This window comes from Ipomoea nil, unplaced genomic scaffold (assembly GCF_001879475.1).
Source record: "Ipomoea nil cultivar Tokyo-kokei standard unplaced genomic scaffold, Asagao_1.1 scaffold0191, whole genome shotgun sequence".
Taxonomy (NCBI): Eukaryota; Viridiplantae; Streptophyta; class Magnoliopsida; order Solanales; family Convolvulaceae; genus Ipomoea; species Ipomoea nil.
The window spans coordinates 1751763-1823851 of record NW_017616619.1 but is presented as its reverse complement, the minus strand read 5'-3'; the positions used below and the strand labels follow the sequence as shown (position 1 = coordinate 1823851).

At 39.9% G+C, this 72089-nt stretch overlaps 1 protein-coding gene and 3 long non-coding RNA genes across 6 annotated transcripts; 2 read left to right on the top strand and 2 right to left on the bottom strand.

Moving 5' to 3' along the window:
- The first annotated feature begins 15130 nt into the window (after positions 1 to 15130).
- On the top strand, positions 15131 to 18019 carry LOC109187640 (probable E3 ubiquitin-protein ligase LOG2). The gene is made up of 3 exons (XM_019337890.1): positions 15131 to 16001; positions 17027 to 17525; positions 17666 to 18019. The coding sequence occupies exons 1-3, from the start codon at positions 15529 to 15531 to the stop codon at positions 17783 to 17785; spliced, it is 1092 nt and encodes a 363-aa protein (XP_019193435.1). The 5' UTR covers positions 15131 to 15528; the 3' UTR covers positions 17786 to 18019.
- Positions 17538 to 22260, bottom strand: LOC109187647. Its single transcript, XR_002055292.1, has 3 exons — positions 22128 to 22260; positions 20290 to 20291; positions 17538 to 17548 (listed from the first exon to the last, which is right to left on the bottom strand). It is a non-coding gene; the product is annotated as an uncharacterized LOC109187647 (long non-coding RNA).
- A 5067-nt stretch (positions 22261 to 27327) lies between these two features.
- On the top strand, positions 27328 to 32826 carry LOC109187766. Of its 3 annotated transcripts, none has more exons than XR_002055308.1 (13): positions 27328 to 27626; positions 27757 to 27900; positions 28248 to 28361; positions 28470 to 28558; positions 28730 to 28892; positions 29003 to 29146; positions 29561 to 29976; positions 30064 to 30253; positions 30380 to 30460; positions 30809 to 30902; positions 32127 to 32196; positions 32391 to 32484; positions 32599 to 32826. It is a non-coding gene; the product is annotated as an uncharacterized LOC109187766 (long non-coding RNA). The 3 variants fall into 3 exon arrangements; XR_002055307.1 differs by having other exon boundaries at positions 28994 to 29146; XR_002055309.1 differs by lacking the exons at positions 28730 to 28892; positions 29561 to 29976; positions 30064 to 30253 and having other exon boundaries at positions 27331 to 27626; positions 28994 to 29146; positions 30390 to 30460; positions 32599 to 32821.
- On the bottom strand, positions 29890 to 47743 carry LOC109187776. The gene is made up of 3 exons (XR_002055311.1): positions 47729 to 47743; positions 36189 to 36195; positions 29890 to 29974 (listed from the first exon to the last, which is right to left on the bottom strand). It is a non-coding gene; the product is annotated as an uncharacterized LOC109187776 (long non-coding RNA).
- Between the last annotated feature and the right edge of the window lie 24346 nt (positions 47744 to 72089).

Here is a 72089-nt window from a genome sequence, read left to right as displayed (position 1 = left end):
TCCCCGAGGCACTCATATCAACAACTCCACCATATCTCATCACATAGCACACTTTGTTGGCGCCACAGGACCAATCGCATGCCCATACAGGAGGGTCAGCGCATATAGCTCTGACACGGCCCCGCAGCACCCTGCTCTGTATCGCAACACGGAGGGGTCGATCGCAACCGACCGATGAACCGCAGCTCATCATAGTTTGATCGCAACCAAACAGTGGACCGCAGCCCAAGAGTATGTCATCTGACCGCAGCCAGGAAATATGAACCGCAGCTTATGTAGAAACGTTTGATCGCAACCAAACGGTGGACCGCAGCCCAAGAGTACAAATCTGACCGCAGCCAGCTTCTGAACCACAGCTCAGGAATGACCAATCCGATCGCAACCGAATTGGGGTATCATGCACACATAACACATAGCAAGCACATGCAACCCACATTAACACATTGGGAAGGGGGAGGAAACGTATAACAAAACCTATGCGTGATCCTTCACATACAAAGAATAATCCTAAGGGGTTAATACTTCTTTCACCTAGGTCAACGGGATACCAATTCAACTAGCATGCAATACATAAGTCTCATATATCCTACGAACGGTACCCGAAATATCAAACTAGACATAGGCACGATATATGGAGTCCGTTGGGACACCGCGGGGGTCGGGGGACATCAAACGGGGAAGCCAAAATCCCAAATTGGGGTCCAAACCAGCGGGTAGCTGGTGGGTGAGGGATCACCCGCCGGCTGCCCGCCGGCGGTAGCAAAACCGGGCAGCGGGTGCCCGGCGGGCAGCTGCCCGCCCGCCGGCTGCCCACTGCCGGCGTTTCCCAAGAAGGCCGCGGGTAGGTGGCGGTCCCCTACCCCCACCTACCAACCACTGACTCTTTTTCACCAAAAACGCCCTGGGAACCTTTGTGGAACCCGAAACCATGCTTAGACACTTTCAAACGCAATTGATAACACACGTAGACAATTAACGGGTCAAAGATCGAGAAACATATGGCACATAACATATCATGCTTTTCTAAACATAATCAACACCCAATCATGCGAATTCCCACCCAATATACCCAGAATAATTCCATACGATACAACCTAGGGTTCTAATCGTTTTTAAATCAACAAGGACACAATTCATCTTCCAATATCAAAATTCGGTAAGAATATCATATAAACATCAAGAACATCCTACAATCATCAAGAACATCATATAATCATCAAGAACGTCATATAATCATCAAGAACACCATAATTATCAAGAACCTTTTATCATCAAGATCACCCATGGAATTATCCCATCAATCATCAATAATAACATCACAAATCATCAATACACAATAATATGGGGAAATCCTACGGGGGAAACCATAGCTATGAAAATAGGTTTTGTTGAGACATGGGTTACCTCTTAGCCTTAATTAATTCCTTGGCTATGAAGGGTCTTTCTTTAAGCTTTCTTGCTTTCTTGATTTCTTCTAAGGGAATTCTTGGAGCTCTTTGGGGTGGTGAGTCGTTTATTGTGGTGTGGGTTCTAGGTGCCTCTTAAGTCCCCTATTTATATATTTAGGAGTCCTGGTTAGGAACTAATATTATAGGCTTGCTAATTCTATTCCTTTTGGAACTAAGGATTGGGTTTAGGGATAAGGGCCCATGGACTATGGTGGGCCTCCCTAATTAATTGTTGTGATTTAATTCTTTCTCTTAGGTGATTAATTAAATGATTTAATTGGTTTTTAGGGATCGTAACACGGGGTGTTACAGGGCAGTCGCCTGCCTACCGGCTGCCCGCTGCCGGCGGCACCAATTGGGGCACCGGGTAGGTGGCGGGTTCCCCTACCCCCCACTGACTCTTTTGTAATACTTTGGTCTCGGGATCTTTCGTGGAACCCGAAACCATGTCTAGACACTTTTAAACACAAATGACGACACCACGTAGTCAAGTAATGGATCAAAACTAAGAAACACATTAAATACATCTTAACATGACTTCTAATCATAATTAACACCCGAACATGCAAATCCCCACACAAACATACCAGGAATGTCACAATACGAAATCCACGTTTTAACCTAGGGCTCTAATCATATTTAAATCACAAAATCAAACTTTATCTTTAAAATCAAGAACATCAAGATTCAACAAGACCAATCACACAATTATCAAGATCCTCTCATAATCATCAAGATTATCAAGATCAACACATAAGATCATCTCATAAACATCAGGATCATATCATAATCATCATAAAAGCTTTATGAAGACACAAGCATAGAATTGGATATCAATGGAGCTAAAGAAGAAGATTATAGCAAGGAAAATAGGTTTTGTTAAGACATGGGTTACCTCAGAGCCTTAATTAGAATCCTTGGCTACTAAGGTTCTTTCTCTAAGATCTCCTCTTCTTGATTTCTCCTGCGTTTGGTGATAGGGGAATCCTTGGGAATTCTTGTGTGGTGAAATCTATTGTGGTGTGAATTCTAGGTGCCTCCTATGTCCTTTTATATATCTAAGAGTCCTAATTAGGCTCTGAATGGTATGGGTTTACTAATTCTATTCCTTATAGGACTAAGGGTTTGGTTTAGGGATAAGGGTCTATGGTCTTTGGTGGACCCTTCCTAATTAATTGAGGGAATTTAATTCTCTTTTAAGGGTAAGTAATTAAATAATTAGTTTAGTTTAGAGGCCGTAACACGGGGTGTTACATATGTATTATCTATATTAGTGAGGTTTTGGAGGATACCATTTGGACTATGTCCTCTCGGAAGATATTTATGGACATTGCGGTCCCAGTATATGTAACGCAGCGTATTCCCACGTTACGAGGTTGGAAACTGCACGCCAGGCTTAGAATCCTGGTAGGGGGTTTGCACACTTAAAGTTCGATACCTGATTCCACAGCGCGAGAACCACGAGATTGGTTCCGTAGGTGGTAGGAGATATTGGGTCGGACTTACACCGTTCCTGATGGGGCAATTCACGCTACGGTGAAACCCTGAACCGTCTACGATCGAAAAGAAAAGAAAGCGAGTCAATAGAGGCTCAAAAGAAAGAAAGCGAGTAAAGAGAGACTCAAGAGAAAGAAAGTGAGTCAAGAGAGATTCAAGAGAAAGAAAGTGAGTCAAGAGAGACTCAAGAGAAAGAAAGCGAGTCAAGAGAGACTCAAGAGTAAGAAAGAAAGAAAGAGACCTCCAAAGAAAGTACTCTATTTTTTTTACAACGAGTGTACATGAGTATATATATAGTATGGCATGAGATTGCATATTAGTATGTATATATTGTTGCTCGAGATTGCACATGAGTATGTTTATAGTATTGCACGAGATTGCATAAGATTATGACTATAGTATGGCATGAGATTGCATATTAGCATGTATATAGAATTGCATAAGATTGCATATGAGTATGATTATAGAATTGCACAAGATTGCATATGAGTATGATTATAGAATTGCACAAGATTGCATATGAGTATGATTATAAAATTGCACAAGATTGCATATGAGTATGAATATAGAATTGCACAAGATTGCATATGAGTATGATTATAGTATCGCACAAGATTGCATATGAGTATGATGTATAGCATTGCACAAGATTGCATATGAGTATGGTGTACAGTATTGCACGAGATTGCATTTCAGTAGAACATCGCATGAGATTACATGATGAAAATGTTGATTTAGATTGTTCATCGAGCATGATTATTTTGTTATATTTGAAGCTTTGTATATCAAGCTTATGAGATGAGAATGTGAGAGCTTGAGAATACCTGTTATATGGTTTATTAGCATGATCCTATCTGTAAGCATGAATTGCTTGTTAAGTTATTTGAGAAGTTTATATACTGATGAATTTAAGTGAACAGTCTGATATATATATATATATATATATATATATATATATATATATATATATATATATATATATATATATATATGTGTGTGTGTGTGTGTGTGTGTGTGTGTGTGTGTGTGTGTGTGTGTGTGTGTGTGTGTGTGTGTGTGTGTGTGTGTGTAAAGATGATTTGAGATGAGTTTATGGTTTATAAAAAAAAATCAAATGTTTTCAAAGTATATGCTAGAAAGCTTTATAGGGTTGAGTGTGGTTATACTTAGCTTCGTGCTAACGGGTCTTTTCCTATTTGTCTATGTGTTGCTTGCAAAACCCCTTTCAGGTGGGCCTAGCTATGAGAAGAGATCGAGTTAGAGTCTTATAGATAGAGATGTCTAAACTCTAGATTTATTGATGTTATGTTGATTTGTGGATTTTGACGATGATGTAGACTTTTGGGTGACGTTTTTCTCCCTTACGTTTCCAGTATTTATATTTGGATGCCAGATTTTATCTTATTTCTAGTTTTACCCCTTAGTCTGTGCAATCACCACGGAGTGGTGGTTGTGGCGGTGACACTCCCACTAATTATCTTTTAGTTATTTCCGCTGCTTAGTGATGTTTATGACTGTTTAGAGTTGCAATTAAGAGTTATAAAAAAGTGGGGTGTTACAAAAAGAAATACCGGAAAAGGAAGAAACGGGAAGGCTCACCTAAGAAGAGCGACGGCCGGAGGACAGAAGGATGAAGGGAGAGACAGAGAGTGCCGGCCGCCAGAGGAAGATGAGCCTGAGAAGGAAAAGGATTTGAAGAATCGGAGTGAGTCTAGGAAATGCGAAGAAGAAAATGGATGGAGGCAAGGGGGTATTTATAAGGTCGTGCGGCCCGCGAGATCGTGACACGTGTCCCTTGATCGGATGGAAGGGGGCTTGCTAACGTAACGCTTGAGGTGACGGTTACAAAGGGACACGTTTCGAAAGCTTAATCGGCGGAATTAGCGGGAAGAGTCATAATTACACCCGCCGCGACTGTACCGCTCCCTAGAAACAGTCGGGGAAGGCGGGACAAGTCGAGGAGGGTGGACTCAGTCGGGAGCCCACTCGATCCATCAACAAACCAGGTAGGGCCGAAAGACCAGGCGGCCAGGGTGTTCGAAGGACTTATGTTCTTTTCTTTACTTTTCAGGCCATCGCTCGGCTAGACCTAAAAAAGTGAGGGACTCTTGATAGATACCCCAAAATAGCCGCCTGGAAGGGAAGGTCCGGCAAAGCAGCCGGGTCAATGTGCGACTTGATACTTAACAGAAGGAGGATCTCCTAGTCTCCTTGTAACACCCCATGTTACAACCTTCAAATCCGAATTAATTAATTAAATTAATCCTGTTAGCAATAATTGAAGGGGATCTAATTTAGTTAGGATTCCCTTAATTAGTTAATATGGTCCATAATGGATCATGGACCCTTGCCTAAAGTCCGTTAGGAATAAAGAAAGTGGACCTTGCCATTCATATTCTAATTAGGATTTCTTAAATATATAAATAGGAGATTAGAAAGCATTTAGAACCCTCTCACCTCTCATAACTCTGAATACACGAATTGCCCAGGGAACCTAGCCAAAGGAACTCCCCACCACCAAGCCTAGGGAAATCACTTTGGAGGAAATCTTGGGAAAAAACCTTAATAGCCAAGGGAGGATTAATTAAGGCTAAGAGGTAACCCATGTCTTACAAAACCTATTTTCCCTGCTATATCTTATTTGTTGGCTCCCGTGATAATCATATGTATGTTCTTGTGATTGTGCCTTGTTAGAGCTTGTCTTTAGGAACCTGTGATATGGATTATTGTTATTCCTGATATTCTTGGTGGCCCTGTGTGGTCTTGGTATGTTCTTATATTGAGTTGTGTTTAGAGCTTATCTTTAGGATTTGTACGGTGAATCTTGTTATTGATGATGTTCTTGGCATTCTTGGGTAGGTTTATGCATGCTCGGATGTTATTCTAGGGTTAGGGTTTGTCATTGAAGCTTGGTATGATTGAGTTCTTGAGGTTCTTGATGATCTTGAATTATTGTGTATTTATTCTTGATTCGTGGCATGATTGGTGCTTGTATTTGGGATTTATTTTTGTTGGTTCCTTGGCTTAATTCTTGTCGTTCGAGTCCATATCATTGTTGTTGTGTATTGGGATGTATTTGGACTTGGTTTTCGTTTTAACGGATGAATTCCCGAAGGGGAAAAATGCTGGATTACCATCGTACCAGTGGGGGGTTGGTGGTGGGACGAACCCCTACCAGACCACCTGCCAGTACAAGACCGCCATACGAGCGAGTGGCTGGTGGGTGGTTGACCACCCGCCGTGCACCCGCTGGAACATAGCCGCTCAACGGCGGGTGGTTGACCACCCGCCGTACACCCACTGGAACGGGGCGGCATGTTGCGACGTTTTGCCCCGTTTGTTGTTTCCCCGTGCCCCGTTTGATGTTTATGAGTCTCGTTTGATATTTCGGGGACCGTTTAAGAGTTGTGAGTCATGATTATTGCATGTGGGTTAAGTTAGTATCCCGTTGACCTAGGATGAGATTTGTATGATCCCGTGTGTGTCTTGTGATTGTCTCGTTATCTTGGGAAGTAGAGTTTAGGCTATATCTTGTGGGTTGCGTGTTTATGTTGATGTCACTTGTTGATGTGATTGATGTGCCTTCCCTTTGACTGCCCCTTGCTATGTGTTGATGTGTATTGATTGATGTTGTTATTAAGCGGTGGCCACTGTTGTTGTTGCGTGTGTTGATTGATTGATTGTACATGATGAGAAAGAGGTGTGATTGGTGGAAAAGATTGTTGGAGTTTGGCACAACGAGTGCCCGGTTATTGTGCAGAAGGCACAGACCATTCGATTATCTCGCTGAAGGCACGAACCACCTTGACTTCCTTGCTAAAGGCATGGGTCAAGTTATAAGCGATGTCGTGCCATGTCAAAGCTATATGCACTGACCCCTTGGTAGTGGTGCTAGAGGCACGGACCATGTGAATGGTACTACGAAGCTATCAGATCAGTGGTATGTTGGAGATTTGTTGGAGGGGAGCCATGAAGTGCTCCGAAGGGATAAGGGGGTGGCGTTATAAGGGTGGCCTGGAGGTACAGGTTGGAACTGATATAAGGATGGAGAGGAGTAAAGGTTGGAACTTGTTATAGGGCTGAATTGTGATACTATTGTTGTTGTTGCCTTTACTTGTCGTTGTGCCTTGTTGTTTCTATTGTTCGTTATTGTTGAGTTTGGTGGTTATCTTATCTTGCGAGTTAGGGCACATGCTAGTACCTTTATGATGATTCGTAATGCTAAACATGTTGATGTGTCTGGAGTCTTGATCTTAGTTTTAAAGCTAGAGTTGTTTAGGGTTATATATGTATTCTATTATCAAAATGGTTTCTTATATCTACCTATATTGTACTTAACGCGTAGGAGTGGGTTACTAGCATTATTCGCTGACGGTTGTTACACCGCATGTTTTTCATGTGCAAACCAGTAGCTTTAGAGTGCGCTAGATAGATACGAGGATCTAGCTTAGTAAGTTTAGTATTTGTTGGTTGGCCTGCATGCCTCGATTTGTACTCGATTATGGATTTATGGATTTATGCTTTAATTAGTTAGTTTAGCCTCTGCATTTAAGTTCTCTAGCTTAGATGTGGCATAACACCTCGACTCTTATGCTTAGTTTATGCTCTGTTTGGGAATTAATGTTAGATTCGTCTTTATTTCGTAAGTTTTAAATATTTTAAAAATTAGGGGTGTTACACTCCTCCCTGTCATCACGTAAAGCATCCTGCAACGGTCATTGTTCGCCTACTGGCGGCCAACCTCGGTGGCCAGTATGTCCCCGACTGATCACCCCGCGCGATCTGATCGGATGACCAGGCTTTGCAGGCAGAATCTCATTGCCCGGATACGGGGACCCCCGAAGGTATCCCGTGGCGGCCTGTGCGGTCCCGACCGGGTACATACCCAATGACGGATATCAGCGGATCTTGTGGAGGCTATCTCCAGTCATTTAGGTAGCTTCCTTAATTAGTCTAGACAGTTTACGGTAGTAAGTAGGCAGCTGCATCAGCCCTACGTCAGCCCTATCCCCTCTTTAGGTTTGGCCTTACGTCAACCCTACTTACCATATACGAGCTCCATATTCATGTATAAATATCCCCATGGGATCACCATGTATCGGATCGGCACTTTTAAGGGCAAAACCCTAGAGAAATAATACTACATTATTCTCTCTCTCTCTTTTTATACTTTATCTCTTATTTTCATCACCTCGCAAGTACAACTTTTCGGTAGTGTTGGCCTGCCGAGTGGCCATCGAGGCTGTGAAAACCAACAGTAATAATAATGGATAAAGATAATAGAAGTTATAATGGTAAGAATATTTTTGTCCAAAAAATTATATAATGCATATCTAGAGCTTGTGTTTAGGGTTCTTTTGTGCCATTGCTTAGCATTTCCTATGACTCAAGTCATTTTGTTGTATTGGGTGAGATTTGACATGTTTTGGACTTGAATTTGTGTTTGGAGATGAATTTCGCGAAGTGTGGTGTTGTGGTACAGGTTGTACCCGCGGGCGGAACGGCGGGTAGGAGGCCCACCCGCCGCACACCCGCGGGGTACACTTCTTGGGCGGCCTGTACCCGCGGGCGGAACCGCAGGTAGGGGCCTACCTGTGGGCCTACCTGCGGGTACGTATTGTGGTGATGGTGGGGATTTATTCCCCGTGATTTTTTGACTCGGTATTTGGTCTTTGGACTTCCAGATGTTCTTTTGTGGAACTATTTGAATCTCTTCTTGATGTTTCGTATGTCTAGAACTATATGGTAGGAAGCCATGTAGGTCTTTGGTGTCTTGTATCGTGCTAAGTTTTCAACATTGTGTTTCGTTGAACTGTGATGAGTCTTGAGTGTTCCTCGGAACTATCTTTGGTTTACCCGTTTGATAAGCATGCTAGTTTGGTGTCTAAATGCTAGCGTGTGTGTTGTTTGTACCTTCCGATTGGTTGATGATAACTTGTGTTATTCATCGTTGTTGTTGTTGGACTGTGATCCATTCTTGCTGAGGTGTGATGCGTGTGTGGCTGTACCTGGATTGCACGATTTCGGTTTATGGGGCCTTAATCCCCAAGGTACGACAGCGGTCCTCGTGGTGGCCGTGACGTGATTATGGAGTTGTGACCTGTGTGTCAGGTTCACGTATTTTCTTGGGAAGGCGTGTGTCGCCGTGTGTGTGTACGGTACCTTGTTTACTATGAAATTGGTGGCTTTGTTGGTGATTTGTTGGTGGGGGACGACGGTCCCAGGAGGGAAAAGGTTGGACTAAGAAGTACAGGGGTCCTGGAGGTAATGGTTGGAAAGAAGAAACAAGGTTGGGGGTAGCCATAAGGTTGGAACCGGGCATAAGGCAGGCATATCAACTCGTGATGTCACGAGGTTGGAAGCAAAATAGTGGAAGCTAGATGGAAAGAAGGATGAATGGATGAGAATGGAGCCTAGGAAAATTACTGTGTTTCTCTTCTTGTTTGCAGAGCTCAAGGTTGGGGAAGACAAAAAATGGAATCAGGAGAAGAGGTGAGCTTACTATTCCTTTTATATGGTTCAAAACCCTAGGATGATACTCAATGATTGGTGTAGGGCAAAGTAATCTTTTGGTTGATTCTCAAAAATATCAGACAAGGGATTGAAAGGCTTGTGGTTCACCTTGCAACATGGACCATAGTCTAGAAAGGTGACTTTAAATAGTTTGGGGTCAAAAATAGATTTTTTCCATAAATGTTTTCTAGTTAAACACTTGGTTCAGGTTTCTCAGATTTTTTCTGGTTTTACTTAGATTGACTTTTGGGTCAAAACTTGGTACATAATGTACCCGAGAATCTAGGATTTTAGAAATTAAATAAATCTCAGCATTGAATTTATTTAAAAACGTGACTCAAAATAATTAATTCAAACACCATTTTCAAAATAAATTTTTGATAGAGTGAAAATGGCTATTTTGAAATTTTGTAGAATAGAATTTAGAAAATTAAATTTTGGGTTGTCACACTACGAGTGGCCATGGATTCATGGATTGAGTCCGAACTGTGGGGCGTGACGACCGACCTCTCGGTCGGCCACGGTGTCGCTGACGGCAGCAGGTTCGGTGTCCGCTGAGGGCCCATCCTGGGCCGGTTCTAGCTGGCTAGATTCGCTGCTGGCCGGGACCGGTTCAGGCGAGATCGATTGAGCCGAGACGGATGATGAAGCTGGAACAAGTACAGACTCAGCTCACGGTTGAGTCATTTGAACTGGTGGTGCCTACAAAACTGTCTTGCCAAAAGGAAAAACATTATCATCAAACCGAACGTGCATGCATATATATACGTTGTTAGTCTGAAGGTTCATGCACCTGTACCCCCTAAATGACTCAGGATAGCCTAGGAAGACACATGGAGAGGACCAGTAAGACATCATATGACGATTGTATGGACGCAAATAAGGATAGCACATGTAACACCCCCGATTTTAGGCATATTTTAAACCATTTAAAGCTTAATAAATACGATGAAGTCTAATCATTGAATAAGGATAGCACATGTAACACCCCCGATTTTAGGCAAATAAAATGCCATCCGCTGGTACCTTGCCCCTTGGCGAAATTTCCCCCTTCAGGAATTAATCAAAAACACCCAATTCCAAGTCCAAACACCTAAAAACTCACATCAACAATAATAGTGACTTGAATACATGGAATAGTTTATAGCATAACATTATTGAACCCTAAATACAAGCTCTAAACATGCATAAACACAAGAATATGCATATAATCACTCAAGAACATCAAGAAACCATAATATAATAAAGAAAATAGGTTTTGTAAGACATGGTTTATCTTTTAGCCTAATTAAACTTCGGAATAAGGGTCAAATTGGCCATCGAACTAGACACCAAATTGCAATTAGGCCATCCAACTCAAAAAAGCTACAATCGGGTCCCTGAACTGTGCAAATTCAAGCAATTAAACCTAAAGTACCTGTTGCCCGGGTAATTAGATGACGTGGCGGTTACCAAAGTAATTTTATTTTTAAAAATTATTTTAATACTTTTTAAATAAAAAAAAACTAAAAAAAAAAAAAGAGGAAAAAGTCGCCGACCATCCCCTTTCCCCTCCGCCGGCGATGCAGACACGAAGTACCTGTACTGGAATGGAAACTAAATCGCTGCAATGGAAACTACTCTCTTCTCCCAAATGGAAACTCCTAAATCGCTGCAATGGAAATTGCTCTCTTCTCCCATCTTCTCTGTTCGTCGGCTCCGATGGCAACTTTACTGTTATTATTATACTTACCTTACCTCTTTTCGATGGTACAGATGAGGGGAAGGGATGGTTGGCAACTTATTATCTCTTGTTTTCAGTTTCTTTATTTAAAAATTATTAAAATAATTAAAAATAATATTTGGTAACCGCCACATCATCTAATTACCCAGTCAACAGGTCACTTTAAGTTTAATTGTTTGAATTTGCACAGTTCAGGGACCTAATTGTAACTTTTTTTAGTTGAATGACTTAATTGCAATTTGGTGTGTAGTTTGATGGCCTATTTGACCCTTATTCCTTCAACTTCCCACAACTCCTAAGATCCTTCTTCAAGGTCCTCCTCCACGTGATCTTTCCTAAGCTTGGTGATGGGGGAAAAGATCTAAACTTGGTAGCCTTCAATGGTGGAAAAGATGAAGAACTCTTTTGGTTAGGTCTTGGGGAAGGAATTTCGAGTATGGGAGGGAGATGAGTGATAGGGTTCTAATGCCTTCCAATTTCTTTAAAATAGGTTTAGGATTCCTAATGAAAATCTAAAAAGTAAGCGGGCTCTCCTTATTTTATTTAAAGGCGCAAGGCTTTATTTTAGATTAAAGGTCCACGGTATTAAATCAAGGTTCACCCATTGGCCATATTAATTAATTAAGGGATTTGGGTCAAACTTGATCCCCTTAGCTATATTTAATGGAAATCATTAGAATAATGACGAGGACTTATAAATTAATTAAATAATTAATTAGGGTTTAAAGGATGAAATTACGGGGTGTCACGGCATAGACAACCAAAGACACGAAGAAAAGAATAGGATAGAGGGGATTTATGCAATAGAATATGAGGATTGGATTTATTTGTCACAGCGGATGTCATTTTATTAATTAAATAAACCGCAGTCTCAAAATCATAATCCCAAAACTTATAAGGAATGGAGGCGCGACTTAAGAGCGCTAGACCAGTTTCAACAATGTGTCTATGCTTTCTTTCGACACGACCATTTTGTTCATGAGTATACGCATATGATTGTCTATGAAGAATGCCTAACTGAGCCAAGGTGGTGTGCAACTTTTTATATTCAGCTCCTAGATCAGACTGAATGGATTTAATTTTGCAATTGAGTGAACGTTCAACCATAGCCCGAAACTTATCAAAGATAGCATAGAGATCGGACTTTTGTGACATAGGAAAGTACCAAGTGTAACGAGAGTAGTCATCAACAAAGATAACGAAATAACGATATCCATTAGTAGAAAGAATGGGAGCAGGTCCCCAAATGTCTGTGTAAATTAAATCAAGGACACACGAACTAGAGGACTCAATACGTGGCAAGGGAAACCATGCAGATTTCCCTAACTAACATGTATTACATAGACCGGAAGAACAACGAATATTACTGCTAGACCCACTAACCGAAGAAGACAAAAGAATTTGACTGAGAACTCGTTGATGAGGATGACCAAGACGATCATGCCACACAGATGCTGAGGCTCTAGCCGAAAGAAACGTATTTGGTGACGAACTCGGAATGGGAAGCTTGTAAAGCCCCCCAGAATTATTACCCCGTAGAAAAATTTCTTTGGTGTTGATATCCTTCACAAAAAAAAAAAAAAAAAAAAAAAAAAAAAAAAAAAAAAGATGGGTGAAACTCAAAAAACAGCTTATTATCTTATGCAAATTTTTGAACAAACAACAGAGATGTAAACAAACTAGGAACATGAAGAATATTAGACAATTGAAAAGATCTAGAGGGGGAATTAAAGGTAGCATTACCAATACGACTAATAGGTAATCACATACCATCACCGACACGTAATGTATCATTACCATTGTAGTCCTCCGAGAAGGAGAGAGTATCGATGTCCGGAGTGGCAGGATTAGTGGCACCTGTATCTGGAAGCCTTGTGTGGGAACCTTGAGGATCCGAAGGAGTTTCTTGATATACGACATTAGTCTAACGACCCTTGGCACACCAAAGATGGCATGTGGAAGCAATATGACCTAACACATGACAAAGTTGACACTTGGGTTGCCAGTTGCCGTTGCGTCCTCCACCACGGCAATCGCCGCCACCACCACGCGGCTGGCCGGTTTGGCCGCTGTTCTATCTGGAACCACGGCCACTGTTACCAAGGCCCTTCTGGCCGCCCTTTTACGCCGTGAAAGCGGCTGACGAGCCACCTCCGGGACCACCGCGCGTCATAAATTCCTCTTCACCCAAGAGATCCGCAAGCTCTTGGAGAGTAATAGGCTGGCCGTGTACGTTGTGAGACGATACGAGACCCCTGAACTCTGGTATTAACCCCCTAAGAACGTAAAGGTTTTGTTCTTCGAGTGTCATAGGTCGGTCGACGAGAGCGAGTTCCTTCACCAAAACCCTAGCCTTGCCGTTGTAGTCAGCCACGGACATGTCTCCTTGATCAAGTGTTTGCAATTGTCCGAGTAGATTGAGACCCCGAGAGCGGGAAGACGACGCGAGTGCAACAACCATAGTAGTCCAGATAGCCCAGCTGGTGCGGTGGCCGATGGCGAGAGGCATGACCTCTTCGGAGAAGGACGACATCAACATGGACAATAAGGCTTGGTCCTGCCGGACCCACGCACGATGCGTCGGATTGAGTTGCGCGGTTGCCGTATCATCGCCGTCGCCGGTTAGGGTGGCTAGAGGACATGGATTGGTTCCATCAACAAATCCAGATATGAGCATTAGAGACGGTTCGTTCAGAGGAATTAACAGATCCGTCAGCCATTGGAAAGAAAACCCTAACTTAGCTAATACCATATGAGAGCTAATAGAGTTGTGTATTGAATGTAATAATACAATGTATAGATTACAGATTTACAGGTATATATAAGAAGGAAGCTTTAGATTGACTACTGGATATAAAATCATAATCAAGCTAATAAAACTAACTTGAAAACTGTTTTCAAAAAAACTAACTTGAAAATAAAATAGCTTATAGTACTCATCTAGTAAAATTAAACAATTAAAAATTGGAAATACATAAAGTATATAACCCCTTAAAAAAACTATAGAAAAGGGTCAAATAAGTCCTCGAACTTTAGTTTAAAAGTTAATTAGGCCTTTAAACTTTTTAAATGTGCAATTACACTCAGCAACAATTCATTTAAGTGTAATGAAGTCCAAAAACAAATTAATGACCTGCTATCACATGTCATTATGGTTCAGGCTACCTTCCGGCAAATTTTCCGACAAAAAAAAAAAGTGACCGGCGAAATTTTTGGCAAATCTTGATCGGTTGTTAGTCACATTTTTTTTATTAGAAAATTCGCCGGAAGGTGGTCTGAACCCTAATTACCTGTGATAGGAGGTCATTTAACTTGTTGTTGGGCTTCATTACAGCTAAATGAATTGTTGATGGGTGGAATTAGAATAGTTATGCTGTGCATCCGTATGCACCATGCATGGTGCATACGGATGCAAAAACGACGTCGTTTTATTAAAAACGCGCGTCTCCCCTTAAAAAAAAAATCAGGTTCGATTCCCAGCATCAACATTTTGTTATTCATTCATTCTGGAATTATAGTTCATCGATTATGGAATTATAGTTCATCGATTATGGAATTATCGTTCATAGATTCTGGAATTTTAGTTCATAGATTCTGGAATTTTTAGTTCATAGATTAGATTATGAAATTATAGTTCATCGATCATGGAATTATAGTTCATCGATTCTGGAATTTTAGTTCATATGTTGTTTCTGGGAATCGAACCTAATTTTTTTTTGTTTAAGGGGAGACGTGCGTTTTTAATAAAACGACGTCGTTTTTGCATCCGTATGCACCATGCATACGGATGGTGCATACGGATGCACAACATAATTTGCCGTGGAATTACACCTTTAAAAAGTTTAGAAGTTTAATTAACTTTTAAGCTAAAGTTCAAAAGCCTATTTGACTACTTTCCCCAAAAACAATGATTCACGCGAATCAAGTGTATGTAGATATATAGTCCGTGTTCATCATACAGTGGACGAATGAACTGCAAAAGCAAAGCAGCTCATCTCAGCTGTACCCAATTTTTCCCTCCGATTCATTAATGTTATTCGTTCTGTATGCAACTTTACGCAACCCCCGTTCTTCTTCTTCTTCTTCACCGTAGCTTTCTTGTTCCATCCTATTCTCTACCACCATCAATAATTGGATGTGAACCTACCCTCAATTTTCTCTCTCTCAGAACCTAACTCAGGATGTTCCTATCTTGAGCTATAACATATCGTTTCCTTTCGGATCGGGGAAAAAGCAGGAATTTTGTGACTCCCGGCTCTGAATTCCTGAGAAATACTAGTTCGGGTTTTGCTTTACTTGGAATTTTGATGATAGATTTGGTTCTGGAGAAAGGAGGAAGCTTGTGAGATGGGTAACGTCGGAAGCAGTGGAGTGAACGGGCGGCGAAGAAGCAATAGCAGTCGGAGGAGGCACCCGCCGCCGCCTCCACCGCCACCGCCTCAGCCGCAGCCGCAGCCTGAGATCAGCGCCAACCAGTACGTGTTTGCTGCTGCGACGCCTTACCCTTCCCAATACCCCAACCCTAACGCGCCGCCGTATTACCAGTACCCGCCCTACTATCAGCCGCCGCCGCCTCCTTCTCGGCCGTTACCCTTTGATCACCAACACCGCTTGGACCCGTCCCATGCGGATTGGATTAGCGGGCGGTACCCGTGCCGGCCCATGATTCCCCAGCCCGCACCATACGTCGAGCACCAAAAGGCGGTGACTATACGGAACGATGTTAATCTCAAGAAGGAGACGCTGAGGCTCGAGCCCGACAACGATAATCCAGGAAAGTCCCTTGTGGCTTTCACTTTCGACGCCACAGTTGCAGGAAGGTATACAATTATACATACATACACCTTCATTACAAATCACCTCTTCTGAAGCTTCATTCTTTTTCAAAGTGTTTATCTTATTAGTGAATTCCTGGTCTGAGGGTTTATCTTGCTTTGCTTTAATGTCATTATTGTGTTTTAAAGAGTACAAATTTATTAATTTATTCATGTAGCATGACAAAAGGGTACGGTTGACAGTGTGTGGAGAGTTAAATCATGGTGACTCTAACTCTAACTAATCAACACACTAGACTTTTGCTCAGTCTCATTTTGAGAGGTTGCTCTTACACTCTCATGGGTGAGACTCGATCCTTGGTTACTTGTAACAAATTTCATCTTTGTGACCAGTTGAGCTGCCCATGTAGGCTTGTAACACCTTTCCTTATTCATTAGTCTGCATACTTCATGAAGCCAGATTTTTAATGTTGTTGGGAAGCAGTTATAGTGTTGTATCTACTATCTACATAAAAAGTCCTGAAAGTAATCTCCAAGGTTGCTGCACCAATATGGCCACAGATGCTTATTTTGCATCTTACCTGAAACTGAACAATGCTTTGGTTTTGGTGATAGGATGGAAATGGTAAAATTTGCTTTTGTCAGATTGTGTTGAATAGTGTCATCAAGTTGCTGAGCCTCTTATTATTTAAAATAGTTTTTCCTTCATTCTAAATTTTCTACAAGATTTAATACCGGTTGGGGTCCTCCAAGTATAGTGGGTGGCCATGCTTAGTCCTAAACTTTCAAGTTAACCTCCCGTGGTCCTTCAATTTTCAAGTTAACCATCTATAGTCCTTCAACTTTCAAATTTTAACCAACTATAGTCCTTTTAGAAAGACTGTTAAAATTTTAAAGTTGAACGACCACGGGTGGTTAGATTGAAAGTTTAGGACTAAACGTGACAAAACCACTATATTTGGAGAACCCCAGATGACATTAACTCTTTTCTACAAGTATACAGTGTTATTATCATTTGCCAATCAATTAGTTATTTACAGACTGTGGGGTCTTTGTTTACGTGTGTGCAGCATGACAGTGATATTCTTTGCAAAAGAAGGTGAAGACTGTTGCTTGACTCCTATGAAGGAAAGTGTGCTCCCTCCTGTGACAGTTCATTTCCAAAAAGGTTTAGCTCAGAAGTTCAGACAGCCCCCTGGGACCGGCATTGACCTTTCAGCGTTTGAGGAAGCAGAGTTGTCTGAGGGTGAGACGGATGTGTATCCCCTGGCCATTAAGGCAGAGGCATCCTCCGTAGATACCCAAAATGAATCAGTTGATGGAAACGCTGGGTCTGGGTCCATGAATTCCCAGATAACACAAGCGGTGTTTGAAAAGGAGAAAGGGAAATATCACATTAGGGTGGTTAAGCAAATTTTATGGGTCAATGGTATGAGGTATGAACTGCAGGAGATATATGGGATTGGAAATTCAATCGAAGGTGAAGTTGATGGAAACGATCCTGGGAAGGACTGCGTCATATGCCTTTCTGAACCTCGAGACACTACTGTCCTTCCCTGTCGGCACATGGTATGTCTTCTGAATCTTTTAATCTGCTCTACACTGAAGTTTATAATGGCTGATTCTGCACCAAATTGGTGTCTTTCTCTTTAGTAAACTGAACTACTGAGTACACCGCATATACTAGACTGTTCCTTTTCTTGATGCAGTGTATGTGTAGTGGTTGTGCAAAACTTTTGAGGTACCAAACAAATCGGTGTCCTATTTGCAGACAACCGGTTGAGCGTCTCTTGGAGATCAAGGTCAATAATGATGATGCCGAGGAATGAAAAGAGGAATAGCTTCCGCTATCTATTATCCTCATATTCTTCTCTCTCTCTCTCTCTCTCTCTCTCTCTCTCTCTTTCTTTTTGTTGTGATTTTTTCTTCTTCCTTTTCTGTCTTGCTCTGCCTTGCATCATCCTATAGATTAAATTATTAAAAGGATGACAGACACCTTGAGGATTTGCAATTGGGTTGTGGATTTAATGAAATTTGTGTTGATTGTATCAGCATTTCTGTAACTTGATGATGCCCTGTTCTGTTTCTTGCATTTTGCCTTGCAAGCGAGTTTCCAGTTCCATCTCAATCTGCAAATCCTTTCATCATCTCTTTTAAAGCTTTATCCAATTATAGTTGGTGTGGGCACAAATGATATATTGACTTTTAAGTAAAATAAATTGACTTTTATTTGCATCACTATTAGTAATGGAAAATGTTTTTTTTACCCGAGTTAATTACTATTTTGGTACCTCAATTGTTTCTCAACTGTCAATGTAGTCTTTAGTTTTTAATTTCAACCAATTTGACTATCAAATTGTTTAAAATTTTGTCAATTGAACATTTTTAAGGATCAAACTAGTGATTTTTACATTTTAAAATTTTGTCACTTTAGTTGTTGAAAAAGTTTAATTGACAAAATTTTAAACAATTTGAGAATCAAATTTATTGAAATTGCTAACTAAATATTACATTGACAATTGAGAAAAATTGAATGATCAAAATGTTAGGGATCGTTTACTTCATTTTTCTGTTTTTCCATTTTCAGTTTTTCATTTCTTCACTTTTCCAGTTTTCTTTCTCCATTCCTCAAGTTTTTCATTTCTTCATTCCTCCCTTTTTCATTTCTCTAAATAATATGATCTTCTTAAAAATAATTTTATAATTTGTTTCATCACATAAAAAAGTTCAATACAGTAATACTAAATATAAATTTTAATACACTAACACTAAATAATTTTATAATTTGTTTCATCACATTAAAATTATTTCAATCATTTTAGTACATTGTTTGATTCCACAACAAAATATGTAAAACCTCGTTAAATACAATCATCCCATATAGCATTTGTACAAAAAAAAAAAAAAAAAATAATAATAATAATAATAATAATGATAATAATAATATGTGGGCATGTTAATAATAATCAGGGTTGTAAAAATCCCATCTAGGCACCGAGTAATCGGCGCTAGGCGACCCTAGGCAGTGGCGATTTCCCCCCTAAGCGAAAACCGGCCGCCTAGGCGTCCACCCAGTGTCTAATTCGACCGATTACGCCGAGTTAACTCGTCAATTTCTGTCGAGTTAGCTGAGTTAACCCGACCGACTCGACCTTGCTAATTTTTATTTATTTATAAATAAATAAATAAATAAATAAATAAATAAATAAATATATATATATATATATATATATATATATATATATATATATATATGTGTGTGTGTGTGTGTGTGTGTGTGTGTGTGTGTGTGTGTGTGTGTGTGTGTGTGTGTGTGTGTGTGTGTGTGTGTGTGCGTGCGCGCGCGCGCGTGTGTGTGTGTGTATAATATGACATATATGCACCTATACACGTGGACTGTTTTTCTTTTTTTCAGTTAGCCGCCTAGGCTGTCTAGGCACTAGGTGCTACTCTACCGCCCGACTAGCGCCTATTTCAACCATGATAATAATAATAATAATAATAATAATAATAATAATAATAATAATAATTACAAATCATAATAATAACAATAACAATAACAAATCTGTGCTTATAATAATAATAATAATAATAATAATAATAATAATAATAATAATAATAATAAATGACACTATTCACCCACCTTCTCTCCATTTTTCCATTTAGAAACATTTGAAATTGAGTTCTCCAAATTTGTATACAAAGTTGAAGAATGGAGATGGAATAAAGAAGACATAAATTTAGTAAATAACTTCTCCAATTTTTATTTTTTTCATTCTCAATTTTTCTATTTTTCTGAAAAATCCTCCATTTTCCAAGTTAGTAAACGATCCCTTAATTTCTCATTTTTTTTCCCTCACATTTTTCACTGTCTAAGACTTCCCTCCAACCAGGGAATTAGGGATGCTTAATGCAATTGTGGGAAAAATAGCATTACTCCTTAGTAATAACCCGCATTTTCATGGTTTGCATAAGGCCTAGACCGTTCCATTAATTTTGATGGGATGTCTCAACCTTCTATTATTTTTTACCCATGCAATACACTGAAAATGACTTGTGAAATACATGTTATATTGTGTTAATAAAATATTATAAAAATTATATAAAAAGAATATAATATTACTGAGGGTCCTTGTTTTTATTTTGTTACAGATCAATAAAATGATAAAACCAACCATGTGTGTTTATGTATGTATGTATGTATGTATGTGTGTATGTGTGTAAAAGAGAGAAAAAAAGCCTAACAATTATTTATTGCATAACGCAACCCATCTATCCTAGGCCCACGTATAAAAAGGAAAAAAAAATCCCTAATTCAGACAATCAGGCATACCACTATTTATGCCAAGTACCTTGTGCTCAGATGTTATGTAGTGACTCTCCCATATGGGAGGTCATGAGATCGAGTTTCAATGGAGGTGGTGATGTAGTGTTATCTCTTTGTGCTTCAACAGGTTGAAAACGTATAGATGAACAGATACCTCCCTCCTACGTCCCAAGCTCTCATCTCTCTCTATCCCTTCTAGAACCAACAACATGAAAAAAACTCATATTTTGCCTCCATTTTCGATCAAATCTCCCCAAAAAAACACCATTTTATCAAATATCTTACTTGTCTTCCAAAATATCTTCTCTACCTTCGTTCGTTGGTCGAGAGTTGAGAACGAAGTCACTGAAATGTACGACCCATAAGCTGGAATGATGGAAATGGTTAGACCAACAGCCCACAACACTGGTTTAAAGAGAAAAGAGCATATCGGATTTGAATAAACCACCTTCATACCCAAACCTTGTTCGGTAATTTTAATGCTTCTTTTACTCTTTATTTTTAGTTTAAATAGAGTTTATTTCATTTGTATAAGTTTTCCCGAATTTGTTGTATTTATTTTTGTAATATACGAAATTACATATCAGGAAAAAAAACAACGAAATTTAGTGTATTTATATTTTTTGTTCTTTGTATTTTTTATTTTATTTTTTTATTTCAAATTTACATTTTGATTTTATATTTTAAGGCTTCAAAAGATGTATTAGTGAAGCAGTGAAACTGATGCACTTTTCATTTTTAACAACAAATCCCCACCCTACAAAAGACCCACATCACAAACTAAATTTTACTTTCACAATAAACATATCACATAGTTCAATAATAAAACATACTCTAATACTTTGATTGTAATTTAAATATAAAAAGTTCTTAGAATGTGGTCATTTTATAACCTTCTCTTGTTCTCACATGATGAACCAACTTTTATGTTCTTATGCACTTATGTGTCATACTTTGCAATAGTTCATTTAGAAGAAAATTAATCACGTTTTTTCCAAGTAAATAGAAATCAACTTGTGTTTAGATTCTCATCCTTTGAATTATTCTCACTCTATATTTCATTGCTTGGTTTGCTAATTGTTCTCAAATAATATCTTTTTCTGGTTTTACTCATACTACTTTTTCCCTAGGAATCTAGGATAATGAGGTAGGGGTACATAAAAGCACTATAGATGGAAATTTGGTTCCCCCTAGTGCGCTTATTAAATTTGTGCAAGGATAAAATATTGCCTTCTGTGGAAAGCCTTCAAACCAACTACAATGTTCATGCTCATTGAAAAGTGAAAACTCTAAAGGTCTTAGTATCTAAAGAAATGCTATATTGTTGTCTCTTTCCAAGAATATGCTTATTGCATCGTCATTTACTTACAATTTGATCCTTCTGCAGGAAGTAAGTCAAAAGTAGTTGTAGATTTGAAGCTCTTGAATAAGCTAAGGTATGCTCAGAACTATACCTTTATTTGCATCTATATGCATATGTGAACACACCCATGGATATTTCTCATTTAGCTGTACTTCGAATAAAATTTTTTGAGACATGTATATATTTACACAAATTAACACTAATTACACACTATTAAAAAATTAGAACAACAATATTAAAAGGGAATATATATTTACGAATAAAAACAAAAAAAAAATACAATATTCATGATTACCTCTTGGATCATGGAATACGCATTCTTTACATTTGATTGTCTTGTTGTCTCTCCTTTATGGTATTTCATATGCGAGGACTCTTATAGCACTTTTGTTTTTTATAGGAGATACATCACTGCCTAGAATGTATAAAGGGGTGAAGCTTTGGAGCTATACTGTATTTGTAAAAAATAAATACTGGATACAGTGTTTGTACTTCAAATGAACTGCTAGGTTAGTTTACAATTAGAAGAGGTGTTTATAGAATAGGTAATTAATGCAAATCTTGTGGATACCAAAGAGTCCCAATAAACTTGATAAATATACAACACTCGGATAGCCAAAGGGACATGATGTTTAATAAAAACATTTTGTCTTCCAAAGATTACATGACTGTTGAACAGACCCCTTTTAAATTCAGCCATCTACAATAAATCTCATAATTGACGCATGCATCCCAAAAGTCAGGTTCCAGAACGACGCCGTATTGTGTGGGCGGGAATTGGAGCTAAAATCGTGTGGCAAAAACATTTGGTTGAAGGACTCACAGATGGTTGACAAATGGACGGCACGAGCAGCCTTCATTATTGGCCACACACGTGTCCCCCCACTACTTTGCTTCTAGTGCACTCCCAAGTATAAGTGGAGTTTCGTACTCTTTAATATACAAGATCTTGAGTGGTTTTGTGGTTTGGAACTTGTGTTGTTATGCTTGAGGTTGTGAGTTTGATACTTCTTAGTAACAAAACTTATCATACTTTGCTTCAAGCTTCTTTCTTCCCCCTCTTGGGCCAAAGATGTTCCCAATAAAATGGGCCCCCGGGGTTCCATGTTGCAATAAAATGGGCCCCCGGTCTGTTGGTCCTGATAGGGTGGTAGAAAGTCTAGAGGGGGGGGGGGGGGTGAATTGACTTTCTAAACTTTTTCACAATTAATAACACTTTGGTAATTTCAACTCCAAGTAACAAATAAATAATCAAGTATTTAATTTGGAGTGCACATCGGAATAAATATGTGTAAAGTGTTATGCCCAAATAGTAAATTAGATCACATGCACTACGTTAGATAAGCTTAGATGATGTGTAAGAGTAACTAGAATGTCTTGAATATTTAAAGGAGATGTGTAACACCCCGTGTTACGGCCTTTAATCCCGAATTAATTATTTAATTAATCCCGTTAATAATAATTAAAAATAATTTAATTTGGTTAGGATTCCCTTTAATTAATTAATATGGTCCACCATGGACCATGGACCCTTATCCTTAAACCAAGCCCTTAGTCCTATAAGGAATAGAATTAGTAAACCCATACCATTCAGACACTATTTAGGACACCTAGATATATATATAAGGACATAGGAGGCACCTAGAAGTCGCACAACAATAGATATCACCACACAAGAATTCCCAAGGGACTCCCCACCACCAAGCCTAGGGAGATCAAACGGATGGAAATTTTAGGGAAGAACTTTAATAGCCAAGGAAAGATTAATTAAGGCTAAGAGGTAACCCATGTCTCAACAAAACCTATTTTCCTTGTTATAATCTCCTTCTTTGGCTCCTTCTATATGCTTGTGTCTTGAAGAATTCCTTTATGATAATTGTGATATAATCTTGATGATTGATGGGATGATTTTATGTGTGATCTTGATGATCTTGATGTTGATAAGAGGTTCTTGATATTTATGTGATGATTCTTGATAAATCTTGATGTTTCTTGATGTTAAAGATAAAATATGACTTTGATGATTTGGATGGGATTAGAGCCCTAGGTTGGATTGGGAATTTGTATTGTGATGTTCTTGATATATATTTGGGCGGGAATTCGCATGTTCGGGTGTTGTTTATGTTTAGAAGTCATGATAGGATGTGTTCTATGTGATTCTTGCTTTTGATCCATTAATTGCCTACGTGGTGTCGTTATTTACGTTTAAAAGTGTCTAAGCATGGTTTCGGGTTCCACAAGGGATCCCGGGACGCGTTATTGATGAAAGAGTCAGTGGGGGGTAGGGGAACCCCCCACCTACCCGCTGCCCGGAAAGTCATCACCGGCGGGTAGCCGGTGGGTGACTCCCACCCACCGGCTACCCGCTGGTCTGTTACCCACCCCGGGTCCTCGGCTTCCCCGTTTGATGTTCCCTACTCCCTGTGGTGTCCCAACGGACCCTGTTTGTCGTGCTTGAGTTTAGTTTGATGTTTCGGGTACCATTCGTAGGGTAAAAGAGTCTTAGGAATTGCATGCTAGTTGAATCGGTAACCCGTTGACCTTAGGTGGAAGTTGTATGAACCCCTTAGAACTATTCTTAGTATGTGAATGATCACACGTAGGCTTATTTATACGTCTCCCCCTTCCCAATGTGCTATTATGTACTACAATGTGTTATGTGGGGCATGATTCCCCAATTTGGTTGCGATCGAATTGGTTGTTCCTGAGCTGCGGTTCAGAAGTTGGCTGCGGTCAAATTGGTTGTTCCTGAGCTACGGTTCAGAAGTTGGCTGCGGTCAAATTGGTTATTCATGAGCTGCGGTTCATTTTCCTGGCTGCGGTCAGTGACTCACTTCTTGGGCTACAGCCCACATGGGCCTCGTGTGCAGATGGTCCACCGACTGGACGCGCCAGCGGTGTGTAGGGCCACCAGCCTGAGGAAGTCTATAGCCCACCGAATGAGTGATCAACGGTGTGTAGGGCTATGGTCGGCTACGATCCATCGAGTGAAGGGCTAGCGGTGTGTAGGGTCGCAGTCTTCGAGGACCATAGCCCACTGACTGAGATCCTTAGCTGTGTGTAGGGCTTGATTCGCAACGATCCACCGACTGTGCTCGTCAACGGTGTGTAGGGTCGTAGTCCCCAAGAGAAGATCACGATCCACCGACTGAGCGCGTCAGCGGTGTGTAGGGCTGTGATCCGCCGTCGAACTATTGGCGGTTTGTATGGTTGGTTGCGATCAACCCCTTCATGCTGCAGTATGAGGTAGGGTGCTGCAGGGCTGTGTTAGTGCTATATGCACTAACCCTCATGTTCGGGGCATGCGATTGGTCCCGTGGCACCATCAAGGTGTGCTTGTGTGACTTGAATGGTGATTGAATGATGATGTGAATGATTTGAAAGTGAACTGTGGCCTTAGATACATGTTCTTTATGATATTGTCTCTATATAACTGTTTATCATTGATTAATGTGCTTATCCCTACCTGTCGAGTCTATTCCTGGTTTTAAAGCTAGAGTCTCCTAAGTATATATCTTCCTGCTTCAAAATGGTTTTCCTATATATATATATATATATATATATATATATATATATATATATATATATATATATATATATATATATATATATATATATATATATATATATATATATATATATATATATATATACCTATATTGTATTTCAACGCGTTGGAGTGGGTTACTAGCATCATTCGCTGAACATATATATTTGGCTTTCAGGCACAGATGATTAGCTACCGGAGAGCGCTAGAGGACCTCGGCTTAGATAGAATAGTCTTTCCTTTCGGCCTGCGTGCCTTGATGATGTAATGACAATGTTTGAGGATAGATAGTTAGAATAGCCTGTGCATCTGAGTTCTCCAGCTCAGTTGTGGCATAACACCCCAAACCCTTATGATTAGTAATGCTCTGTTTGAGATTTAATGAGAAATTACCTTTATTATATAAGTTTTAAAAGTTTCAAAAATCTGGGGTGTTACAAGATGGTTCACTCAATATTTAACAAGATTATTCAAGATTGTGTATAAGACTTCGTACGAAATCAATAGTGTGATAAATTTCACATGCAACATGTCAAGATTACTTAGAGTAACTTAAATGTTAAACATGGAAAGATTGAGTTGCATGCACACGTGAAAACACACTAAACCCGAGTGATTAAGATCAAGCAGTGAATAGTAATCGGGTTAGTCAAATACTATGTAAGTAAAGCGAATTAAGTAAGTGCATTAAGTAAATGAGAGAGAGAATTTATAGTGGTTTAGAAGTGGGGTAATCTTCCTAGACCACTTTACTCCTTTTGCGTCTAGGAGTAATTAACTATTTTCCACACAAAGTTACACTAGTGAATAAGTTCTACACAAGCACTTCTTCGGATGTCTTGCACACAGCTACACCCAACTCCGAGTGTCTTGCACACAACTACACTCAACTCCGAATACTTCGCACACAGCTATACTCAGACGCCAACTAAGTGTCTTGCACAGAGCTACACTTAGCAACAACGAGTCTTTTGCACACAGCTACACTCACTAGATTATATTGCACACAGCTATACACTTTTTACGATTACAAATATGAAGGTAATTGTATCTCTCCAACTACTTTTGAGACTATTTAGACTAAGTCTCTCTTCTAGATATTTTAATGAATATTTAGCATTTGTATACTTTGCACTTGTATATTTCTCTTTGCAAGTTGTTTGTCCGTCAAACTCTCTATTCATCTTCAAGTCTTCATTGCCTTTTTATAGATGATCAACTATATCCGTTGGAGCGGGATAATTTGATATTTGAAATTTGAATCTGGTGGCCTGATATTGTTGACACTAAGTTCTTCAATTTTGATTTGATTGCCAACTTGTCTGACAAGATAATATTTTTATCTCAACTTGATTTTCAAGTTGTTTATAAAATATTATTATATTCGTCATTTTTGAATTTCCGACGTCTCTTGGCAATAAATCCTTCTGACATGATTTATTTATAGGATAAGGTCTTATCCATGCCTCCATAAATTTTCCACCGTTCTGATCATGTCTTCAGACAATTTGGATTCTTGTGACATGTGAGATCAACCAAAATAAATTCATTCGAATTTATTCAGTGTTCTGATCATCTTTGTTTGTTTGTCACATTTTGCTTGTGCACATCTTGCTCATTCGAAAAACACGTTGTGCTTGTTTTGCATTCTTGTCTCGCTTGTTTAATTTAGACCATCTTGCTTGCTTGACCTTGACACATCTTGCTTCTTGACTTATACATCTTGCTTCTTTGAGTCGATGCGTTCCTTCAGATTTAGCTTCAAAAAGATAAGTCTTTAGGGGGATTCAATTTTAGGTATGATCGTTGTGTGCAAAGACTTCTATTATTTCACCGTAAGGCTCACCCGGTCATTTATTATAACACCTTTGTTTAATACTTGTCTTCTGGATAAATACTCGTAACACCAAAATTAATTCACCAAATTAATTTTGTTCTTCATGTAGTAATCTTTCCTTTGCTTCTTTTGGCTAGACTATCTGAATTATGATTCTTGTACTAACACTACAAAAAATTAATCGTTTAGCAACAGAATATTAGCAGCGGTTTGTTATAACCGCCGCTAAACACCTATTTAGCGGCGGTTATATAACCGTCGCTAAAAATAAGTGGCTAACTTCATTTGTGATGTATATATCATGCTAAATAAGTGTTAGTCTATCCTTCTCCCCTCTATGCAAATCCCTAAATTCTCTCATTTCTCCTTCTCTCTGTCATTCTCTTCGCGGTTTGAGACATAGCGATTGTAGCAGAGTTCACCGACAATTTCTTCGCACTCAGCCCAATCGCCGGATTCGTCGGATTTGTCGTTGGTCTTCGTACAACAGGTCACAGTCATCGCGTTTTCACCGCTCCGGCATCCATCGTTGTCATCGTCAAAGGTCGCAGTTGTGCCCTCAGCTCCGATCCGTCGTCATTGTTTGCAGGTCTAAGGTAATTAAGTGCTATATTATTCATATTTGATATTTTATTTACAATTATTTGAGTTTGGGCATTGTCATGTTTGTATTCTCTCTCTACATCATTTACTAGTTCGTTGACTCAGTTCAATCAATATGAACAGGAAATTCTTAAGAAAGTATCTGGATTAACCAAAAAATCTGTTCAAAGGACACAAAAATCTGCAAAATCAGAAGAGGAGATGATGAAATCTGAGGCCATTGTTCAATCGGTCTCGAGCAGTTCTTAGCAGGTAACATAAATTCAGGTAATTTTACTTAGGTTGTTATCCTGAATAAGTATTGGTCTTTTGGATTTTAAATGGGGGAATGCTACATTTTTAGTTGTTTGCGCCTTTTGGTATACTGTTCTAGTAGTTTAGTGAAAATTTCTTGTCTAGGGGATTTAGTTATATGTTTAATTACCTTGAGGATCTAGAATAAGGATAATAGGCCACAAGGCACATCTAATTCATTTATTTGGACTAGTGTCTCTACAATGTATAATTAGAAAGAGAAAATTCAAAATTCCCTTTAGGAATAGCAGTGAACATATAATAAATGGATTAATTTTCTTAGTTTCCTTAAGCTAGTTGAAATGTCATCTCTTTGGCAGGGAAGTAAGAGAATTCTTCCTGCAAAGCCTTCCGTAAACATTGAAGCTAGTCCTTTGGAACTTGACACAAAAGAGTCAGATGCTAATCCAAATTCTTCTTTGGCTACTGCAGAGGTTTGGTCTTCAAGCCTTGTATAATAATGATAATGAAATAATACTATATTAGTATAGGCTTTTATTCTTGAGATTGATTAGCAATAGGTTCTCTTTATTGGGTTCTAGATGCTTATGAATGAGAGGAAAAACAGAGGCTGCTCTTTGGCTTAAGAATTGGAGTGGGGGCCCTGGAGTTTTCAATAAAACAAATTTAGGTGAGTAGAGATTTGAATTATTATATGCTTTATTTTTTAACTGTTCTCATTTGAATTTTTTGTATCCAAAAGTTGTAGTTTGAATACAGATTGCATATCCTGCATGTTTGCTTGTACAACAATTGCTATAATAGATTATATTGGATTGCATGATTGATAGTCTGTATATAGACATCCCTTTACAGATTTATGCACTGAAATAAAATGGCTTTGGGAATATACATGAAAGATGGATAGTGCTGATTAGCCTGATTTGTAGCTGATTCAGCGGTCGCGAAAAGAACTTTACGTGGCAAAGTTTCAGAATTTCAACGAGCATTGCTACAGAGTAGATGTAAGTTTGTTAACTGTAATGAGCTTGTGATCGTTCTAAACCTCCGAAGGAAGTAAGTGTTTCTTAATTTGCATTGATTCTTTAAACTGATTGTTTTCTAGTATTTGTAGTAATTGTAGGCTGCACTTGGAGAGACACATAAATATGCTGTTCAAAAGTCCTTGTCTGCATTTAATGCTACAGTTGTTGGGGCTGGACCAATCAGGCAAAAATACGAGAAACGCCTTCTAAGTTTTGTTTAAAAGGCATTTGAGGTAGTCTTATCTTGCATTCTTTCCTCTTAAGTCTCAACAAGAATTTATTTTTTGATAAATACACTCTTACCAGTCCCTTGGTGATAGTATGAGATCATGCTAATTTCATTTTGGCATGTAATACATACAAGCGTTTCAACATTGTATGAACTGATATAGATTGCAAAAAATAATGACTGGTAAAAATAATTGAACCATTTCTAAACTGTAATGTAGTGTTTGAATATGAGACATACCTACTTTGCCAATTATGAGTTAAAAGTTATTTTAAAACCTGTTTAAGGATAAAATTGGGTTCATAACATGTCAATGTGTTATCTTTCTATCAAACTGTAAATTGATAAACTATAAACTTATCTTTGCTTGTCAAGTTGCTAACTTGTATTGATAAGGTTATTAATTTTTCAAATGCAGAAATGGGCTGTTGATTTGAATCAGTATGCATGTGAAAGCTTGAGGTTAAATCATTTTTTTTTCTTGAAGAGTTGTTGAATTATCAGTCAGCTAAAAATATTATGTCTGGTCATGTGAAAGTGGCATTCGATGTGTGTTATATTGTATTTGAAATGCCATAGATCGGATCAAATTGAATTCAAGTTGTTGGTTTTAGTTTTGTTAATAAGTGAAGTAGTTTCTGTTAAAATTCATGTTGGGAAAGGATTTGGATTTATGCAATTTGCTATTAGGTGTTGTGTCTTACCACTTTCAGAAAAGGTGTTGGATTTGTGAATTTGCTATGAAGCAATCAACAATCTTCACAAGGGAGTGGAAAGCAAAATTCATCCTCTAGTCATCATGTTAATGGACAATCTTCTACATGATATGCAACTGTAAGTAGTTTCATTTTTTATTTTAATTGGTAGCTGGATTTCTAATGGTGTGTCTAAACTGAGTATGCTGAAATTTTGTATTGGCAGAATATAAAGATTTTTGAAGAAATATAATTAAATGATAATTATAAAAATATAATAATGTAAAGAAATCTATCACCCTTCCGGTCTCTAGAGCCACATACACAGAAACACAGAGATGAGGGATTTGTATGCTATGGATTTTGATGGGGTTCTCTGTGACAGCTACAGAGAAAGCTCTCTATCTGTTGTTAAGGTTATATAAAAGTAGCTATTTTGTCATTCTCTTTCTCATCCGGTGATGCCCTTTTGTTAGGAAAGCTTATGCTTTTATTTAATTCACTTTGATTTTTTTTTTTTTACTATGGCTGCTTAAATGTAGGTTGCTAAAGTGAGATGGCTCAGTCTTTTCAAGACTGTGGATTCTGCATTGGAAGATTGGATTGTTGATCAGATGTACACTGTAAGTTAGTTTTTACCTATCATTATGAAGAACCTAAAATTAATTATTATGTTTTGCATTCCAGGAAGATGAAAGAATCTAAATTTGTAGCACCAAGTTAATGTTGAAGCTAGGAAGTCCTTCACATTCTTAATCTATCCTAAAGCTCATTGTTAAGGTTCTGCAGTTTCTGGGCAATGTAGGACTGTAGATTGGTCATCAGTTGGATTTACATTTCCTTAGGTAATTTCTGTGTTAAGTTGTCAAGGGTCTACCATATAAGTAGTTTATCCCATTTAATTGAAAACTTAATTTGTTTTTGTCTGAACTTTATAGTTTATACATAATTGAACTTGAAATTTCTTTCAGGTCAGGCCAGTGGTAGAAACCGGCTATGAAAATTTATTGCTAGTGAGGCTGCTTTTGGAAATGAGACTTTCTTCCATTCGCAAGTCTTCAGTCGGTATAGACACAAACTATGAAAATAAGTAGTTCTTATTAGGACTCTATTATTCATATTAGACTAAGACTATATTATTCGTGTTAGACTAGGATTCTATCTAGCATCTCTATATATTCGCTACCTGTACTCTTAGACATTATTATTGAATACAACACAATTATATTCTCATCTGGTATCAGTTAGCTAGGGTTTTCTTTTCCAATATCCATGTTCCTCACTTCATAGCAGTAGTCGATGGCATCGAACTAAGATACACCGTATGAGAAGCGGTCCGGTCAATGACGTGACATTGATGATCCATGTCAAATTTGTAAAGGTTTCGGCCACACGGGAGCCAATTGTTTTTGGCGTTATGATGATTCGTGTCAAATTTGTAACCGTTTTGGTCACATGGGAGCCAACTGTTTTCGGCGTTATTCACCAATTGTTTCTGGTGGTGATCCGACTATTGTGGTGGCTCGTGACCTTCCTGCCGCGCCCATAGCCGCTTCTGACCACCACCGCCAGCAGCCTGCTATCGCCGAGCCCGTGACCGAGTCCGAGCGGACAGTCACGGACCAGCCGACACCTCGGCCAAGAGGCCGGCCTCGTGGTCGGTCTTGTCCCGCGCCCTCACCCGTTCGCTCTCATGGAATGAATACGAGAAGTTCGGGACCACATGATCATGTTACTTTATCTGCTGCTGCTGTTACTCCTGAGCCTACATGTTTTACTTAAGCGGTTAAATTTCCTGAATGGCGGGATGCAATGGATTTGGAATTTAATGCCTTGGTGCACAATAATACATGGAGGCTTGTTCCCTTTAAATCAGGTATGAATGTCGTTGGACGTAAGTGGGTGTTTAGAACCAAGAGAAAGGCTGATGGTTCGATTGAGCATTACAAGGCTCGGTTATTTGCCAAGGGATTCAATCAGATTTCTGGTGAGGATTTCTTTGAGACCTTTAGTCCCGTTGTTAAACCGAGTATGATGCGTCTTCTCTTATCCCTAGATATTTCTCGTGGATGGACTATTCGACAGCTAGACATACACAATACTTTCCTAAACGGAAATCTCGCTGAGATAGTTTATATGCGCCAGCCCTTGGCTATGAAGACAAAACGATGCCCGGCCACGTTTGTCTCCTTCAACACAATTATATTTTCATCGTTCTTTCTTATTATTATTAAAAACTTCTTGCTTTTATACCGAAAGAAATCTTAATAGCAACTGCCTCTTTTGCAGGTTTTATCCTGGAGTCGCTGATGCCCTGAAGTTTGCAAGCTCAAAGGTGTACATTGTGACCACAAAACAGGTTTGTTTAAACTTGAAAGAAAATTTAAGTCCAAGATTGTCGTACACAATGGATGTGGACATTTGAAATCTTATATTTGTGATCTTTCCATAATAGACGAATAGATTTGGGCTTGACAAATTTCCTGTCTTAATATAACTATTACATCTTACCTTCAAGTTTTCTTTCATCATATTTCTACATTTCCAATTCAGACCCGCTTTGCAGACGCATTTTTCGGGAGCTTGTTGGAGGTAACAAGGGTCTGTATGATTTTTTCATCATAAGTATCTATGGTATTGGTACATGGTGAGTTTAGTCCAAAAACATTTTGCCATTCCTATTGGGTACAATAAATTTATTAGCATTGGTTTTGGTTAAATATAGCCTCTTAATAATTGCTCTATATGATCTTTTCATCAGACTGGAAGCAAAAGTGCGAAAACAGCTTCAAGAAATGCCAGAACACCAGGGAAGGTGATAGGGACAAATTTAGATCTCAAGTGAACCTTATGTTATTTTGACTATTGGACAAATTTAATGTTGTTGTTTGTTTTTCTCTGAAGCTTCTACAGTTCTACTATATAAAGATTCTTTGTTTTTGTTACAATTATTTGACAAATATTAGTTATAATTGATTTTCTTTTCAATAAATGTGTACATTGAGTTTATTTGTGATTTCAATATAAAGATTTTTGAAGAAATATAATTAAATTAAATGATAATTATAAAAAATATAATAATGCAACTATAAAATATTTAATGAGAAAACAAAAAATACAAAAAATTATTAAGCGACAATTAATGATCGCCACTAAAATTTTTAAAATTGAATATCGAAAAAAATATTGCAGACACTTTTTAAAAGAAATAAATAAAAAATCTTATTTAAAATAAATTTTAAAAAAAGAATAAATAAAAAGTTTTATTTAGTACCAGGGCTATGTGGTCTAATGGTATCCGGGTTGGACTTCCATTTGGAAGGTTGTAAGTTCGAGCCTCAGTGGAGGCGTTATTAGCTCTCTGTGTTTCAGTAGGTTGAGAAAGTATATGAACAGATACTACAATGTAATAGAGCTAGTAGCATTCAAAAAAAAAAAAAGTTTTATTTAGTGGCGGTTACAAAACCGCCGCTAGAAGGTAGAAGCGAAATAAAAGTAACTCATTTTAGCGGCGGTTACCGCCGCTAAAAAGAAAAGAAAATTAATACATTTTAGCGGCGGTTACAAAACTGCCGCTAAATGCATAAAAACCGCCGTTAAATAAATTTTTCATAAATTCCCGCGGTTGTCGAAAACCGCTACTAAATGCTTCGCGACAGACTATTTAGCCGCGGTTGAATAACCGCCTCTAAACACAATAGTGGCGGTTTGGAACCGTCGCTAAACATAAAAAAAAAAAAACGCAGCTAAATGCATAATTTGGTGTAGTGTAAAGTCCTAAATTCTAAGGGGATCTAAAGTACGTTTGGCTCATCAAAACCTTATTACAAAAATATTCCTATAAATTTTCCACATTTTTGATGACGCCAAAACCTATACTCAGTCATTTGGCTTAGTCATTAAAATAATTGAATTTTCAAAAAGATTTTATTAATATTAGACATAGCCATGATGAGTTTAACATTTGATTTTGACTCTAGGAAATGTATTTTTAGCAAGGATTTCCTATTCGCATTTTTGGATTTTTAAAGTCATTTTTTGCAAATTCTTCCAATTTATGCGACTTAATACAAGCTAAGCTAAAACTTACCTTTTAAGACAAATTAAAACAACAATAAACAGAGTACCATAAGCATCATAATTAGCTAATAAGCAACAAGATATTCAGGGCCATACTTAGAGTTTGTGAGCCATACAAAAATATTGTGTCACCAATTACACAAATTACTTAATCATCTTGTTGTTTTTTTTCCCTTAAGTATGCGATTGATATGATTCTGAATATCAATGAAATTGTTTCCAATGGCATATTCATCGCATACCTGCCCAGTTATATAGAAATTGAAAGCTTCTGTGATGTTGTTTCCGGGCACTGCTCCTTCATACCAAGTGATGCATTCTTCCAGATTTCTTTCTCCATGTAGATCTGCTCCATTCACCTTGATATAGTCTAGGAGTACCATCATCATTAAGGCTTTAACATATCCTTTGATACGCCTGAAATTCTCTTCAAAGATCCACATGTTTTGATCACATTGATTGCATTCTTCTTGCCTTTTGGTAAGTAATTTTGATTCACCATTCTTGGTACTTCAATTCTACCATCACGTGGTGTAGATTCCAAGTAGAGAGCTACCTTGTTAAATGAATTTATGTATTCTTGATTTCCACCTACACAAATAAAATCACGAAAGGATCTACTAGAGGTATTTGCACTGCTTGAACCTCCTGGACTGCTTTCCTCTCCTCCGAACCAGTACTCCAGTCCTCCTTTCCTTGCTATGTTGGTTCTGTCAGCTCTGCCTCTACTACTGCTACCACCACCACTCTTGGATGCCATGACAGTCATGATAGCTTCCATCATTCCTTCCAAATGACTGAATCTCTCTTCCCCCCCTTTTGGCGTAATCAACTAACTCATGAACAGATTCACGAAGGGAAGATACAAATTGTGCAATGATGTTATAAGAACCACGAAGACACCCTACTTTTGTGTTGAGGGAATCAACATCTGTGTGACTATCCCGGATTTGGTTCTCATGTTGATGAACCACCTTCGGAATGCTTTGGCTTTGATTCACGGAAACCACTTCACTGGCTTTTCTGTCTTGATTGGGGGCTTGAGAAAGTTGTAGGAAAAATTCATTGAGCAAGCCTTTGATATTGGAGTTCAGGCCACCAACATGTCTTTCCAATGATTGGTGTGTATCAATGAGATATTGTTGACTCTTCTGATTTTCCACAAATGAGCCTTCAATTTTTCCAGTTTGAGCATTGACAATGTGATCCACATGAGTGTATATCCCTTGGATCAAACCTTCCATTCTATCCACTAGACCAAAAACAATGATTTCCAGTCTTTTTAAGTTGTTAGTCGAGACAGTTTCACCATTCTTTTGTTTGTCTTCTTGATTTGCTAATTGAGGTCTTGCTCCTTCATGAGCTGAGTTCTCACCAAGCAACTGAGATTGTGCTTGATTTCCTTGCACTTCTCTTGCTCCTTCGAGGGTATGATCTTCCAGCACAAGTGTGTCACCTTGACCACTTTCATGATGGTGTGATTGTGCTTCTTCACTGTGGTGACTACCGTGCATGGCTTGATTCTCAATCAAGTCATTGCTCACCTTAGTTAGGTTCAACACACTTAGGTCATACAGATCAGCATCAAGAAAGGTTAGACTCACCACATTGTTTCCTTGATCAGTAAATTGACCAAAAAATTGAGATTGTGAGACACTCCCGAGATCATTATTTGTGATATATCGAGACAATTCAATAGCTTGGTCAATGTCATCATCATCTAAAGAATCATCACATGTGGGCAGATCTTCTTGCACTGTACTAACTGGAACATTCTCGGCCAGATTTGCTTTTAGTTTGGCTAGGAATGCAGCATTAATACTAGAGAGCCTGATAGCTTGAGCAACAACTTGGCAGCCAATCCAATTTAAAGAAAACATTTCCTCATTTTCCATATTAGGCCCACGCGACATCATTTCTTGATATGAATCAAGTCTCCAATGTGTCCAATTCAACACTCTTGAATATTCACTGACTAGAACTGAGTCTAACCCATCAAATTGGCAAATTATCTTACTGTGGATTTCTTCCAAGGATTCTACCCAAGAGGTTGGATTCATGTAGTTGTGGATATTATTTTGGTTGGAATTTTGGTTATGGCCGGAGGTGTGAGTTTGGCTTTGATTAGGGTTGTGACTTGAGGTGTGAGTTTAGCTTGGAGGATCATTGGCTTGGGGAATGGGTTGGGAGTTTTCATTGATAATATCTTGCACTAGTCTTTTTTTGGATGGTGGCACTCTAGGTTTCCTTTTTCTTTTGGAGGTGTTAGACTCATTTTCTACCTCATAATCCTTGTAAAGAACTAGGTTGTTTCCAAATGGTTTCCTTACTCTCATGGGTAACCCTTTTTGCTTCAACACTTCATCAATTAGCAAACCAAAACCTAGGACTCTACTGAACTTCCCATTCTTCATTTTTGCACCCTTAACAAAATGGCAGATTCGGCTAAGTACCAACTTACTCCAGTTTGCCTAACTTCAGTCATAATGACATGCAAATAACCAATCATTTTCGGTGATATATCTTCCATACTATTCAACTCGCACAGAATACATTTATATATCACATTGATTAGCATTTGGTATTCTGGCTTCAAATTAGATTTATTTCTAGAAAGATTAAGTTCAACCGATGCTTCTTCACTTTGAATTTCTACCCAAATCTCGGTACGGTCATACACATGCATTTCTAAGTCTAACATAGGGTGTTCTGGATTAGACATGGGCAATCCAAAGGTTGAATGTAACTCATTTTCACCAATGGAAGTGGGAATTCCACCAACAGTGGACTCAATGGTCCAACCATTTACTTTGGCATTGACATAAAATTCAGATACATCCTCATCAAAATACCAGAGTAGGAGTAGGAACATAACCTCATTAGTCCGCTACTTTGGATTGCATGGATGATTTTCTGAGCAAGCTCTGTGTTCTTGGTAGTTTTGAGAAATCCATTTGGGTCGAAGTTTCCTCCTACTTTGACACTTGTGGCTAGTTTGGTGAGATCAATCGGCGTGGGTTGTTCTTCATTGAGTTGTGAACTTGATTCTTCGATTGTTGTCATAATGCAACCAAGTTTTTGATGAAGATTTAGAAGAGTAAAGCTTGTATAGTTCTCGGCTATGGAAGATGAAGGGCTTTGAAAATTTTTGGAATTGATTTTAGGTTCTAAGTGGAGAAGATGACTTCTCTTTGGCCGGTTGAGTGGAGGGGGGTTTTACAAAAAAGTCCTTGAGTTTTGCTTTTAGACTTTAATAGCTTAGGGGTATTTTCGAGATTCCACCCTTTGACCTGTAAAAAAATACATAGAGCCACAAAACAAAAGTAATAATATTATCAATAGAAGTAACCGAAAAAAAAAAACATTTTAAAGGGAGGTGTTATTATAGTAAATGCTCACAACTACCATAACAAGTTGATCTTATTTAAACTAATATGCAATCATCACAACCATCTTGTCAACCTTAATGGAGTGGATTTTGTATGTAGGGGAAAATCTAAAGAAAATATACATATTCTTGGTCAAAGAGATATGTATTATGCACACTAGACAATTTAATTTAAAGTCTATTTAAGACAAGTTGTCCTAGACACTAGGAAGTGACAACTTGGTGCATGTTTGACACATAGGCAAAACAAAATCGAGAACTTAGCTTATATTAAATTAGATAACAAATTCTGATGATTAATTAATTTAACACAGATGAAAATTGAACTTTTAATTAAATAGAGTTTAGAAACATAGCTCAATTCGATCATGCCCATTTCATGTCTCAATTTTGCAAATCTTGATTCACACAGGGGCTTTGTGAGAATGTTGGCTGTTTGATTTTCCATTGGAATATATTCTATTCTCAAATCCTTCTTTTCAATGTGATCCCGGATAAAATGATGTCGCACATCAATGTGCTTAGTCCTTGAATGTAGTACAGGATTTTGAGTAGTTGCAATAGCACTTGTATTATCACATTATATGCTAACATCTTCGCAATTTACACCGTAATCTTTTAATTGTTGCTTCATCCAAAGAATTTGCGCGCAACAACTTCCAGTTGCTATATATTCAGCTTCGGCAGTGCTTGTAGCTATGGAGTTTTGCTTTTTGCTAAACCAAGATACCAATCTTCCCCCTAAGAACTGACATGTCCCTGAGGTACTTTTTTGGTCTATTTTACACCCTATAAAATCTGCATCTGAAAAACCAGTCAGTGTAAAATTACCTTCTTTGGGATACCATAATCCCACATTGATTGTTCCTTTTAGGTATCGAATGATTTTCTTGGTGGCAAGAAAATGACTTTCTTTTGGCTTTGATTGGAACCTAACACATACACCAACTGAGTAGGATATATCTGGTCGACTTGCAGTGAGATATAGTAAAGATCCAATCATTCCTCGATATTTCGTTTCGTCAACGTTCTTGCCTTCGTCATCTTTATCCAGTCTTAAAGACGTACTCATTGGGATCTTGATTGAGGATTTTCCGTCTTGACCGAATTTCTTTATAAGATCTTTTGTGTATTTGGCCAGATTGATGAATATTCCATCGTTGAGTTGCTTTACTTGTAGTCCAAGAAAGTAGTTTAACTCTCCCATCATGCTCATTTCAAACCAATTATGCATGAAATTTCTCACATAAAACTTTATTAGTACTTCCAAAAATAATATCATCAATATAGATTTGTACCAATAAAATATGATCATTTTCTTGAATTCTAAATAAGGTTTTATCAACAAGGCTTTTTATAAATTCACAATTAATCAAGAACATTAGCCCGTATAATGCTTTCTTTAATTTGTAGACCTTATTAATATCACCTTTTACCTCAAAACCGGGTGGTTGTTCGACGTAGACTTCTTCTTCAAGCAGCCTTTTAAAAATGCACTTTTCACGTCCATTTGATATACCGTGAAATTCTTGTATGCAGCATATGCTAGAAATATTCTGATAGCTTCGAGTCTTGTGACTGGTGCAAATGTTTTGTCGAAATCTATTCCTTCTTCTTGTGAATATCCTTTTGCCACTACTCTTGCTTTATTTCGAACAACAATTCCTTCTTCATTGGCTTTGTTCTGAAAGACCCACTTTGTTCCAATCACATTGTGACCTTTAGGTCTCGGAACTAATTCCCATACATTATTTCTTTTGAATTGATCCAGCTCTTCTTGCATGACATTTATCAAGTCCAGATCATTTAGGGCTTCTTCAATACTTGTAGGTTCCACCTAAGAAAGAAAACACGAAAATAAAGCATCTAATGTTAAGGATCTTGTTTTTACTCCATCTCGTGGATCTCCAATTACTAGCTCCAGATGGAGATTTTTGAGTCATCTCAAGTCAGGTTGTGGATTGCATGGATTTTTCGAGTTTCCTTGCTCAGTAGGTAAGTTGGAGGTAGACTCAATTTGCTCCTTAGAGTGTTCTCCAACTCGTACTTTTGCTTGAGAATTTAGAGTTCCCACGTGTGGTTCTTCATTTACTTGTACATGTTCTTCACTATTGCAATCAATGTCCAATTGCTCTACTCCCTGTGCAACATTATCTTTAAGAGAGATGTTAGTATCATTAAATGATTTTAAAATTGACTACTTCCCTGATTATTATTATTGCTTTGAGTTTTCTTCTCATGGGTCTCATCAAAAGTAACATGAATTGATTCTTCTATCACTATCGTTCTTTTGTTTAAAACTCTGAAAGTTTTACTGGTAGATGAATATCCCAAAAATATTCCTTCACCTGCACGCTCATCAAAACTCTTTAGATACGTTTTACCATTATTAAGAATAAAGCATTTGATACCAAAAGTATGAAAATAGTTGAGCTGTTGATTGCTTCGGAGTTTTGATACCAAAAGTATGAACCGAGTTTCCTTTGTTGTAAGACTTGTGTATCAAGCTTCAATTTGCGCATAGCATGCGATGTTGATTGCTTCGGCCCAATATCTCTTGGGTAATTCGGCTGACGTAATCATCACTCGTGCGGCTTCTTTTAATGTTTTATTTCTTCTTTTGGCTACACCATTTTGTTGTGGTGTTCGTGCTACAAATACTTGATGCCAAATTCCTTGAGAATTGCAATAGGCTTGAATAACTTGGTTCACGAACTCGGTTCCACGATCAGTTTGAATTTTTGCAACTTTCATGTCTTTCTCATTTTGTAGTAGCTTTAGAAGTTTCGGTAGCTTTTGTTCCACTTCATTCTTCTTTGTGAGAAATATTGTCCATGTGCACCTGGAAAAATCATCAACAACAACGACTGTATATTTCTTACCAACTTAGACTTACCGGGTCTACTGGACTAAATAGATCCATGTGTAGTAGACTTAGCGGTCTTGTTGTAGATGCTTGTGTCTTGGATTTGAAAGATGATTTGATTTATTTTCCTCTTTTGAAAGCATCACATATTTGATCTTTCTTGTAGGCAATATCGGGTAGATCTTCAACGAGTTTATTTCTTGCGGGCTTATTGATGGTCTTGAAATTCAGATGATTTAATCTTTTGTGTCATTCCCAACTTGTTGCAGTTGAATTTGTTGCCATCAAGCATATTGATTCCTTGGTTGTACTCTAGTCAACTACGTACATATTTTTCTTCCTTATTCCTTTGAGCACAATTTCTCCCGTGGAATCATTTTTCACTTGCCATTTTCCCTTGAAGAATTCTACTAAATATCCTTTGTCACAAAATTGACTTGTACTTAACAAGTTAAATTTTAGACCTTCAACAAAGGATACATCTTCAATTTTTAGACCGTTGCGGGATATTGTACTAACACCTTTGGTTAAGCGCATTTCCACCGAACACGACTTTTGGTCCTTCGATATTTTTAGAATTCACGAGACTAGATTTATTTCCAGGCATGTGTCTAGAGCATCCACTATCGAAGTACCAAATTTCCTGCAAATAAATTACACATTTTTAGGTACCCAACATGATTTGGGTCCTTGGGTGTTAGTTGTAACACCCCGTGTTACGGCCTTCAAATCCCGGATTAATTATTTAATTAATCCCGTTAATAATAATTAAATATGATTTAATTTGGGTAAGTTTCCCTTTAAAATAATTAGTAAGGTCCACCATGAATCGTGGACCCTTGCCTAAACTAGAGTTTTAAGCCTATTAGGAATAAAGAAAGTAAACCTTTTACTAGTCAAATTCTAATTAGAAATCCTAGACCTAGTTATCTATTAGGAATAAAGGAAGTAGGCCTTTTACTATTCAGATTATGATTAGGATTCTCTTTAATTAATTAATATGGTCCACTATGGACCATGGACCCTTATCCCTAAAACAAGTCCTTAAGTCCTATAAGGAATAGAATTAGTAAACTCATACCATTCAGACCCTAATTAGGACACTTAAATATATAAATAGGGATATAGGAGGCACCTAGATCTTACACCACAATAATCTCTCACCACACAAGAAGTTCCAAGAATTCCCTTAGGAGAAATCAAGAAAGATGAAAGCTTAATGAAAGACCCTTCATAGCCAAGGAATTAATTAAGGCTAAGAGGTAACCCATGTCTCAACAAAACCTATTTTCTTAGCTATGATCTCCCTCTTAGGCCTCCCTCTATATTCTCGTGTCTTGATGAATTCTTCTATGATAATTGTGTTATGATCTTGGTGATTGATGGGATGATTTATATGCCTTCTTGATGATCTTGATGTTCAAAAGGAGTTCTTGATTTTGATATGATGATTCTTGCCGAATCTTGATATTTCTTGATGTTAAAGATGGAATATGTTCTTGATGATTTGGGTGGGATTAGAGCCCTAGGTTGGATTGGGAATTTGTATTGTGATGTTCTTGATTTATATTCGGGTGGGAATTCACATGTTCGGGTGTTATTTATATTTAGAAGTCGTAATAGGATAAGTCCTATAGAATTCTTGCTTTTGATCCGTTAATTGCCTACGTGGTGTCGTTAATTGCGTTTTAAAGTGTCTAAGCATGGTTTCGGGTTCCACGAAGGTTCCCGGGACGATATTATGGTAAAGGAGTCAGTGGGGGGTAGGGGAACCCACCACCTACCCGCTGCCCTGAATCACCGCCGGACAGCGGGTAGCCGCCGGGCAACCGCCTGCCCGCTGGCAACCCGCTGCCGGAACAGTGGATTCTGGCGGGCAGCCGGTGGGTGACCCCCACCCACCGTCTACCCGCTAGCCCGTACCCCACCCCGGGTCTCCGGCTTCCCCGTTTGATGTTCCCCATCTACCCATGGTGTCCCAACGGACCCCGTTTGTCGTGCTTGAGTCTAGTTTGATATTTCGGGTACCATTCGTAGGTTAAATAAGTCTTAGGAATTGCATGCTAGTTGAATTGGTAACCCGTTGACCTAGGTGGAAGTTGTATGTACCCTTAGGACCACTCTTAGTATGTGAATGATCACACGTAAGTTTACTTATATGTCTCTCCCCTCCCATTGTGATTACGTGTTCCTATGTGTTATGTGTTGCATGATCCCCCACTTTGGTTATAGGCCAATTGGGTGGTTCCCGGACTAAGGTTCGGAAGTCGGGTTAAGACCGAATGGATATTTCTCGGACTAAGGTTCAAAAGTCAGTTGAAGACCGAATGGATTGATCCCCTACTGAAGGTTCGGAAGTGGCTGAAGACCAATGGATTGTCCTAGGTTAAGACTCAGAAGTGGCTAAGGCCAAATTGATTTACTTCTTGGACTACAGGTCCAACTATGGGCCTCGGTGCTATGACCCACCGGACCTGAACGCGCGAGGACGGTGTGTAGGGCCAATAAGTCGAGGAAGGCTGTAGTCCACCGACCTGAGTAATCAGGCGGTGTGTAGGGCTACGGCTGGCTGCGATCCACCGAACGATGGGACAGCGGTGTGTAGGGCCATAGTCTCCGAGGATCTTCGCCCACCTGCTGAGTACAGCTTAGGGGTAAGCCGGGCTTAGATCCGCTATGGTCCACCGACTGTGCGCATCGACGGTGTGTAGGGTCGTAAGTTCCCCCTTGTAAAGGGGATCGCGGTCCACCGACTGGGTGCGTCAGCGGTGAGCCGGATCTTGATCCGACGTTGAGTTCGTCAGCGGTTCTCAAAGGGTTGGTTGCGATCAACTCCCCTCATACCGCGGTACTGAGGTAGGGTTCTGCGGAGCCGTGTTAATGCTATATGCATTAACCCTCATGTTCCCCAATTTCTCCCAAATCCCTAAAATCCCAAAATTTTCTCTTCTTCTTTTCTTTCTTCTCTACCCGTGAACATCCCTCAACCCCATCCCAACCCGTAGCTCCACTACCACCAACCCGTCGCCCCACCACCGCCGGATCACCGCCTCGCCGTCGCTGGAGCTGCCGCCGCCGTCGACCTGCTGTCCACCGCGTCGCCGAGAACAGCCGAGAGAGAGAGAGAGAGAGAGAGAGCTCGAGAGAGAGTGAGGCAGAGAGTGTGAAGAGGTAGAAGTTGTGGGCTTTGTTTGTTGAGCTTTGGATCATCTCCTATCATGCCTAGAAGGTCAAGCTTGGCTAGAAAAGCGGAATGGGTGGATACCCGCTACCTTGTTCTTGAAGGTAAAGCTTTTGATCCGGAATCTTTTTCTATTTCCTTGTTGGATATGCTTAGGTATCAAGGTTTGTTGGATGGGTTTCTCGCCATAAGGGCCGAGACTTACTCGAGTTTGGTGAAAGAGTTTTACCGTCACATGGTTGTGACGAAGGAGGGTGAGAAGCTTGAGATCACCTCTAAGGTGAGAGGTGTAAAGGTTGTGCTTTCTGAGAAGAGGTTGGCTCAACTGTTGAGTTTGTCTACTACCGGAGTGGCTCAGTACAGTGGTCATTCTTGGATTAGTACGGATACCATGGGATACCGTGACTACTTGAGCTACTTGTTAGGCCGTACGAGTGGTTTCACTCAAGCCTCTAGGCCGGAGAAGAAGTGTTTGTCTGCGGAGCAAAGGATCTTGGTGATGTTGGTGTCGGATTGTTTGTTGCCGAACAATAACAAGAGCAAGTTGTTGGGTAAGCTGGAGTGCACTTTTGCTTTTTGTTTGAAGAACATGGTTAAGTTTAACTTGCATGCTTTGATGTTGCAACACATGGTGTTTTGCCGGGATCACAATAGGAAGAGTTTGCCTTACGGGATGGTGTTGAGCTGGATTTTGGTTAGGAAGGGCGTCAGTGTGGACGGTTGTTCTCCTAAGGCTGTGGGAAAGCTAGTTTTGGATGCCACCAACTTTCAGAGTTGTAACCTGTTTCAGTTGGATGATGGTGAGTACATCACGCTTGAAGAAGTGGCAAGGAAAGCACCTGATGAACGGGCGGGGTTAGCAGCTGAGCTTGGAATCCATGCCGGGAAGTTGAGTCTCGCCGTCCAGAGCTTGGGAGGTGACGAAGAAGCCGAAGATGAAGCTTATCAAGAAGATGAGGTGGGAGCGCCAGAAGCCGTTGAAGCTAAAGAAAGCGACTCGGAGAGTGAAGAGAACCGATGAAGAAGGGAAGCTCGCACCAAGAGGGAGCACGACCCCACGTCGCACGAAGAACGTGTTGTTGCTTTGCTTCGTCAGCAGAACCACATGATAGAGGAGGGCTTTGCCTACATGAGGACGCAGTTTGTCGCTGTGCACCATCGGCTAGATCAGATCGAAGCCAGCTCGAGTCGTAGAGGAGAAGCCGAAGAAGAGTCCGAGGAGTCGGAGAGCTAGTCTTTCTAGCAGTTGTGGCTACCTTGTTCGCCTTTTTCCTTGTAGTTGCTTTTCTTTAGACGTTATTGTCATTGTTTGGTTGCTTGTTGTTGCTTTTGTGCTTGCTTGGCTTGTAGCCTTGTGGCTTAGTTAGCTTCGTAGTAGTAGTGGGTGTTTTGTGTTGGTTGTCTTGCTCTTAGTGTTTGGTAGACATAGATGTCGTTGTTAAGACTAGAGTTTGTGATGCTCAATCTACTCCTTGTTAAGTTCTTGACAATTCTTGATTTGTTTTGCCTACCTTCTTGTTTGAAATCCTTGTAGAATCTTTTGAGTTTTGACCAAAAGGATTCGTTCTTGAACCTCTTGTCAAAATGTTGTTTCCTACCACCGTTTGTTTCTAATTCGTCGTACCCAAGCTTCAGGGACGAAACTTCTTTGAATGGGGAGAGGATGTGACACCCCAAAAATCCACATTCAATCCATGGGTTAATTGAGTAATTAATCCTATTTCAATTGAGGAATTCATTCCTAAAATCCTGATTTTTAATACTCAAGGACTAGTATTTGACTAGTCAACTTCAAGTCATGTTGTACCTTGAGCTTTGAGGGGAGTTCCCTTGCTCCTTACACTTTCTAAAGGTTAGTAAGGGTATTCTTGACTTTTCACCAAGAGTTAGTATTGTAACCTAACCTAGAAGACTTCTTCATTTCATTCCTTACACTTCCTAGAAATTAGCTCTACCTTCTCTCTAGAAAGGTGAGTAGCTTTTCCTCCAAGCTAAGTTGAGAGCTTGTCAAGATTCCAAGATTTGCTTCCAAGATTCAACCTTTCACATATTTGGGCATCTAGGAGGGTAAGATCTAAGTCCATCTTGTGTTTTTGGTTCCATCTTAGATGTTTTTTTCTTAAAAGTAGGATCTTTATGATCTTTTGGTTTGATCTTGAAGTGGGTTTGGAAAGTAAGCCTTGTGGGGAGCTTGTTGAGGTGTAAAGTGAAGTCTTTGAGTCTACAAGAGGTAACCCATGCTCTACTAAAACCTATTTTTCTTACCTATATGTGATTTCTTGGATTCTACTTGTGCTTTGATATGGAATGTGAGTGTTTATGCATTTGTCTTGTGAAAATGCATATCTAGAGCTTGTGTTTAGGGTTCTTTTGTGCCATTGCTTGGCATTTCCTATGATTCAAGTCATTTTGTTGTTTTGGGTGAGATTTGGCATGTCTTGGACTTGAATTTGAGTTTGGAGAAGAAAATCCCCGAAGGGATTTGTTGTGGCACAAGTGTGTACTCGCGGGCGGAACGACAGGCGGGGCACCACCCGTCGCCCTACCCGCGGGTACGTGCCTGGTGGGAAGATGTTCCCGCGGGCGGAACCACGGGTGGGGCACTACCCGTGGGTCCACCCGCGGGTACATAAGTGGAGTTGGTTGGGGATTTGTTCCCATTGATCCTTTTGACACGGTATTTGGTCTTTTGACTTCCCGATGTTCTTTTGTGGAACTATTTGAGTGTCTTCTTGATGTTTCGTATGTCTAGAACTATATGGTAGGTATCCATGTAGGTATTTGGTGTCTTGATTCGTGCTAAGTGTTCAACATCGTGTTTCGTTGAACCGTGAGGTGTCTTGTGCGTTCCTCGGAACTATCTTGAGTTTCTCCGTTGATAAGCATGCTAGTTTGTTGTCTAAATGTTAGCGTGTGTGTTGTTTGTACCTTCCGATTGGTTGATGATAACTTGTGTTATTCATCGTTGATGTTGTTGGGCTGTGACCCGTTCCTTGATTGAGTATGTTTCATACCTTCGTTGTGATCCGTTGATTGACTCTTGTTGAGCTGTGATGCGTGTGTGACTTTACCTGGATTGCACGATTAGTGGTATGGGACACTAGTCACCAAGGTATTGCAGCGGTCCTCATGGTGGCCGTGACGTGATTATGGAGTTGTGGCCTTTGTGTAAGGTTCACGTGATTTTTGGGTGGCATGTGTTGCCGTGTGTGTGATCGGTACCCTCGCGTACTATGAAATCGGTGGTTCTGTTGGAGATCTGTTGGAGAGGGGACGACGGTCCTCAGAGGAATAAGGTTGGACTTGGAGTACAGGGGTCCTGGAGGTAAAGGTTGGAACTAGATATAAGGTTGGGGGTAGCCATAAGGTTGGAACAGGGCATAAGGAAGGCATATCAACTCGTGATGTGTGATGTCACGAGGGCTTGTGTAGCAGTGGTTGTGTGTTCTCTCTTGTGACGTGTGTAGTGACAAAGGCACGTGTTGCCTAGGCATGTGTTGCTGCTTGTCGTGTCTTTATCCTTGAGTTGTTGTTGTCCTTTGTGGTCTTGGGATGTGTTCCCGTGTTATCTTTGAGAGTAATGAGTCTTGAGTTGGTGTTTAATCTCAGTTTTACACTTATATATATGTATTCTGTTTCGAAATGATTTTTGTATATATATCCTACCTATGTATGATACTTAACAGGTATTGGTGGGTTACCAGCATTATCGCTGACCGGGCGTCGTCCCAATGTTTATCTTTGTGTTCTTTCAGGTGATGTCTAGACGAGCGCGATATCTAGTGGCCGCTAGCTTAGTGCCTTTATCCTTGTCTTTTGGCCTGTGTGCCAATGTAGTTTTAGACTGATGTCTTTGGGATAGATGTATACACATTGCGGATTTGACCGCCGTAGCGTTTACCGTGGTTGGTAGACGTGGCATAACACCTCGTTTGGATTTGTTTTATCCAGTTATCGTTTTATCTTCCGCTGTGCTAGTGTTTTGTTGTTTGATCGGCATGTGTTAAGGCCTTTTTATATAGGTCTTGTTTGGGGGGTGTTACAATTGCGCTCCTTGAGTTGTTAATGAGTGTCCATAAAAGTTTGACAATCTTTCATTAAGTGAATGATGGACTCTCTAGAGAATGATGAATTTACAGAGTCATAAGATTTAGATGTTACCTCATCTTCTTCATTTTCATTTGCCATAAGACTAGGGGTGACCACGGTTCCGGTTCCGGTTCGATTCTGGTTCGGAACCGCCGGTTCCGTGGATGGCGAAATCGGAACCGGAACCTTATAGTAAGGTTTCGGTTACGGTTCCAGTTCAGAACCGGCGGTTCCGGTTAGAACCGCCGGTTCTAACTGGAATTATTTAAAAAAAAATTAAATAAAACACTATAATATTTATTTTTTTACGGGGTTCCGGTTCCGGTTCCAAGATTTTACAAACCTTAACCGGAACCTATAAGGTTCCGATTAAGAACCGGAACCGTACGGAATGTTCCGGTTTGCACAGTCACGGTTCCGGTTTGAACCTACGGTTCGAACCGGAACCGTGGTCATCTCTACATAAGACACATTTCTTGATAGGATGATGTAACACCCCTCTTTTCTAACTCTTAATTACAACTCTAAACAGTCATTAACATAAACTAAGCAGCGGAAAACTAGATGATAAGCAGTGGGAGTGTCACCGCCACAACCACCACTCTTGGTGATTGCACAGGCTAAAAGGGTAAAACTGTAACATACGATTAAGTCTGGGTACTAAAATGAATACTGAAAAATAAGGGGGAAAAACGTCACCCAAAACAGTCTACAATCATCATCATAAAAGTATAAGGTCATAAGTCTAAATCCATAATGACATCATAAATAGAACTAGAATTTAGACAGCTCAGACTAAGAGACTAATCTAACTCGATCTCTTCTCACTGTTGGGCCCACCTGAAAGGGGTTTTGCAAGCAACACATAGACAAACAGGAAAGCACCCGTTAGCACGAAGCTAAGTATAATCGCACTCAACCCTGTATAACATTTTAGCATACGCTTTGAAAAACATTTGATATCTTTATAGCAATAAGCTAATCTCAAAACATCATTAGTTTATCATATTCTTTCTAAATGCTTGCACCTTATAATATCAGTTGACATGCTTATATATGAATAAGATTGATCACGTATATTCATATTCATATAGACTTCTCAAATAGCTTATCAAGCAATTCATGTTTACAGATAGGATCATGATTAAAGATCATATAACCGGTGTTCATATGCTATCACACAACTTATTAAGTAAAACTTCTACTACATCCAAATAATCATGCTCAAGGAATGTCACAAGTTAAACTTCTCATTAAACAATCTTTTACGATGTTCTATTCGCATGCAATTATGTGTAACATTATGATCATGTTTCTCATGCAATCTAGTGCCACAATATAATCATACTCAAATGCAATCTAGTACAAAAATATACTCATGTTCATATGCAATCTAGTGTAATAATACACTCATACTCTTATGCAATCTAGTGCAACAATATACTCATATTCGTATGCAATCTAGTGTAATAATACACTAATACTCTTATGCAATCTAGTGCATCAATATAATCATACTCTTATGCAATCTAGTGCATCAATATAATCATACTTTTATGTAATCTAGTGCAACAACATACTCATATTCATATGCAATCTAGTGCAATAATATAATCATACTCATATGCAATCTAGTGCAAAAATATACTCATGCTCTTATGCAATCTCATGCAAAAATATAGTCATGCTCTTATGCAATCTCATGCAAAAATATACTCATGTTCAAATGCAAACTAGTGCGATAATATAATCACACTCTCATATATAAAATAGAGTACTTTCTGTGGAGGTTTCTTTGTTACTTTCTCGAGTCTCTCTTGACTCTCTTTCTTTCTATCGAGTCTATATTGACTCTCTTAATCGAGTCTCTGTTGACTCTCTTTCTTGAGTCTTTGTTGGCTCTCTTTCTCTCTCTTATACTCGTAGACGGCTTAGGGTTTCACAGAAGTGTGACTTACCCCATCGGGAACGGCATAATTCAGACCCAACATCTCTTACCGTCTACGGAACCAATCTCGTGGTTCAAACTCATTAGAATCAGGTATCGAACTATTAGTGTGCACACCCCCTAACCAGGATTCCAAGCCCGACGGGAAGTTTCCAACCTCGTAACGTGGGAATACGCCGTGTTACATGTATTGGGACTGCAATGTCCATAAATATCTCCCGAGAGGAACATAGTCCAAACGGTATCCTCCAAAACCTCACCGATATAGATAATATATAAATATATCTCTCATGCATCAATCTCATGCATGCAACAATTCTACTACTTCTCAATGCATCAAAGAATGATATACCACATGCTTATGGTTTTTGAAAGTATTCTTGGATTCACGTTGGCATTTTCGAAATATGAGTCATGTGAAATGTCAAAATGTTATATAACATGCTTCTAGAACATGTATACATTAACATAAAGTATTCAAGGATATATCATCATGCTCGGTTTGCAAAGTAGCAAGTTCTATACATTTCACTCAACAAGTATGCTTCTATTCTCATTGATCAAATAATACAATTTAATCATGCTTTCATAATAAATCCTATTCTCAAAGGATTATGCTTCTTTACGCAATAAGAACATTATTTGATCACAAAATCAACAATTTCTCAAACACAGAGAATTAGGCAAAATATGCACTATGCAACATTTCTTCACAAAATCCTTCTTAACATACTTGTTTTTAAACCAAATTCAACGAAATCGAAGCCAAAACGTGTGTCAAGACGATCTCTAAGAGCCGAACCACAAGGGCTCATAAAACTTGGTCCGAAACGACACGTAGCTGAGCAACAAGGGTCCGGCCACTGCACAAATATCTCATCAGTACAATACTCAGGGACCTGGGGCGGGACTCTTCATGGTCCGTCCCTGGAGTCCTGTTAATTAGCCGGGACTAGGCTACGACCCTCTTCTAGGGCCTTGCCCTAGTCCCGTGGTGGCACAGCTCTAGCCGACAGCCCTTCTGATGGGCCGCGGCTTGGGCCGCCACTCTGGTCTGGTGCACACTGTAACACCCCGAAATTTTAAAACTTTTCAATCTTATAATATGAAAGCAATTCTATTAAATAAATCCCAAATGGAGTACTCTAAACATAAGGGTCTGGGGTGTTATGCCACATCTGAGCTGGAGAACTCAGATGCATAGGCTATTCTAACTAACCATCCTCAAATATTGTCATTACATCATCAAGGCACGCAGGCCGAAAGGGAAGACTAACTACCTAAGCCGAGATCCTCTAGCGCGCCCCGGTAGCTAATCATCTGTGCCTGAAAGCCAAATATATCTGTTCAGCGAATGATGCTGGTAACCCACTCCAACGCGTTAAAATACAATATAGGTATATATATATATATATATATATAGGAAAACCATTTTGAAGCAGGAAGATATATACTTAGGAAACTCTAGTTTTAAAACCAGGATTAGACTCGAAAGAGATAAGCACATTCAATAATGATAATCAATCATATAGAGACAACATCATATATGTTTGTATCTAAGGTCACAGTTTACTTTCATGTCATTCATATCATCATTCAATCAATATCTTTGTCACACAAGCATATTTTGGTGGCGCCACGGGACCAATCACATGCCCATACATGAAGGTTAGCGCATATAACGCTAACACGACCCCACAACACCCTGCCTCATTGTAACACCCCCTGAAAACATGATATTTAAAGCCTTAAACAAGCAGATATCTAAACCAAACAACAAACACAGCAGAAGACTGAAAGATAGATATATATGAATAAACTGGAATATGGGGTGCTATGCCACGTTCACCAAAGGGGTGAACGCACAGGCAACATCTGCAATGTTAAAATCTAAACAAAATATCTCATGGTACTAAGTCTAAGCTGGCTCACAGGCCACAAAACATAAAGGAGAAGCTATACTAGCAGGCACTAGACCGCGCACTCGTTTAAACATCACCTGAAAGAACACAATAAACATGGGACGACGCCCGGTCAGTGAATAATGCATGTAACCCACCAATACATGTGAAATAACATACATAGATAAGATATAAGTTGTAAAGCCATTTTCAAAACGGAATACATAAGTATATAAGTACAAAACCAAGAGTAATAGTCAAAACAAGACTCAACACTCTCAACAAGAACACGGGAACACATCCCAAGACCACAAAGAACAACACGACTCACAAGAAGTCTCAAGGTATGATCTATCATCACACAATATATCAACACCCGACATACATAACGCAAAGGAATAGGGACACACCCAACGACAACACATGTCAAGGCAACACATGCCTTTGTGACTACACACGTCAGAAGAAAAGAACTCACAACAACGGCTACACAAGCCCTCGTGACATCACCCATCATGAGTTGATATGTCTTCCTTATGCCCGGTTCCAACCTTTTGGCTACCCCCAACCTTATATCTAGTTCCAACCTTTACCTCCAGGACCCCTGTACACCAAGTCCAACCTTTTCCCTCCGAGGACCGTCGTCCCCTCTCCAACAGATCTCCAACAGAACCACGGATTTCATAGTACACGAGGGTACCGATCACACAGACGGCAACACATGCCTCCCAAGAAATACGTGAACCTTACACAAAGGTCACAACTCCATAATCATGTCATGGCCACCACGAGGACCACTGCAATACCTTGGTGACTAGTGTCCCATACCACTAATCGTGCAATCCAGGTAAAGCCACACACACATCACACCTCAACAGGAATCAATCAACGGATCACAACGAAGATATGAAACCATACTTAATCAAGGAATGGATCACAGTCCAACAACAACGATGAATAAGACAAGTCATCATCAACAATAAGAATGTACAAACAACACACACGCTAGCATTTAAACACCGAACTAGCATGCACATCAAACGGGTAAACCAAACATAGTTCCGAAGAACACACAAGACTCATCACGGTTCAACGAAACACAATGTTGAACACTTAGCACGATTCAAGACACCAAAACCTACATGGCATCCTACCATATAGCTCAAGACATACGAAACATCAAGAAGACGCTCAAATAGTTCCACAAAAGAACATCGGGAAGTCAAAAGACCAAATACCGAGTCAAAAGAATCACGGAGAACAAATCCCGAACATACACCAAAGTGTACCCCGCAGGTGGACCCATGAGTAGGCCCCTACCCGTGGTTCCGCCCGCGGGTACACTACCCACGAGTCACTTATACCCCGCAGGTGGGCGACGGGTGGACGCTTACCCGCCGTTCTGCCCACGGATACGTATACCTGTACCAAATAATCCCTTCGGGGATTTTCGACTCCAAGCTCAAATTCAAGTCCAAAACATGCCAAATCTCACCAAATACAACAAAATGACTTGAATCAAAGGAATAGCCAAGCAATGGCATACAAGAACCCTAAACACGAGCTCTGGATATGCATTTTCACAAGACAATGCATAAACACTCACATTTCATAGCAAAATCACAAGTAGAATCCAAGAAATAATCATGTAGGTAAGCAAAATAGATTTTGTAGAGCATGGGTTACCTCTTGAAGACTAAAGACTTTCACTTTACACCTCAACAAGCTCCTCACAAAGCTCACCTTCCAAACCCACTTCTAGAATTTTAGAAAGTGTAAGGAAAGAATTGAAGGTGGTCTACTAGGTTAGGTTACAATACCAACACCAAGTGAAAGGTCAAGAATACACTTACTAACATAAGGAAGTGTAAGGAAACAAGGGAACTCCTTACAAAGCTTAAAGTACAACTTTGACTTTGGGGTTGACTGGTCAATTACTAGTCCCCGACTATTGAATTTTCAGGATTTTTAGGAATTAATTCACCAATTGAAATAGGATTAATTGAATTTGGATTTCGGGGTGTCACATCCTCTCCCCCTTCAAAGAAGCTTCGTCCCCGAAGCTTGGGTACGACGAATTAAAGGCAAACGGTGAAAGGAAACAACATTGTGACATGAGGTTCAAGAACATTCTATCTTGGTCAAAACTCAAAAAGGGTTCACAAGAATTTCAAAGCAAGAAAGAAGGCATTTCAAATCAAGGATTTGCAAGAGTTTAACAAACAAATATTTTGTGCACCACGAACTCTATTCTCAACACAAACACCAACTTCTAGCCAACAACTAAGAACTAGGCAACCAACACAAAACACCAACTACAAAGCTAACTAAACAACAAGGCAACAAGCAAAACAAGCACAAAAGCAACTACAAACAACCAACCAACGGTAACAATAGCTAAGGAGATACAACTACTAAAGAAGGACGAACAAGATAACCACAGCTTCACACTAGAAGGACTCCCTCTCCGACTCCTCGGATTCTTCATCATCTTCTTCTCTACGACTTGAGCTGGCTTCAATCTGATCTAGCCTATGGTGCACGGCGACGAACTGCGTCTTCATGTAGGCAAAACCCTCTTCAATCATGCGGTTCTGATGACGAAGCAAGGTGACAACACGCTCCTCATGCGTCATGGAGTCGTGCTCCCTCTTGGTGCGAGCTTCCCTTCTCCGTTGATTCTCTTCACTTTCCGAGTCACTTTCTTCGGCCTCAACAGCTTCCGGTGCTCCCGCTTCATCCTCACGGCCTGCTTCATCTTCAATTTCTTCATCGCCTCCCAAACTCTGAACAACGACCGGCATGGATCCCAAGCTCGGCTGCCAACTCGGCCCTTCCTTCAGGTGCTTTCCTTGCAACTTCTTCAAGCGTGATGTAGTCACCATCATCCAGCTGAAACAAGTTACAACTTCGAAGATTGGCGGCATCCAACACCAACTTTCCCACAGCCTTTGGAAGACAACCATCCACACTCACACCCCTCCTAACCAAAATCCAGCTCAACACCATCCCATACGGTAGGCTTTTCCGATTATGGTCACGACAGAAAACCATGTGTTGCAACATCAAAGCTGGCAGGTTGAACTTAACCATATTCTTGAGTTAAAAGGCAAAGGTGCACTCCAACTTTCCCAACAACTTGTTTTTGTTGTTATTAGGCGACAAACAATCCGATACCAACATAACCAAAATCCTCTGTTCCGCAGACAACCACTTTTTCTCCGGCCTTGAAGCTTGAGGGAAACCACTCATGCGACCCAACAAATAACTCAAATAGTCCCGATACCCCATGGTATCCGTACTAATCCATGAGTTACCGCTATACTGAGCAACTCCCGAAGCAGATAAACTCAAAAGCTGAGCCAGCCTCTTTTCAGACAGAACTACCTTCACACCTCTCACTTTGGAAGTGATATCAAGCTTATCACCATCCTTTGTCACAACCATGTGACGATAAAATTCCTTGACTAGACTCGGTTAAGTCTCAGCCCTTATGGCGAGAAACCCATCCAACAAACCTTGGAATCTAAGCATATCCAACAAAGAATTGGGAAAATATTTCGGATCAAAGGCTTTACCTTCAAGAACAAGGTAGTGCGCATCCACCCATTCCGTTTTTCTAGCCAACCTTGACCTTCTAGGCATGGTAGGAGATGACCCAAAGCTCAACAAACAAAGCCCACAACTTTTCCTTTCTCTTCACACACTCCCCGCGACTCTCTCTCTCTCTCTCTCTCTCTCTCTCTCTCTCTCTCTCGCTCTCTCTCCTCGGCGACGAAGCTCCGGCAGGCGGCGAACGACGGCGGTGGCGGCTGGCTGCTGCGTCAGCAGTGGGGTGGCGGGTTGCAGGTGAGGCGACGGGGGGGGGGGGGGGTGTTCTCGGCTGCTCACGGGTAGGGAAGGGAGAGGAAGAAAGATTTGGGAATTTAAGGATTTTGGGGAAAAAGATTGGGGGAAAGATGATTTAATTTGGGGATTTGGGTAAAGTGGAAATTTATGGTTTAGATAGAATTAAAATTGAGTAATTTTTAAGAAAGATAATTAGCTCAAGTGGTTTTGAGGTTGGGTTGGCAAAGAGTAGGCTTGAGTTTGAAACTCAAGGTTATAATTAAACATTTTGGCTTGACTTTTAAGCTACAAAAGAAAGGATTTTTGTATGGATTTTCTATTCTTAATTTCAAAGAATAATTGGGAAATTTAGAGGGTTCTCAAACGAAAGGGTTGCAAGAATATCCAAGTGCAAGGATTATAGAGTTCACCAAAGCATAAGTCATTCCAAAGATACATAACTAACCTCACAACGAAACTTACCCTCAAAGCTAAGGGGATCAGCTATCAAGGAGAGCTTACACTTATCTCCAAAAGAATCATTATCAAAGGAAAACATGACAAGGATAGCCGAGTATCTTCAAGTAGACAACGAAGAAACACAAGATAACACTCACGGCAACAAGGAACACGATACGCACGAAAAATAAGGTTACGCTAGGAAAGGATTACCTGCTAGCTCCTTCTCCACCAAACCCTCGGACTCTGCCTGCGAACGCCCCATCACGAAAACCCTCCCAGATGGCCTAGCTCCAGCTGCTCCACGGCCCGAGCTACCTCCCGCTGCTCCTCCAGCTCCTGGGGGTGGCACCAACGCCCTCTGGTTGGCTTGCTGGGGACACTCCGCGACTTTGTGACCACGATCTCCGCAACGAAAGCACTTAAACGCTTGGCCATGACAATCTTGACCCGCGTGCACCTTCCCAAATCTTCGGCACGGAAACAACTTAGCTTGATTCCTTTTCTCCATCCGATTAGGTCCTTGGGTTGAGGAGGACACGTTCTTGGCTTGAAAACTCGGCCGTAGCTTCTTGAAGGTGGAAGAACCTCCGCTCTCGGTCATCTTCCTTGCTAGCTCATAAGATCCTCTCTGAAGCTGCTGAACGTGATACAGATCGGCGGCACTCGCATAAGCATCCTTAAGAGAACTCGGTCTGCTCACAGTCAAAGCTTATCGCGCTTCATAATTCAAACCGGCCACGAATTTCTCGACCTTGGCGAGCTCCGTAGGCACGAGCATCCGAGCAAAACGTGCCAACTCCAAGAACTTCTTGTGGTATTCGACCACAGACAGAGATCCTTGCTGCAGATGGAGAAACTCTTCATACATGGCGGCTCGCACATGTGCTGGGTAAAACCTCTCGCGCATCCTATCCTTATGCGCGGACCAGTCGAACTCAGGCTCTTCAAGGTAGGCCGGACCCTCATGAATCCACCACAGATCAGCCTCATGGCAAAAGTAGAACGTTGCCAATTCTACCCTTCTCTCTTCAGGACAACACACGACCGCGAAGATCTTGTTGAACACCCTCATCCATTCTTCCAAAACCACCGGGTTTTCCTCACCCGCGAAGGTTGTCGGCCTGTGACCCGACACCAAGCGACCTATATCCCAGTGCCCAGCAGGTTGAGGAGGTGGCACATGGTGGTTGTTGTTCAGCAAGGCTTCACTAAGCGTTTGCATCGTCTGCGTCAACTGGTGAAGATTCTGAGCGAGCTGCTCGTTCGTTGGGGTCTCCGGGGTGCGTGCTCGAGGACGAGGAGGCATCGCAAACTTCTACAACAACAACACGGTTACTAAAAGATAATAAACAAGCAAAGAACAGAAAGCGACACTCAGCTCACCGCGCAACCTAGAATCCTAAGCCTAACACTTAGATTCTTAAGGTCACTTAAAGGTCTCAGACCACACTTAGCCACTTAGAAAGTCTAGACTTAACCCTCCTAGGCTCAAACCTAGGCTCTGATACCAACCGTAACACCCCCTGAAAACATGTTATTTAAAGCATTAAACATGAAGATATCTAAACCAAACACCAAACACAGTGGAAGACTGAAAGATAGATATATATGAATAAACTGGAATACGGGGTGTTATGCCACGTTCACCAAAGGGGTGAACGCACAGGCAAAATCTGCAATGTTCAAATCTAAACCAAATATCTCATCGTACTAAATCCAAGCTGGCTCACAGGCCACAAAACATAAAGGAGAAGCTATACTAGCAGGCATTAGACCGCGCACTCATCTAAACATCACCTGAAAGAACACAATAAACATGGGACGACGCCCGGTCAGCGAATAATGCTGGTAACCCACCAATACATGTGAAATAACATACATAGGTAAGATATAAGTTGCAAAACCATTTTTGAAACGGAATACATATGTATATAAGTACAAAACCAAGAGTAATAGTCAACACAAGACTCGACACTCTCAACAAGAACACGGGAACACATCCCAAGACCACAAAGAACAACACGACTCACAAGAAGTCTCAAGGTATGATCTATCATCACACAATAGATCAACACCCGACATACATAACGCAAAGGAATAGGGACACACCCAACGACAACACAAGCCAAGGAAACACATGCCTTTGTGACTACACACGTCACAAGAAAAGAATTCACAACAATGGCTACACAAGCCCTCGTGACATCACCCATCACGAGTTGATATGCCTTCCGTATGCCCAGTTCCAACCTTATGGCTACCCCTAACCTTATATCTAGTTCCAACCTTTACCTCCAGGACCCTTTTACGCAAAGTCCAACCTTTTCCCTCCGAGGATCGTCGTCCCCTCTCCAACAAAACCACGGATTTCATAGTACACGAGGGTACCGATCACACAGACGGCAACACATGCCTCCCAAGAAATACGTGAACCTTACACAAAGGTCACAACTCCATAATCATGTCATGGCCACCACGAGGACCACTGCAATACCTTGGTGACTAGTGTCCCATACCACTAATCGTGCAATCTAAGTAAAGCTACACACACATCACACCTCAACAGGAATCAATCAACGGATCACAACGAAGATATGAAACCATACTCAATCAAGGAATGGATCACAGTCCAATAACAACGATGAATAACACAAGTCATCATCAACAATAAGAAGGTACAAACAACACACACGCTAGCATTTAAACACCGAACTAGCATGCTCATCAAACAGGTAAACCAAACGTAGTTCCGAAGAACACACAAGACTCATCACGGTTCAACGAAACACAATGTTGAACACTTAGCACGATTCAAGACACCAAAACCTACATGGAATCTTACCATATAGTTCTAGACATACGAAACATCAAGAAGACGCTCAAATAGTTCCACAAAAGAACATCGGGAAGTCAAAAGACCAAATACCGAGTCAAAAGAAACACGGGGAACAAATCCCGAACATACACCAAAGTGTACCCCTCGTGTGGAACCACGGGTAGGCACCTACCCGTGGTTCCGCCCGCGGGTACACTACCCACGAGTCACTTATACCCCGCGGGTGGGCGACGGGTGTTCGTCTACCCGCCGTTCCGCCCGCGGGTACGAATACCTGTGCCAAATCTCACCAAATACAACAAAATGACTTGAATCAAAGGAAAAGCCAAGCAATGGCATAAAAGAACCCTAAACACAAGCTCTAGATATGCATTTTCACAAGACAATGCATAAACACTCACATTTCATAGCAAAATCACAAGTAGAATCCAAGAAATAATCATGTAGGTAAGCAAAATAGATTTTGTAGAGCATGGGTTACTTCTTGAAGACTAAAGACTTTCACTTTACACCTCAACAAGCTCCTCACAAAGCTCACCTTCCAAACCCACTTCAAGAACATACCAAAAGATCATAAAGATCCTATCTTTAAGAAAAGACAGCTTAGGAAATACTAAAAACACAAGATGGACTTAGATCTTACCCTCCTAGATGCCCAAATGTATGAAAGGTTGAATCTTGGAGGCAACTCTTGAAGTTTTGGCAAGGCTTCAACTTGGCTTGGAAGAAAAGCTATCTACATTTTTAGAGAGAAGGTGGAGCTAGAATTTTAGAAAGTGTAAGGAAAGAAATGAAGGTGGTCTACTAGGTTAGGTTACAATACCAACACCAATTGAAAGGTCACGAATACCCTTACTAACATAAGGAAGTGTAAGGAAACAAGGGAACTCCTTACAAAGCTTAAGGTATAACTTTGACTTTGGGGTTAACTAGTCAATTACTAGTCCCCGACTATTGAATTTTCAGGATTTTTAGGAATTAATTCTCCAATTGAAATAATATTAATTACTCAATTAATCCCTTAATTGAATTTGGATTTTAGGGTGTCACACTCATACCGCAGCATGAAGGAATTGACCGCAGCCAATTTGTATAGACCGTCGATGGATTCAACGGCGGACCACAACCCTACACATCGCTGATGCGTTCAGTCGGTGGACTATGATCCTCTTTTGGGGACTGCGACCCTACACACCGCTGGCGGGCTTAGTCGGTGGATCGTAGCCAATTATAGGCCTACACACCGCTGATGGCTCAGTCGGTGGACTATGACATTCTTTATGGGGACTACGACCCTACACACCGCTGGCACGCTTATTTGGTGGATCGCAGCCGACCATAGCCCTACACACCGCTAACGAGCTCAGTCAGTGGACTATGGCCTTCCTCGTGGCTTGTAGCCCTACACACCATTGACGCGTTCAGTCGGTGGACTACAGCACGCGAGGCCCATGTGGTGGACCGCAGCCTAAAAGTGTATTTCTGATCGCAACCAGATTATGAACCGCAGCTCATGTAAAACCAATTTGATCGCAGCCAATCATGCACACTTAACAGATAACAGACACATGCAACCCATATTAACACATTGGGAAAGGGGAGAAAACGTATAATGAAACCTATGCGTGGTCATCCACAACTAGGAATAGTCCTAAGGGGTTCATACTTCTTTCACCTAGGCCAACGGGGTACCGATTCAACTAGCATGCAATGCATAAGACTCTTTTATCCTACGAACGGTACCCGAAATATCAAACTAGATTCAAGCACGATAAACGGAGTCCGTTGGGACACCACGAGGGTCGGGGAACATCAAACGGGGAAGCCAAAGTCCCAAGGTGGGAAAAATCCTGTGGGTGGCCGGCGGGTAGAGGACCACCCGCCGGCGACGAGTATCCGGGCAGAGGGTGCCCGGCGGGCAGTCGTCTGCCCGCGCGGCTGCTCGCTGCTGGCGACGTCCTTTTTGGGCAATGGGTAGGTGGTGGGTCCCCCTACCCCCACCTATCCCCCACTGACTCTTTTCCAATATATTGGTCCCGGGATCTTTCGTGGAACCCAAAATCAAATTTAGACCCTTTTAAACACAAACGACAACACCACGTAGTCAAATAATGGATCAAAATCAAGAATCATATTGAACACATCCTAACATGACTTCTAAACATAATTAACACCCGAACATGCGAAATCCCTCCCAATTATATCAAGAAAATCACAATACTAAATTCGCAATTTAACCTAGGGCTCTAATCATATTCAAATCATCAAGATCATAGTTTATCTTAAATATCAAGAAACATCAAGATTTATCAAGAACATCACACAATCATTAAGATCCTCTTATAATCATCAAGATCATCAAGATCACACATAAAATCATCTCATCAATCATCAAGATCATATCGTAATCAACATAAAAGATTTTATAAAGACACAAACATAAAGAAGGAGCCAAGAAGAAGATCATAGCAAGGAAAATAGGTTTTGTTGAGACATGTGTTACCTCTTAGCCTTAATTAATCCTCCCTTGGCTAGTAAGGTTCTTTCCTAAGATTTCCATCCGATTGATCTCCATAGGCTTGGTGGTGGGGAGTCCCTTGGGAATTCTTGTGTGGTGATATCTATTGTGGTGTGATTTCTAGGTGCCTCCTATGTCCTTATATATATATATATATATATATATATATATATATATATATATATATATATATATATATATATATATATATATATATATATATATATATATATATATATATATAGGAGTCCTAATTAGGTTTTGAATGGTATGGGTTTACTAATTCTATTCCTTATAGGACTAAGGGCTTGGTTTAGGGATAAGGGTCCTTGGTCCATGGTAGACCATATTAATTAATTAAAGGGAATCCTAACCAAATTAAATCCTTTTTTATTATTATTAACGGGATTAATTAAATAATTATTTCGGGATTAAAGGCTGTAACACGGGGTGTTACACTCTCCCCCCCCCCCCCCCCTACAAGAAGCTTCGTCCCCGAAGCTTAGAAATCATTTTTGGTTAAAGAGCCCAAATTAGTATAGTAGTTCATATGGAGAGTATTATATGGGAGATAAATACATATACGCATATAAATTTACTCGGTTTAAACCTAACTATTGTGCTAGCAAAATGCACCAAATAACAAGTTTACGAACATGCAACACATAATATGTAAGTTTTACGGGTGACTAATACATACATAGAAGTCCTTACACATGGCATGTTCTTTATTTAATTATTTTATAATGATTTAGCATATAGGATCACAAGCCTTACCAAACATATAATTATCTTTGTACCTAAATGAGAGGCAAATACCACGCGGGTCCAGACTCGGATAGCCACATAATTATTATAAAGTACACATGCACATATATCAACACAGGTGAACCTCATTTACGAATGGATGCAAGCGTTTAATTATGTAGTGTAGCATGTCGTGAGCCTAAATGCCATATAGGTAGGATCTATGCCTAATCTTTGTGTTTAGGAGATTATACCAAATATTCACAGTTACAAAATAACAAGCCTAACATGTATGATAATTAACTATTATGTTTTATGCGGAACCTGCAAGTTGGCATGCCTATACGTATATAGTCGTGATTATGCTCAATATGCAATTTCTTAAGTCCATAGGTATAGAGCATGAAGGCACGTGAACCTATTCCAAGTTTTAAATAATAACTTAGTCTTATCGAATCATACAGCACACATATGTTTTATTCAACATGTTAAACTAGTGCATGATTAGCAATTAAATTCACGTATTTAATATTGTGGCATAACCAAACTTTTGTCATATTGATTCAGGAATGTTATAAATCATATAACAATTATTCAAGTAGCGAAAAACAGGTTTTTAGGAAAAGATTGTAGTAATTAGGAGGAAGGTTCTTGCCTCTTATGGGGTAAATAAATTCTGGGAAGACAATAAAATTAGGACCTTTATTTTGCATACCATGGATAATGGTGGGTGAAAACATGACAAATATTGGCACTTATATGCAGATTGTTGTAATTAATAATATTGTATATATGCATGGTGGGATGCCTTATAACATGTCGTTTCTGTCTAACATGCTTTGCATATATACATGAATGTGTGTAAGTGTGTGTTTTAACATAAACATGCGAGCTATGTGATTTGACATGCAATACATATGAAAAATATGAATTTCCACCTATAATTGGACCCAGCAATTTGCATTTTAATAATTACGAGTAAGATAGCTTAGGTTCACAAGTACTAAAGGTTTTATCTTGAGAAATCTTGACAGAATTTAATCACACAAGTACTTAGAAAAATTAGTTTATCTTGATGGTAATTAGATTTTAGGTAGGCATAAATCTTACCTCTAGAAGCCCGGGATACCTAAACAACTTTAGAGTTGAAGACCCTTGATTGCTAATTCCTAAATCAATTGATGACCTGATGATGAGGCTAAAGTTTTTAATTATTTAGGGAAGGTAGGAGTGGTAACAGGGAGGTCATGCAAGGGGGAAAGTAGAATTAGGGCTATCTCAGGATATATGTATGTATATATATAAGAGTGATGTAATTTGTACGGAATGATATTTCATAGTTAGGATATGCTAAGGGCAATCTCATAGATGTATATAAGATTATCGTAGCTAGGGTACATGTGTACAGTTTGGGGCTAGGAATATTATTGTATATGACTGTAACAATTTGTATGAATACGTATGAATAAGGGAGGATGTTCTATAGGCATGACGCACCGTACATGACGTACCGTACATGACGCAACCATGGAAGATTTAAGATTAAGCAAGGTGATTAGGGTTAGGGTGTAATAATAATGAAAATAATAATAATAATAATTTGGTGTAAGTGTAGCATACGAATGTAATTGGGATTTACTACATACTTCTAAGAATGTTTATATATATATATATATATATATATATATATATATATATATATATATATATATATATATATATATATAAAAGTTTTAGTGGAATATATTTAGGATAGCAGTGATATACCTATTTATGTATAAATGTTTGTTTAGGGGGTCCTTATTTTAGTGGTAAAGGGTTCTAAACAAGGTATTGGAAGCTTGTGGTTTATTATGCAACATGGACCAAAGTCTAGAGGGATAGTTTTAAGATAGTTTGGGGATGCAATGTATTTTTCCAAGGACAATTTCTAGATGACCACTTGGTTTAGGTTCCTCGGATCTCTACCGGTCTCACTCAAATTGACTTTCGGGTCAAAACTTAATATGCAATGTAATCCGAGATTTTAGATTTCTAGAAATAGAATTAGTCCCTATAATTTCTATGTCACTTATAAACAAATCAATTAGGAAGATAATTCGACTTTCATGTTCAAGCATTAGATTGTTATTTACATGTTAAACACATAAGAAGTATTAAGGAAGACACACAAAGGCACAATGGATCAATAAAACGGGAAGTCAAGATAACATACCGTACCAGTGGGCGCGAGGTGGGCGGTCGACCGCCTGTCAAGTCCCCACTGGAACGTGGCAGTGGGCACGTGGTGGGTGGTCGACCTCCTGCCAAGGCCCCACTGGAATGTGACTGTGAAGAAGGAATCACTTCGGGAAAGCCCCAAGAATGCACAATTTCAAGTCCAAAGAATTCCATACTTATGTGAACAACAAAAGGGATTTGAATACATGGAAAATCTCAAGGGGTCACATTATTATGACACTAATAAGGAACACGGGAGACTTTAACTAGATATCATAAGGATCACACACCCCATTCTTCCCCCTCCTAATTAAAGCTATGTTGCCCGAAATTTCCCTTCATGCAAACTCATATAGTACTTATCGAGCTATTAATGAGTTAAATATCAAAGTAATTAGTCAATTAGGATTAGGAAAAATGAGCTTTTATAAGCCAAATAAAATTACTAATTGCAGGTTCCAAAATACTTTATCAACTAACAGATATCCAAATAACGCATGTTTGATCAAATGTTTAAGCAATAATATGCAATTCCTGACTTGGTCTATAAACAAATCAACTAGGAACATATGTTTAAGCAAATAAACAAGTATGGTAATCAAAGAGTGATAAGCAACAAAGCAGGTAAAAGCATGCAAGGATGTCACAATTTTTAGGGCAAGTATGTGGGATGAAGAACAAGTATGTGAGACCTGTCAAAAGTGATAAACTCACAATCTCACCGCGCGTCCTAAGTTTCCTGAATCCTATGTACCTAAATGCCGAGAGTTCAAGCTTTGCTGTCCGAAAATCTTGTCTTAAGAGTCTTATCCTAGGGTCAAAGTTAGGCTCTGATACCATCTGTAACACCCCGAAATTTTAAAACTTTTCAATCTTATAATATGAAAGCAATTCTATTAAATAAATACCAAATGGAGTATTCTAAACATAAGGGTCTGGGGTGTTATGCCACATCTGAGCTGGAGAACTCAGATGCACAGGCTATTCTAACTAACCATCCTCAAATATTGTCATTACATCATCAAGGCACGCAGACCGAAAGGGAAGACTAACTATCTAAGCCGAGATCCTCTACCGCGCTCCGGTAGATAATCATCTGTGCCTGAAAGCCAAATATATCTGTTTAGTGAATGATGCTGGTAACCCACTCCAACGCGTTAGAATACAATATAGGTATATATATATATATATATATATATATATATATATATATATATATATATATATATATATATATATATATATATATATATATATATATATATATAGGAAGATATATAATTAGGAAACTCTAGTTTAAAACCAGGATTAGACTCGACAGATAGGGATAAGCACATTCAATAATGATAATCAATCATATAGAGACAACATCATATATATTTGTATCTAAGCTCACAGTTTACTTTCATGTCATTCACATCATCATTCAATCAATATCTTTATCACACAAGCATACTTTGGTGGCGCCACGGGACCAATCGCATGCCCATACATGAGGGTTAGCACATATAGCGCTAACACGGCCTCTCAGTACCCAGCCACATACCGCAGCATGAAGGAATTGACCGCAACCAATTTGTATAGACCGTCGATGGATTCAACGGCGGACCACAGCCCTACACACCGCTGACGCGTTCAGTCGGTGGACTGTGATCCTCTTTTGGGGACTGTGACCCTACACACCGCTGGCGGGCTCAGTCGGTGGATCGTAGCCGATCATAGCCCTATACACCGCTGATTGCTCAGTCGGTGGACTATGACCTTCTTTATGGGGACAACGACCCTACACACCGCTGACACGCTCATTCGGTGGATCGCAGCCGACCATAGCCCTACACACCGCTGACGAGCTCAGTCGGTGGACTATGGCCTTCCTCGTGACTTGTAGCCCTACACACCGCTGATGCATTCAGTCGGTGGACTACAGCACGCGAGGCCCATGTGGTGGACCGCAGCCCGTATTTCTGATCGGAACCAGATTATGAACCGCAGCTCATGTAAAACCAATTTGACCGCAGCCAATCATGCACACTTAACACATAGCAGGCACATGCAACCTATATTATCACATTGGGAAAGGGGAGAAAACTTATAATGAAACCTAAGCGTGGTCATCCGCAACTAGGAATAGTCCTAAGGGGTTCATACTTCTTTCACCTAGGCCAACAGGGTACTGATTCAACTAGCATGCAATACATAAGACTCTTTTATCCTACGAACGGTACCCGAAACATCAAACTAGACTCAGGCACGATAAACGGAGTCCGTTGGGACACCACCAGGGTCAGGGAACATCAAACGGGGAAGCCAAAGTCCCAAGGTGGGAAAAATCCAGCGGGTGGAGAACCACCCACCGGCGACGAGTCTCCGGGCAGCGGGTGCCCGGTGGGCAGTCGTCTACCCACCGGCTGCCGGCGACGTCCTTTTCGGGCAGCGGGTAGGTGGCGGGTCCCCCTACCCCCACCTACCCCCCATTGACTCTTTTCCAATATATTGGTCCCGGGATCCTTCGTGGAACCCAAAATCAAGTTTAGACACTTTTAAACACAAACAACGACACCACGTAGTCAAATAATGGATCAAAATCAAGAATCATATTGAACACATCCTAACATGACTTCTAAACATAATTAACACCTGAACATGCGAAATCCCTCTCAATTATATCAAGAATATCACAATAAAAAATTCTCAATTTAACCTAGGGCTCTAATCATATTCAAATCATCAAGATCATAGTTTATCTTTAATATAAATAAACATCAAGATTTATCAAGAACATCACACAATCATAAATATCATCTTATAATCATCAAGATCATCAAGAGCACACATAAAATCATCTCATCAATCATCAAGATCATATCGTAATCAACATAAAAGATTTTACCAAGACACAAGCATAAAGAAGGAGCCAAGAAGAAGATCATAGCAAGGAAAATAGGTTTTGTTGAGACATGGGTCACCTCTTAACCTTAATTAATCCTACCTTGGCAATTAAGGTTCTTCCCTAAGATTTCCATCTGATTGATCTCCCTAGGCTTGGTGGTGAGGAGTCCCTTGGGAATTCTTGTGTGGTGATATCTATTGTGGTGTGACTTCTAGGTGCCTCCTATGTCCTTATATATATATATATATATATATATATATATATATATATATATATATATATATATATATATATATATTCCTTATCGGACTAAGGGCTTGGTTTAGGGATAAAGGTCCATGGTCCATGGTGGACCATATTAATTAATTAAAGGGAATTCTAACCAAATTAAATCCTTTTTAATTATTATTAACAGGAGTAATTAAATAATTAATTCAGGATTAAAAGCCGTAACACGGGGTGTTACACACACTGTGTTGCGCACCAGATATCATTTCACCTGCAAAAACTTTTCCAAACATGTCCAAAACAATTTCAACAACTCATAAACACATACCAAAGTATTTCCAAGCATAAACACATCAAAATCTCGTAGTTTCTACTCATTTCTACTCAAAACTAGGCTTCAAAGAGCCAAATGTAAAGAGGAATCCATGGGGTTATACCTCTTGTAGTCTATTCTTCTTGTTTGGATCTCTTCTTCCTCTTGGTCTAGCTTGAGTCTCCTTCACCACCTACACTTCCCAACACACCTTTTATCCTTAGCCTATATCCTTAAAGACTAAAGAAAACTAGAAGAGAAATGATGCTAGAATGAAGGATGAACAAGCTTACTAGGTTGATGTTTCTCTCCTTTGGTGTTGGTAGAAAAAATGTGAGGAAGAGGTAATGAAAATGAGATCAGGAAAATGTGATGAAATGAAGGGTTTATATAGGGTTCAAAACCCTAGGATGATTCACAATGATTGGTTGAGGGCAAAGGGTTAATTTCTCCAAGCTAAAAGATGACTTTAGAAGGGATTTTTGGATGTCATGTGGTCCACCATGTATCATGAACCATAGGCCAGAAATGATATTTCTTTATTACTTTGGGGTGGAAAGTGAATTTTCCCAAAAGCTATCTGGATGAACACTTGTTCAAAATTCCCTTTTTAATTATCCCGGTCTCACTCGGATAAAATTCTCGATTTAAATCTTTGTACGCGAAGTACCCGAAAACCTTGGAATTTTCGAATGAAATACATTTCTTCGGAGTCGAATTAATTTTAGAAAATCGAACAAAATTATTTTATTCAGACACCGATTGATCGCAAAAATTTTTAATTGGATGAAAAAGCTACTTTGGGGTTTCTTAATACTGGATTTATAAACTGAAATTTTGGGTTGTTACACTCTATCCCCCTTAAAAGAAGTTTCGTCCCGAAACTTAAAAGAAACGGGTGGATCAGTTTCTCGAAGAGAAAAGGTGATATAACCAAAAAGGGTTAGAATTTTTTGCTGGAAGACTTGGAAAGATTTAGGAATCTTTGAGTTCTCTTCTATCTTATCAAGAATCTAACAACTGCACCAACCAATCTATAACTGAGCATAAGAGCTTTACTAGTTACCTTTATTAAAAAGAGTTGGGTAACGACTTCTCATATCCTCCTCGGTCTCCCAAGTGGCCTCTTCAGATAACTGGTTAGACCACAAAACTTTGACTAGCTTTACCTTCTTTCTTCTTGTATCTCTAGTCTTGTGATCGAGGATTCTAATTGGTTTTTCCTCATACATGAGGGATTCATCAAGCTCTACTTCTTCCGATTGGACCACATGGGATACGTCCGGAATATACTTCTTTAGCCGTGAGACGTGAAACACATCGTGTAGCCGTTCTAACTCCATGGGTAGGGCTAAGCGATAAGCTACCATCCCAACCCTTTTCTACTATGTCGTATGACCCTATGAATCGAGGGCTTAGCTTTCTTTTTCTCCCAAATCTCATTACTCCCTTAGTGGGGGACACCTTTAATAACACCTTATCGTGCACTTGGAACTCAGCTGGCCTTCTCCCTTGGTCGGCGTACGACTTCTGTCTATCTTGGGCGGCTTTTAATTTTTCCCGTATCATCTTGACTTTCTCTCCAGCTTCTTGTAGGTATTGAGGTCCAAGTACCACTCCTTCGACCGCGTCTTCCCAACATAAAAAAACTCCTACATTTCTGCCCATATAAAGCTTCATTTGTTGCCATTTTGATGCTTGAGTGATAACTGTTGTTATAGGAAAATTCGATTATGTCCAAGTGCTCATCCCATGAACCATGAAAATCTATCATGCAGGCTCTAAGCATGTCCTCCAGGGTCTGTATAGTTCTCTTAGTCTGTCTGTCAGTCTCGGGATGGAAAGTCGTACTCAGCTTAAGTTTCGTACCCAAAGTGGCTTGCAAGGTCTTCCAAAACTGGGATAAGAAACGGGAATCCCTGTCGGATACTATGTCTCGAGGTATCCCATGGTATTTAACCACTGTCTTAATGTATGCCCTGGACAGTTGTTCCATTATCCATGTCTCCTTCATAGGTATAAATCGAGCTGTTTTGGTCAGTCGGTCAACAATTACCCATATTTTATCCTTCCCAGTCTTTGTCAATGGTAAACCTCCCACGAAATCCATGGAAATTGAGTCCCACTTCTTTTCTGGTATATCCAGAGATTGCACTAAACCTTTAGGCCTGTTTCGTTCCGCTTTAACCTTTTGACAATTTAGGCATCGTTGCACAAAATCGGCTATCTCCCTCTTCATCTTTAGCCACCACAAATGCTTCTTAAGATCTCCATACAGCTTGTCCCCACCGGGGTGTACTGAGTATGGTGTGCAATGCCCCTCTTCCATGATTTGCTTCTTAATTTCTCCGCATTTCATAGGTATGCACCAACGTCCCTCGTGTCTAATACTCCCATCTGGGTATATTTCAAAAGGTCCGCATTTCCCATCGACCATCTTGGCCCTGATTCTTTCTAACTTGACATCTCCGTGTTGATTCTCTTTTATCTCATCGAAGATTCTTGGCGTGACTCTCAAGGTACACAATGCCATTTCTTCTTTAACTTCGCCATTATTTCTTATTTTCAAATTTAACTGCTGAAACTCTCCACATAACTCATCTGGCACCACCGAAATACTTCCCAAGGAGTGACTAGACATTCTGCTCAAAGCATCGGCTACTACATTTGCTTTTCCCTCATGATACTGGATCTCTAAATCGTAATCCTTGATCAACTCTAGCCATCGACGTTGTCTCTTGTTCAGCTCTTTCTGGGTGAATATATACTTTAAGCTTTTATGATCGGTGTAGATCTTACACCTCACCCCATATAAATAGTGCCTCCAAATTTTTAGGGCGAAAACTACCGTAGCTAGTTCCAAGTCATGCGTCGGGTAGTTAACCTCATGTGTCTTTAACTGTCGTGACGCATAAGCTATCACCTTCCCGTTTTGCATCAAAACGCAACCCAATCCTTTATGTGAGGCGTAGCTGAACACCTCAAATCCTTCTTCCCCCGATGGTAATGTCAAGACTGGTGCCGAGGTTAACCTCCGCTTAAGTTCTTGAAATGCCATCTCACATTCATCGGTCCACTGATACTTGGCTACTTTCTTAGTGAGATTAGTGAGAGGTTTAGCTAAAATTGAGAAGTCCTGCACAAATCTTCTATAATACCCTACTAGTCCTAAGAAGCTACGCACTTCTGTGACAGACTTGGGTACCAACCATTCCGTTACTGCCTTAATCTTGGATGGCTCTACTGTTACTCCAGCTTTAGTGACAAATGTGTCCCAGAAAGGCTACACTATCCCTCCAAAATTCACACTTAGACAACTTAGCGTACAATTGCTGGTCTCGCAATATCTGTAGCACTATTCTCAAATGCCTCTCATGGTCATCTACCCCTTTTGAGTAAATCAAGATGTCATCGATAAAGACTACAACAAACTCGTCCAAGTGCGGTCGGAATACCCTATTCATCAAGTCCATGAAGATTGCTGGCGCATTGGTAATCCAAACGGCATTACAGTGAACTTATAGTGTCCGTATCTCGTACGAAAAGCCGTCTTCTGTATGTCCTTGTCCACCACTCTCAACTAATGGTATCCAGATCGTATGTCTATATTGGAGAATACTCCCGCTCCCTTCAACTGATAAAAAAAATCATCAATCCGCGGCAACGGGTATATGTTCTTTACAGTGACCTGGTTTAATTCCCGGCAGTCTATACATAATCGCATACTCCCATCTTTCTTTTTTCACAAATAGAATAGGAGCTCCCCAAGGCGATACACTAGGTCTGATGTAACCCTTCTCCAGTAGTTCCTATAGCTGACCCTTGAGCTCCGCCATCTCTGCGGGTACCATACGGTACGGTACCTTGGATATGGGTGCGGTGCCTGGCTGTAAATCAACTGAGAACTCCACTTCTCTTATTGGGGGAAATCATGAGATTTCATCGGGAAAAACATCTGGGAATTCCCTTACTACAGCAATCTTTTCTAAGCCCTCATCTTTTGCATCTAAGTCCTGGAGAGTGCATAAATAAACTTCATGCCCTTTACTCACGTACTTCCTCATCTTAGTCATGGATACCACTTGCATTCCTGGTGGTTCCGGATTACATTTGTATGATACATACTTTCCTTTAATTTTGGTCCTCTCATTGTTACCTTTCGTTCCTCACATAGGATCTTGGCTTTGTATTTGCCCAGCCAGTCCATTCCTAAAATTGCATCCATACCCTCCAGTTTTATCTTAATGAAGTCCCTGGGAAAGGTTACTCCCGATATCTCCACGGGCAAATCTTCCAAGATGTCTTTGCAGTCAATCAATCTACCCGAGGCTAGCCGAATGCTCATCTTCCTCTGACTGGTAGGCTGCCATCCAAACTCATTCACCATTGCCAAGGATATGCATGAAAGAGTTGGTAGCTCCAGAATCAAAGAGCACCATTGTAGGTACATGATTTACTAAAAGTGTCTCCGTGACTAGCTCCACTGGTACAACGGGATCCAAACGGGTGGTGAGCACTCTTCCTTGTGCCCCTCCTTCTACAGTCACTTCATAGAGTGGCTGATTGCATTGGCTCATGGCAAATTCTTTCCTTCGTCCCGACCGGTTCTTTCTCTTCTTAACTCCCCCTTGAATTGACAAGCTAAGGGTATACTTGCTACCAAAAGGTGATTTATCCCCATAGGGCCGTCTCGGTGACATTTTATCACCTTTAACGTGAAAGAGGGGAAACAACGTTAGAGCTCTTAAGAGTTAACT

What these genes read in the sequence shown, in the direction of transcription:
- LOC109187640 (XM_019337890.1), top strand. Translation starts at nt 15,529, where the DNA reads ATGGGTAACGTCGGAAGCAGTGGAGTGAACGGGCGGCGAAGAAGCAAT. An exon ending in GACGCCACAGTTGCAGGAAG is followed by an intron (nt 16,002 to 17,026) that starts GTATACAATTAT and finishes ACGTGTGTGCAG; the next exon opens with CATGACAGTGATATTCTTTG. An exon ending in TCCTTCCCTGTCGGCACATG is followed by an intron (nt 17,526 to 17,665) that starts GTATGTCTTCTG and finishes TTCTTGATGCAG; the next exon opens with TGTATGTGTAGTGGTTGTGC.